Source organism: Xyrauchen texanus, chromosome 2, assembly GCF_025860055.1.
Source record: "Xyrauchen texanus isolate HMW12.3.18 chromosome 2, RBS_HiC_50CHRs, whole genome shotgun sequence".
Lineage (NCBI taxonomy): Eukaryota > Metazoa > Chordata > Actinopteri > Cypriniformes > Catostomidae > Xyrauchen > Xyrauchen texanus.
In genome coordinates this window covers 59,790,710-59,862,798 of record NC_068277.1, presented here as the reverse complement: position 1 = coordinate 59,862,798, position 72,089 = coordinate 59,790,710, and the positions used below count along the sequence as shown (strand labels likewise).

Below are 72,089 nucleotides of genomic sequence, written 5' to 3'. Positions count from 1 at the left end.
CATGCATCACGTTCCTGCATTCAAAACACTCGAAGAAGCGCAAAATGCGATCTAAGGGATCTCAAGATATGTTTAAAGATTGAGTATTAAACTATATTTAACTTGACACAGTGAACTAAACATTTTATGTTTTTGACACAAAGCACCCGAGATGCCACACAAGCAAGTCCAACGCAGGTGTAAATTGACGGGTCCTTAAACAAGCCCTCATAATAAATCTCAAACTGATTGACAAATTCACTTGTGAAATGGATTGCTGTGAACTGTGTGTCAATGACTGACTTATGATCAATAATATGGTAGTAAACAATACATTGTATTCTAAAGCCACTTTTTGTATCGTCTTATCAGTGATTACCTCTTCTGCTACAATAATGTAATGCATTTTAATTATCTGAATATTTTTATTTTATATATATATACATAAATCCATGCTACATGAGATTAAAATTAATATGTCCTTTTACTCTTTTATCTGACTAAAGAACAGAAAGGATATTAAGACACATTACTCAATGAAAGTGGAGTCGCCTCATCTTTGATGGACACACATTACACAGAGCAAACGATCCGCTTTAATCTCAAGCACTTTTCATCAAAACAAGGCAATTTTCCAAGTATTCCAGTTCTTAAATTTCTAAAAGCTAAATTCAGGCACTTTAAGCACTACCCTTGTGTGAACCCAATAAACAGCGTAGACAAAAGTGCAGTAGGGGTCAAATCAAGAGATAGTGATTATGATGTTTGATTGGTCATTTCATTTCTGATCACATGCAGAGAAAACAACGTTGCAAATTTCGAAATATCGAACTATGTCACGATATGGATCATCTTTTTTGTTCAAATGTTTTAAAAATTGGATATATCGTCTCATCCCTACTCGTGACAAAACGTCACAATGTCATACAACGTGAAGACATCATGTTTGGCCATAAGATGAACAAGTACCAATGAGGTTTGATGTTTTCAATGTTGCCGCCATATTTGATTCAGCACTGTTTACAATGTTTATCAATTAATTTATGTGATTTTAGAGTGGAAAAAAACTTCAATTCATCATACAAAGTGCTCTTCAGAAGACTTGGAACATGATGCACAGACTAATTTATGATGTTTTTGGGTGCTTTAAAAGGAATATTCTGGGTTCAATACAAGATAAACTCAATCAACAGTATTTGTGGCATAATTTTGCCCCTCATTTTCTTACAAAAAATCTGGGTTAAATAAAAAATATTTCACTGCTTCAAAAGTATGAGTATGGTTTTAGTGGGATAAAATCACATGCTAACATTTTCTGTGTAAAGTTATATCTAATTTTCCATGGCGATGTAATGCCATAAAAACGAAAACCCTAAACAACTTTACAGCTCAAATAATATGAGTTTTATCAGAAGAATTCATGTAAGTGCTTGTATACAATTATAAGCATCACATTTTTGTGTTTAAACTCTCTAATAATTGTCTCCATTCACTTTCATTGCAAGTGTCTTACTGCAACTTCGATTTATGCTTCTTTTAAAGAAAAGGAGAAAAGAGTCGAAATTAGTTTTTGTTGTAATCAACCATAAAGACTCATTTTTGTAATAATTTTTGTTGTAATTATGCCATAAATAATGTCAACTGAGCTGAACTTGTATTGAACACTGAATATTCCTTCAAGTGCTAAAATGGCTAAATGTCTACTGTTATTGTATTGAATTCCAACAAATCATCATTAAAACGTCTCATTTTATTTTCTGCAGAATAAAAAACATCATTCAGGTTTGGAATGCCATTAAATTCGACATATTAAATGACGACATATTTTTATTTTTGGGTAAATTATCCCTTTAAAACTCACTTATTTAACTAAAATTACAGGAGAAAAACAATAAAACAGTTAGAAGTTGAAAATACAAAACATTATATAAATCACTCAAAGTTCAGGCTTTTTCTAAAGAATCACAGATTATGGTGATCACAGGAATGTGGGATAAAAACACAGTCTATAACATTCCTGCCCCTCTGGAGACCAGTGATCTGGCTAATCTGTCCAATCCTGGCCATAAACCAAAGATAATTAACCTGTCAGAGAATTCAGATTGAAAAGGATCAATGGTTGGTTGAATACGTATGCAGGAATTTCTCCCAGACTAATTAAGTGCCTTTTCGATTGGAAATAAATAACTGGGTCTCCAGCAAACTTTGCGTTTTTTCTGTGATTGGTGCTATATTTATTTCCACATTGTTTATATTTTACATAGTACAGCAGTATTTACCATAGACGCAGTCATAAAGAAGTTCCATGGTAACAACGTTCCCAGGCCAAGGATGAAGAATATGCTCCCAACAAGAAAGCCACTATACAGAACAGAAAAATAGCAAAGAAAAGTCAACAGGAAGAAAATAACTGCAAAATAAACATTCATGATTAAATGATTCATGATTTCCCCAAATTAAACAAAATATGCGTGTGTGTGTGTGTGTGTGTGTGTGTATGTTAAATGTATTATTCCCACCATTAACTGATGGTCTGACCTTTGTTTAGGGACTTTCCAAAACCCCTAACCCATCTAACTATCATCTCACATGAAGTATCAAATCAACAGACTTTAACTTCTTTAACACTTAAAGTCCTTTTTGTGCCACTGTTAAGGCAGTTACGTTTTAAATTATGGCCCCGATATACTTTTTATTTTCTGCGTTCCGGATCGCATCGTTGGCCAGTGGACTGCAATACCTTTCAAAGTATACTTTTCTGACGTGAGCGAATACGAACGTGTTCGAAGCTTGCCCACTACAACTACTTTGTGATCCTCTTTTAGTACAGTTAATGGCCAGCTTATGCAACGAAGACGCACACAAATGATAACTGCGACACGCAGCAATGCGAACAACCGTAGTATACTCAGGCTTTAGGGTTGGGGTTATAGTTAGCATTAAGGTCCAGTACACTTAGTTTCTGTGTGTCCCGGATCGCCTTGCGCCTGGTCGACCGTGTTGCCTTTGTGAGTATACTCTTCTAACCAGATGCGTTTAATGCATGCCCACTACAACTTCTTTGTGATACTCTACTAGAGTCAATGGCCAACCGCATCAGCGAGTCAAGAAAATTAGGCCATGCAGACTGGATTATGACAAAATTTGCATTACGATCCGCAACAAAGACGAGAGAAGTATGCTTTGGCCTTTAGGGTTAAAAAAGTGTTGCCTAACCATAACCAGCACCAAAACAACTATGTCGACGGCATCCACAGGATCTTTTCTGTCAAATCTGATTATTTTGGTCATCTCTCCATAAGTGCTTGGACCCAGATAATTGCACTTGCAGTTATATAATTGTATTATTATTTTTATTATAACTACTACTACAACTTGCATACAAGAGTCGCCTGACTATGTCCTTTATGCGCTGTCAAAGAGAAGAAAATTTGGACCTTTGTAGAAATTATTACAGTGAAAAACATAAGCAATGCCTTTGGCCCAACAATTCAAAGCTCTAAATTATTAACCAAAAACCCACTTGATTAACATAAGTTGACTTAGCAGGAAAATAAACTGCACAAATGAGTAGATGTGTAGGTTCCAGTCATTTGTGAGATCAAAAGCCGGATTAGAGTCTGTATCTATTCGTTCTGTTGACACACTTGAGTGCTTTTTAGAGCGATAAGGCTGCTCTCACTGTGCTTGTTCAAAATAGTTTCGCACATCCTTTAGTTCGACAAAGAACTGTATGTGTTAGGAGTAAAAAATGAAATCCACAGAAACATACCGGTCTGTTGTGGCGTCCTCTTTTGTGCTCATGTTTCAAGATGTTCAGAAGGCAGCTGTAACAAAACATAAATCATGAAAAAAACAATTCAAGCTTTACATTAAATCCATTACATCTGCCTGACCCTGAGCTACAACAATCGTTTCACCACATAGTGCTTTGAGTATTTCCTGCCCTGCATTGACATGTTTATCGGAGTTGGTGAGCTGAGTGCTCTTTAAATAGCCACATTCCCCTCCAACACCAAATGTCCTTCTCTCCAAAACGATCAGCACATTGGTCTAAATAAAACAGCATTTGACCATCTGAAAACTACTGTGCTCAGAAGAGAAAAATGTGCTAGATTAATTAGTGTTATCATTTACCTTCATTTATTCCACATCCAAAACGTGAACGGATCAATAAACTGCAAACCCTTCGCAAAACGGACTCTCAGAATAGCCGAAGGACAGACATTTTGGACATGACTGGATTAGCTATGGATTACCTAAAGTAAACAGTTTGGTCAAGTAACACATTCATGATGAAAGCATGTGACACAACGTGGACAAACATGGCGTTTCTGTGTGAGAACTGGGGAAGAGAAAATGAAGAGGCGTTCATATGTGAATGCGTACATGCCGTGAGTACATATACAATAGGGTTGAACAATATGGCCCAAAAAAATTAGATCTCTATGCTGTTAACCTATTGACGATATTCTCAATATTTAGGTATTTTCTCTAAAATGGCTTACATTTTTTTAAACCGAACAGCAGTTGTGGCAAAATACAGTAGATTCAAAATGTTTTAAGCAAAAAGTAAAATACAGGTGATAAGTTATTACAGTGGAAAGTTACAAAACGGTTAAAATAATTTAGGCAATGGAATAACACTAAAGCTGTAATCATGGTGAATAAAACTATTGTTAAAGGAATATTCAGTGTTCAATACAAGTTAGCTCAATCGACTGCATTTGCGGCACTAAAGTTATTTCGATTCATCTGTTCATTTCTTTAAAGAAAAAATCGAGTTTCCAGTGAGGTACTTACAATGGAAGTGAATGGGGACCATGTTTAGAGGGTTTTAAAGGCAAAAACTTAACTATGAAGCTTATAATTTTATAAAAGCACATACATTAATTCTTCTGTTAAAACTTATTATTCGTTTTATTTGAGCTCCAAAGTTGTTTAAATCGTCATGTTAGTGTTTAATGCGTAACATCTTCATGGCAATGAATTTGCAAAACTGGACATAACTTTACACAGAAAAGATTTCCTTGATATTTTAACATACAAAAATGCCTCGTTCTCTACTTCTGCAACTTTCCTACATCACAATGGGTTAAAATGTGTGGTGTACCAATCAGGAAATTTGAGGCAAAAACGATCACCAATTTTTTTTAAGACTAAGCTCGGCCGATACCGGTAATTTAAAAAAAAAAAGTGCCCTTAGCCACACTTTTGCAAGTTATATTTTGCATTTATGTTTATGCCCCACACAGTAAAATTACATTAATTGTAAATTGCTAACATGTATTTGTATTGAATTACAGTTACAATAGTTATGAATAGATCTGTTGTCAATACGAAAAGGTCATTGTGACACACTGAAACCAGTAAAAACCATGAGAGCATCACACACAGCAGAGATACTTTCAAAGTTGTCTATTACTAGCTCCAAAACGGCTCCTGTGAGGAATCATTAGTATTTATGATTTGTTTACCGCCTTTGGCATTTTGTTGATATACAAATCACCAATTATTAAGCAAATGCGTGAAGATGCGGTGCCGTTATATAAGGTTAAACAGTTATATCTGTTATTAGTGGCATTGCGACCAACATCAGTCTGATTTAAATTGGGATCCTCAATTCAATTGGGAATAGCGCTGAGATGAGTAACTGATGAGATATGGAGAGCACCTGGAGAGCGCGCATGTTTGATTGACACCGCAATGAGTATATTGAATGGAGTGGAGCTGAAAGCGATCAGGATCACTCAAACAGTCTCTATCGCTCGACACAACATCTGATTGTCACGACTCGTGTTACATCACATATACTCAAATTTCTATTTGCTTGTTTATTTGTTGTTTAATTCGTTTTTATGCCCGTTTGCAGTCTCTTTATCCTCTCTGTGCCTACAATGCAGCGAGTCAGAATTACTCCAGTAATAACTCTAGAAAATGGGCAACTTAATAATCATACACAAGTTATTCTTACACATGTTTTAAAACAAACCAGCATAAACATCTAAATTACAGCATGTCTGAAAGTTTAAATTTGGGAATGCATAGAACTGCCACTATGCTTCAAGGGCTGAGCAAGTGCTCATTAATTAGCATTGTATTCGTGCTGCAAAAAAGATCGGCCCTGAATCTAGGCACGATCGGCCATTCGCCGATCATGGATTTAAGATGAAAATCAGCCAATTGATCAGTGCACCTCTAGTTAAAACCATTGCATTCTTTGCCCCGCACACTAGTGCTCAATTTTTACTCTGAGAGAGAGAGAGACAGCAGGACAAATAGGCCTACTGTGGCCTCAGTATTCCTTAACACCAAAGAGAAACAACTTGACTATTTTGGATTATGTTTGTAAAAATTCATGCACCAGATAGACATCTTTGACCACCTGATACATATCTCGGGCTGCTTTTAAAAGACGTGGTGTCAAGATAAAGCTCTGAAGAGGAGAATCCACTCTGTCATTCAGCTGCTCTGCCTCTTGTTGTTTTGAGCAAAAAAGCGCCATGGACACATACTTTCGCCCCTCTGCACTATTTGTAGTTGTTGGTCTCTGAAAACATACGCTAGATAGACATCTTTGACCATTTTTAAGTGTTTCCAGGGATGTGATCCTGTATGTGTGTGCGTATAGTTCGCAACGTGATTTGGACTATGTATGTGTGTGTGTTATGTGTATGTCTTCATCATATTTTACTGTGGATTGTATGTTTTGCCAGCTCATATCCAGAGGAACTGCTTGGGAACAAGTCATAATACACTTCAAGCTTTGCAAAGGAACTGTTGTTGAAGATTGGGGCAGTTAAAAACACTTGGACCCATGCAAAACATTAAGCAAACCGTTTAATTCATGAATATTTTTTAAATGTCATAACGGTTTGTTTGATTTTTTTTTTTTTATGGTTATGAGTGTTAACAGTTGTGCTTGAGATGAACAGTTTCATATATTTAGATGCAATGTGTTGGATGTGCGTTATGTGTAACCCTAAAATTTAGTTTTATAATGTTGTGGTGCTTGTTCATTTACTTCCAATTGAGTTTCAAATATGGCTGAATTCGAGGGGCTGCATGATGTTGGCCAAAACAGTTTTTGTGCAAAAAACAAACAAAACATAATATTATCAGGGGACATCATGGAAGATAATAAAACTATTCATAAAAAAGTTGGGAGTACATATAACAACAGAAGCAGGGATGGATTATTATCATGCGAGACCGTGGGGCACCAGCTACCTGGAGGCCCCCCTTCCTCCACTGCCGCAACATAAGCACTAGCATGGGACGGAATTTTAAGCGAATCTAGAAAGTCCATGACTGCTGTGTTTTTGCGTAGCATTAGGGATATTGCATCATGTGACACTCAGACTGTCTCACTGAGCCGCACTGCGGACCACACTCAGAGCAGCTGCCGACAAGCACGTGAAGATTGACCACGTCTGAACTGCTCCAAATTGCGTGCCGCCTGTGGAAGTTCACACCAAACTCACGCAGAAATAGAAGTGAGGATTTTGATAGCGATTGTTTAACTTTAATTTAACGTTTGCGTAATGGCAAATGTCCTTGTTCATGGGTTCATTCAGTGTTCATAATGTTAAAGGCACACAATGACACAGATGAGACTTCTGAGGATGAGGAGAATCTCAAAGGTCTTCCTTCATGAAAAATAAGGACTGGTGGTTTTAATCGGAGAGCTTCTAAATAATGTGTGAAAGTGAAGAATTTAGGACAGACAGATTACTATTGCATAATATAATATTTAGTTGGCCGGTTTCCAAAAACAACAATGTAAATGTAGGCCTATAGCTGAACAAGGCTAAAGTTGATCAAAAAAAGAAACATTAAGTATTTGGAAATATTGTAATATTAAAAATAGGGATGCACCGATCCGATACCTGGATCGGTATGGGCTCAGATAATGAAGCTTTTAGACGGATCGAGTATCGGTCTGACGAGCCCGATCTAAATCCAATACTGTGTGCGTCATGTTTATTACTGTCAAGCTCAAAAAATTACATAAAGAAGCATTAAAAACACCATTAAAGTAGTTCATATGACTCTTGCATTTTATTCAATTATATTATATTATACACTTATAATATGCATTTAGAACGGCACCGTAGGAGCATTTTACCAGAATTTGAATAAGACCGTTCAGAATTTTGACATTCTGAACTCTCCAGGAAGTCCTGTATGTGTCTGTTTGTAGGCATGTTTACAGTAGTTTTATTCGATTCTTATTCAAATTCTGGTAAAATGCTCCTCCGGTGCCCGTTCTAAATGTATATTATAAGTGAACCGAACTTTTGAGCATCTACATCTGAGATGTTGTTCGTGAGTAGCGCTCAAATATTGCACTCTGCAGTGAAGGCTAAAAATAGCTGCAAGTGCATAACCGGCCTATACGTGAGTTTGCGTCAACAGAGCAGCACCATTCACTAACGCGTTGGCGCTGCGCATACTATATATTTACTTACTAACACCTTTTGTGATTCACAGTGCTATCGCACGTCTTCAAGTGGCTTTGAATAAAAGTCATATTAACTACTTTAATGGTTCTTTTAGGTCATTTTTGGAGCTGGACAGTAACGAACATGATTAACACACAGTATCGGATTTGGATCGGGCTCATCCAGTATACACTGTATATGAACTACAGCACAATCTGCACAAAATGTCAAAAACTGATTTTAGCATCCAACTTTCTCTTAAAAAATATTTTGTTTAAAAAGTGCCCCTTTTGATATACTGTAATAGATCACAATGTTTGTGATCCATTTATGATATTAACTATATGTTTTAATCTGTGCAAGGGATAGTACAGATTAACTAATAAATGGCCACTACTCAATTATATTATGCTAAAATACATCATTTTTTGTAGTATATGATAGTATTATATCATTATTTTTTATCAGGGCCTCTGATTATGGTCCCGGGGAGACATAACGTGGCAATCACACATTAAAGTACTTTTTGTCTATTTATAACAATTTTGCATTTGCCGTGCCACCAAGGGTCCTCTCAACCTGAGGCGTCCCAAGTCCCCTGGCCCCATTGGCCCGGTTATAATCCATCCTTGTACAGAAGAATTAAAGATGTATTAATATCCTTTTAGATTCTTGTTTGGGGAAAAGAAAATCCTTTTTGTATCTTCATTTTCAAGGCCCAACATAGTTCAATTCCATAGATATGGGGCTCTCGATGTGACTCTGTCAAAACATTTTTTTACATTTCACCCATTTTCAGTAGTCAAAAAAACTAATGTGAAACACCTTATATGAAGTTAAATCCCCTTTAGCCAACTTACAAAGACAAAAACCTAAATTATTTCTAGATTATGCAGAATCGCTTATGAAAACATGAATGAAGTGAGTCACTCACTGACTAGCCTAAAACATTTTGGTTGAGTACTTTAGTCAAACTGTAGACAAGGAACGAACACACACACACACACACACACACACACACACACACACACACACACACACACACACACACACACACACACACACACAGAGAGCAATCTGACACTCGTAAATATATGAGTCATGCGGAAACATGACTCATATATTCTCTTCTATGAGACAGATCATGAAAATGGATTTGATGATGTATTACAGTCCTTTAACTTTCAGTCCCTCAAAGGCATTTAGGCCTTTCTGAATCACAATACAAATAGTGAGATAGCACTTTAGTCAGCATGAAAGTATTCGCAACCCAATTTACCTCCATAAAATGATTTACCGTATCTCACAAAAGTGAGTACACCCCTCATGTTTTTTAAATATTTGATTATATCTTTTCATGTGACAACACTGAAGAAATGACACTTTGCTACAATGTAAAGTAGTGAGTGTACAGCTTGTATAACAGTGTAAATTTGCTGTCCCCTCAAAATAACTCAACACACAGCCATTCATATCTAAACCGCTGGCAACAAAAGTGAGTACACCCCTGAGTGAAAATGTCCAAATTGGGCCCAAAGTGTCAATATTTTGTGTGGCCGCCATTATTTTCCAGCACTGCTTTAACCCTCTTGGGCATGAAGTTCACCAGAGCTTCACAGGTTGCCACTGGAGTCCATGATGACATCACGGAGCTGGTGGAAGTTAGAGACCTTGTGCTCCTCCACCTTCCGTTTGAGGATGCCCCACAGATGCTCAATAGGGTTTAGGTCTGGAGACATGCTTGGCCAGTCCAAGTGGACTGACTTGCTAAAAAGACTTTGAAACAGCACAGAACCTCATTACCGAGTATGTCACAGACATAACTAAGTAAACAAAGCGGAATGTACAGATCTGCTTATGGACATAAGCTTTACTTTCTTCTGCGTGCCTCAAACTAAATGTTGAATATCTTTTAAAAGTGTTGATGTGACTAATCTGGCAAACCTGGGCAAATTCTGTGATCATTTAGTCCTCAAAAGAGCTCATTGAATTAACACAGAACTTTGTGAACTCGACTCGTGCTTCCACCCGGACTAAGCTATCAGAAATCCTGTAGAAGTCAGCCAATCAGATTTGGTCTAACTGGACTGAGAAAGCGTTTCCAATTTTGTGTGCCATAGGCATCATATGGGTGTGCCGTTTGAGGCGGAGACTACCTGAAACACGACTATTGGGCAATCCTAAAAAATGAGCCCTACGAGTGCTCCAGACTTCAATGGAAGATGTTAATATTCTGTCCCACACATCATTCAGTTCCATCATAGATAAATCACTCTGCGAATGGCAAACTCTTTCACTGGATTTAACAAACATCTCTGTCCAGCACTCTGGTTTGTTCACCCCTTCTTCAGAAAGAGCTGATGAATAAATGCAGAGCTTATATTAGTCTGTACTTAAACACAAGTCATTCAGAGGCCTCAGTAGGGATTAACCTATTTGCATAGTAAAACATATTCAAATCCAGAGGATATTCAAGGACTATATGAAGCTCCTCGGAGTAAAGATTATTCATGTTTTATTTTTGAAAGACTAAGGGACAGTATCTTCAATGGGTTGTGCTGTTGTGTAAATGGCTTTTGAAATAAAATAAAAAATAAATAAAAATAAGTAGACTAAAAACTCCAGAAAACACGCGCAGTGAAAATTAGAGGCAGTGTAAAAAAACTCTTTGCAATACATTTTAATAAGTCACTGGAACAAACATTTCTCAGCTATATTTGGTTTAACCCTTGTGCGTCGATAAATAAAGTTACTCAGAAGTCCTTAAAGGACAAAAATGTCTGCGTCAAAAAACCGCCATAATATTAAAAAAGTAAGTCACTTACTTATTCTTTCTTTTTTTTTTCACATATTAGAATAATAGCAACGTCATCAAAACTATGAAAGAACATAAATGGAACTATGGGAATTATGCTGTGACTAAACAAAATCAAAAATAAATCAAAACGGTGTTATATTTTAGCATCTTCAAAATAGTCACCATTTGTCTAGAATTTGCAGACATGAACTCTTGACATTTTCTCCAGCAACTTCTTGAGGAATCACCCTGGGATGCTTTTAAACAGTATTGAAGGAGTTTCCATCTATGTTGGGCACTTATTGGCTGCTTTTCTTTATTATTCGATCCATGTCATACATTTCAAAAAACTTTTTTTTTTAAATACCATTTTAGTTTCGTAATGAAATCAATTAATATAGTGGTACAATTATATTTTTGTCAACAAAACTCATTTGAAACATTTAAGCATACACCTTCAGATCAAAAGATTTTTAAGATCATGAGAAACATTTCAGTCAAGTGACCACAACCTTCTGAACAGCAGTGTATATTAATATTATTTTCCACTTTTAATTAGTTATTTTGTTTACCAAAATCAGTCCTGATCATAACTACCAAATATTAATTCATTGTCAGGATTTTAACCCTTTAAATGCCAGTTTGTTTGTATAATGACATTGCAGTCTTTTAAGAAAATGCTAAGAGGACATTTTTTTGATGAAGACAAAAATAATGTCAATGTGAAACGTACAGAGCGCTGTTATAACGGATAAATCTGCGGCATATCGCAGACAACAACTGCTCCGTTCATTGCGGTAATGTCAGAGAATTGGTTAAAATCAATAGAATACACGCTAAATCAATTGCGAACAGTCATAGAGATAGAGACATTTTTTGCTCACCTGTTTTCACGAAGCTAGTGGTTAATTTCTAATTGAATCTCCCCCATTTAAACACATCCTTTCTGTAAACCCAAAGACGAACACACATATACCATCAAACCTTAGATACGTCTGCGTGTCTTCCGTGCGCACGTTTCCTGGAACGCAAAGTGCATCCAGTGGGGGGTCGTACTCTCGTGTCGCGCATGCGCCATCTGTCATGATGCTTTCGCCTTTGCTTTTTCCGCTCGCAGCAGCGTATTAATGATATAGAGAGCTTTAACAACTTCAATAATATAAATAATATTACATTATAATTATTATTATCAACACAGAGTGACTTTGCACTAGGTGTAAATATCTGTCACACACTGCGCACTGAAATTAAAGACAAACTGCTCATTAAGTGTCACAGCAAGTGTGTTGGGTCTAATCCAGCTTTTGACCAGTTTGCCCATCCTGTTTCCTGTTTCCTGTCTCCACTCTTCATGTTTTTTTTTCTAGAATACTACTTATAATAATAAATACATAAATAAATTAAACTAAAGATTCCCTCGCAGAGATTTTTTTCAAAATGAAGGTCAGTGGGTTGAGATAATGGTTTGATCAAGGTAAAATTAACCAGAATCAGAATCAGCTTTATTGCCAAGTATGCTTACACATACAAGGAATTTGTCTAGCTTCCAGTCAACTATACAAACAACACCAAAAACAGCAGCAAGACATAGGTAATTAAAAACAAAAAAGAACACAAAATAAATAATTATACATATACGTACATACACTCACCTTCATACATACCCACATACACACACGTAGTGCAAATCTAATACAATCTGTATATAAAGAACAAAAAACTGTATATTATGTACAGAGCAATGAAAGTAATGGCAGAAGTGGATATGTTGGGTAATATAAATTAAAATTAAAAATAAACTGTGTATTGCACATAATTATTGCTCAATGGGGAAATTTAATTGTTCATTAGATGGATGGCCTGAGGGAAAAAACTGTTCCTGTGTCTGACGGTTCTGGTGTTCAGAGCTCTGAAGCGCCGGCCAGAAGGCAACAGTTCAAAAAGGTAGTGGGCTGGGTGAGTGGGGTCCAGAGTGATTTTACCAGCCTTTTTCCTCACTCTGGAAGTGTATAGTTCTTGAAGGGGGGGCAGGGGGCAACCAATAATCCTCTCAGCAGACCGAACTGTCCTTTGTAGTCTTCTGATGTCTGATTTTGTAGCTGCACCAAACCAGACAGTTATTGAAGTGCAGAGGACAGACTCAATGACTGCTGAGTAGAACTGTTTCAGCAGCACTGGTGGCAGGTTGAACTTCCTCAGCTGGCGAAGGAAGTACAACCTCTGCTGGGCCTTTTTCACAATGGAGTCGATGTGTATCTCCCACTTCAGGTCCTGTGAGATGGTAGTGCCCAGGAACCTGAATGACTCCACTGCTACCACAGTGCTGTTTAGAATGGTGAGGGGGACAATGTTGGGGTGTTCCTCCTAAAGTCCACAATCATCTCCACTGTTTTGAGCATGTTCAGCTCCAGGTTGTTTTGACTGCACCAGAAAGCCAGCCGTTCAACCTCCTTTCTATATGCAGACTCATCATCATCTCGGATGAGGCCGATGACAGTGGTGTCGTCTGCAAACTTCAGGAGCTTGACAGAGGGGTCCTTGGTGGTGCAGTCATTGGTGTACAGGGAGAAGAGTAGTGGGGAGAGCACACATCCCTGGGGGGCACCAGTGCTGATGGTACAGGTGGTGGAAGTGAATTTTCCCTGCCTCACAAGCTGCTGCCTGTCCGTCAGAAAGCTGGTAATCCACTGACAGGTAGAGGTGGGAACAGGGAGTTGGTTTAACTTAGTCCGGAGTATATCTGGTATGGTTGTGTTGAAAGCCGAGCTGAAGTCCACAAAAAGGATCCTTACGTATGTCCCCGGTCTGTCCAAAAGATGTTGCAGGATATGATGCAAACCCATGTTGACTGCATCATGTTGTGTGAAATGAAGGTCCGAGTGCATGTGGGGTGTGAACGCGGGCCTTTCAAATCTGCAGTAAAACACATTCAGGTCGTCAGCCAGTCGTTGGTCCGCCACAGGGTTGGGGGTAGGAGTCCTGTAATTAGTAAGTTGTTTCAGGCCACTCCACACTGATGCAGGGTCATTAGCTGAAAACTTGCTTTTCAGCTTCTCAGAGTAGCTTCTTTTAGCCACTCTGATTTCCTTATTCAGTGTGTTCCTGGCCTGATTATACAAGACTCTATCCCCACCCCTGTAAGCCTCCTCTTTGGCATGACGAAGCTGTCTGAGTTTTCCTGTGAACCAAGGTTTATCATTGTTGAATGACAAAAATGTCCTAGTAGGGATGCACATATCCTCACAGAAACTGATGTATGATGTAACAGTATCTGTGAGCTCGTCCAGGTCTGTAGCTGCAGCTTCAAAAACACTCCAATCAGTGCAGTCAAAGCAGGCTTGTAGTTCCAGCTCTGCTTCATTAGTCCATCTCCTTATAGTCCTTACTACTGGCTTTGTTGATTTTAATTTCTGCCTGTAGGTCGGGAGAAGATGAACCAGACAGTGATCAGAGAGTCCCAAAGCTGCACGTGGGACAGAGCGATATGCATCCTTTAATGTTGTGTAGCAGTGATCCAATATATTCCTGTCTCTGGTGGGGCATGTAATGTGCTGTCTGTATTTGGGCAGTTCACGTGTGAGATTTGTTTTGTTAAAGTCCCCAAGAATAATAATGACTGAGTCTGGGTATTGTTGTTCTGTGTCTGAGATTTGATCAGCCAACTGTTGCAGCGCTAAGTTCCCAGATGCGTTAGGAGGAATGTAAACACTCACCAGAATAACCATAGCTTTGCTATAGTAATATTGCGGTAACCATGTTTTTTGGCAGGAAGCCATAGTTTTATTGCAATTAACTATGGTGTTACTTCTGTAAAATGGTGTTAACATAATAACCATGTTTTAGTGGTTACTAAAAATACCATGGTGATACTATGGTTACTGTATTAAAACCATAACTCATTTTTGTAAAAGCAGGTTAGGATTAGGTTTAGGGGTTGAGGTTGGTGTATGGTGTCTGTGAGACTCTAAATAAACACACTGCAGTGATGCCCTGTGTTGGAATTTAATTAGGGGTGCAAATAGTATCTGTCAAACACTATTTACACATAGTGCAAATAGCCTCTGCCTTATTATTATTATTAAGAAATTCTGTTGTCGGAGGCCTGAGTAGTTTAGCGAGTATTGACGCTGACTACCACCCTTGGAGTCACAAGTTCGAATCCAGGGTGTGCTGAGTGACTCCAGCCAGGTCTCCTAAGCAACAAAATTGGCCCGGTTGCTAGAGGGTAGAGTCACATGGGGTAACCTCCTCGTGGTCATGATTAGTGGTTCTCGCTCTTAATGGGGCATGTGGTAAGTTGTGTGTGGATCACAGCGAGTAGCATGAGTCTCCACATGCTGTGAGTCTCCACGGTGTCATGCACAAGGTGCCACGTGATACGATGCGTGGATTGACGGTCACAGAAGCGGAGGCAATTGGGACTGTCCTCCTCCACCCGGATTGAGGTGAGTAACCGCACCACCATGAGGACCTACTAAGTAGTGGGAATTTGGCATTCCAAATTGGGAGACAAGGGATTAAATAAAATTATGTTGTCTACTTTAAAACTCATAGCATCCCATGTGTATAGAATCCATTAATATTTTGACAGAAGTTCATGTTAAGGAACATATTACTTTAAATCTTAAATTCCATTATTATTACTTAATTAATTGACATTAATTGTAATTTATTATCTAAAAAATCCAGCTGCTGTTTAAAGACGTTTATCTCTTTTAGAACTGAAAAGCGAGAAAATGTTTGTGTTCCGCAGCTCGAAATGCTTTCCAGTCGAACCGAAAAGACAAATGCGAACAAACGTGTCCCCTGAGGTGCGGATGCAATCTTTGTTTCTTAAAATATATAGTTGCTTCCAGCGGATTACAACCCATGACAGTCAAACGTTTAACAACAGAGCTGATTGATGTAATTCTCCAGTTACCAACAATATCTCATGAGCTAAAGTTATAAAATATATTATGTTAAATATTTATTTTAGAGCTTGAATTGAGCAACAAAGGTAACAGTCGTTCGTTGAGGTGCGACTTCATATTCATACAGTCAGTGCAAGTGTTAATACAGATACGTCACATAATTAATATTCATTAGCCTAGCTCTGTGAGTGCAACCATAAGGGAGAGTAGGAGGAGCCTGTCCTGGCCAATCGGCCAATCACTTGCATCAAAACACTGACAGCAGCCAAACAGTAAAAGAGAACTAAGAGTAACGAATGACAGCAGTAAACAGATGCGCATGGGAATGTGAATGCGCAATGTTCTTCTCGCATGAGGCGAGGGCGTGGCCAGGAAATTACTTTGGGTTGGGCCTCAATTAAAATGGATGGAACAAGTTTTTGCCCAAATATATATATATATATATATATATATATATATATATATATATATATATATATATATATATATATATATATTTTTTTTATAAAAATATAATAATTATAATTTTTTTACATAAAAAGAAGCAGCTCATTCAAAAAAAATGTTCTCATCACTTAATTAATTGATCATAGCATGAACATATTTTCCACTAAACAATGCTTTTGGGATAAACTATGTGTGGAGTTTATTACAATAGAAATGCTATTTTATATACATTTATATACATTTACAGCTGTCCCCGTTCATTGGTATGGTATCCATAAATGGTGACTTACTGTCATAATATGCATTTTAGGGGGGATTATCTGATATATTGTAATAAAAGACCAGTGTGGGGAAAAAAATAATTTGAATAATAATGTGTCAGTTTTCGCGATTGCAGAGAAAACACAGGCAAATAGCAGAAATAGCACAGAAAACATAATAAAAGTATTTGGACATGTCCTTCTAATGAATGGGTTTAGTTAATTCAGATATACCCATTGCCAACAGGAGCATAAAAATCAAGCAGACAGCAATACAATCTTTCCTTAAGTCAAATTTTGTGTAGAATGGAACATATCAAAGAGTATAGTTACATTTAATGTGGTACTGTCAGAGGATGCCACAAGTAAACTGGTTTCCTGAGTCTGGTGTGGAAGAACTTGACTAGCCTGCTCAAGACCTAGACCTGAAACCTGCTGAACTCCTTTGGGATGAATTAAAATGCCATTGTCCAACACCAGTGCCTGACCTCATTGATGTCTGAATGGGGACAAAAAACTAAATCCCCCCAAAATATTCTCAAAATAGTAGAAGCTGTTGTAGTAGTAAAGCGAGGACCAACTCCCTATTAATGGCCATGGTTTTGGAATTAAACATTTAACAAGTACATACTGTATGTGTGTGGTGTTCATGTGTCCACATACTTTTGGCCATATAGTGTATGTACTGTTTTGTTATGTTTGAATATTGCGCTCACAAGATACAGGCCAATATGTCAATATGGACCACACCCAAAAACGTATTGGCTTGTATCTTCTGAACGATTAAACATATCTAAATTCTATTTATTTTTTTTTGTCAGAAGCATCTCTAGACGTATTACATTTTGGGGGAATCACACAAATAGCCTAGGATGAGTTTGAAAAGAAGGTTTTTAAAAAACAAATTTAAGTGGGAAAAAAAAGTGTTCTAGCTGAAATGAAATCCACATGACAATATGTTTTGGGAGCACTGATGGCTTCAGAGGAACTAAAGTAGTTGTTAGCAAAAACATGAATTAGCTTATTATAGTGCCACCTTGTATTCAATTCTCAAAAAATGTGGTAAACAGCATTGTTCTAAAGCTACAGTAAATACAAGGGTCTTTTTTGCATGTGTTTTTGTTATGTCAAGTTAAAAATTAACTTTCCTATCCAAAACCCATTAGAACATTGGTGGCATAGCCAGAACTTGAAAACGAAGGTCGATTCTACGATTGGTGGATTTCCCCCCTCAAGATCATGGGTAGAGTAGGTTTTCACCAGGAATTACCCTATAAACAATATTAAATTAATTCGGATTGATGGTCTCAGCTGAGGAATATGCCATTCATTAACAACCTTGGAGCTCACCATAGGTCTGTCTTTAAAGGTTTATACGTTTATATGCATAGGCGAACGTGGCGGTTGCCTAGGACGCCACCAGCTGGGAGGGCACCTATAAAGAGGCACCATGCCAATCCCCACCCCAAAGTGTCATCATAAAAACGTTAAATCCCTCTGGGGCACATTTTCTTAAATAGAAGAAAGAGAACAAGAAAGAAAAAACTGAGAAAACGGTTCTTCAGTTCAACCTTGTGGTCCTCGCATGGATGCTCCTTAACCTTCTTCCAGATGGCAGAAAAAAGGACAGGACAGACAATGTGTATGTGTGGGATGGGGTGGGACAATGACAACAATGAGCACAACAAATTTACCTAATGACACTGCATGAATTCACCACATGTTTATATATTTTTTTATTTTTTTTGGTAATATATTAATTCAGTTTACTTAATTGTATTAAACCCTTACAATGTTGCAAAAGTAAAGTTCACAACACACTAATGGTCAGAAAATCTTCCCCCTCTTTATTGGGATTTTTACGGACCCAGACGCAAAACTGTTTCAGACATTCATTTCCTCCATGCCTTTTTAGAATAATACATTTGCAAGATCATAATGACAGGTCTAATAGTTGTCACTATAACAGATGACCTAAATGAAACACAACAGGCCAGACAGGTTAACATATTTTCGTCCAGGTAAGTGTTGAGAGAGGTGTGGGCCTGACTTTATCTGTTGCACAAGTGAAAACGAATGTCCTTTATTTTTTTCATTCTTTAAAATGACAAGTTTGGTGAGTGGTTAGTTCATCTTCACGTCTCCTGTAAACCTTTTTTGACAACGTCTCTATACTACATGGTAAGTTTGTTTTTATTAAATGCTCAAGAAATAATCTGCACAAGATGTTGTACAACTAAATGATTACACAACCGTGAATGTTTCATTTCAAATATAGCCATGTGGTCTACTATAAATGATTACATTTAGGTGAACACAATTGAAACGTTTTCTAGACAAAGAGAAAATGTGTGCCCATGGGACTTAAACTTTTATGAATGTCATTAATATACCCATTTTATTCCTTGATTCTTTTTTTTATTGGGAAAGCAAAAAAGTTAACAATTGTACAAATAAACTGCATATACATCAAAGGCATTGACAATAGATAAAAAATATTAAAAAGTCAAAAACTCTTAATATTTGTCCTGGTTCACGGCACACACAAAAAAATGTATCATAATATCTAAAAAAAAAGGAAAGAAGAACATTTCTTATTCATGAGCAGTCCAAAAGACTTACTGTACTCCACTTCAACTAAGAACTCAGTGAGCCTTTGTGCAAATAAAATGTAGCTACAAGAATAAAAAATTAACAATACAAACTAACGCTTTATTTTTGTGTTCAAAATAATAGATAATATTCTTAATGCAATCAATCTGTCAATCGATTACAATTTTTAATCGAATTAATTGCATGATGTCCCGATTAATTAATCGCGATTAATCACATATACAAATATTTGCTGAGAAATCCACTCATATAACAATAATTCAATATATAATTATACATATAATTATACATAGTTATTTTTAAATATTAAAAATTATATATATATATATATATATATATATATATATATATATATATATATATATATATATATATATATATAATAAAAATATTCAGATACTTTAAATGCATTAAATTCCTGTAGCAGAAGAGTTCATCATTGATAAGACAATACAAAAAGCAGCTTTAGAATACAATGTATTGTTTACTACCATATTATTGATCATAAGTCAATCATTGACACACAGTTCACAGCAATCCATTACACAAGTGAATTTGTCAATCAGTTGGAGATTTATTATGAGGACTTGTTTAAGGACCCGTCAATTTACACCTGCATCAGAAATGCTTGTGTAGCGTCTCGGGTGTGTTGCATCATAAACATAAAATGTTTAGGTCACAGTTTAAATTTAAATATAGTTTAATACTCAATCTTTAAACACATCTTGAGATCTCTTAGTTCGCATTTGCGCTCCATCAAGTGTTTTGAATGCAGGAATGTAACTCATGTTTGTGTTGTTCTGCCTACTGGAGTGTTTTCTTCACTGTATAAACTGCGCGTTGCTCATACAGCTGAAATTTCACTTACTGCCCTCTGGAGTAAACAGGTGGTACTACAATCTTGCATTTCTCAGGGATCATCCTTATTATGGTGCGATTAATTGCGTACATTTTTTTATCGCGTTATTTTTTGTCAAATTAATCGCACTGAATTAACGCGTTAAATCGACAGCCGTAAAAAATATATAATTTTTATCAACAGTAGAAAAACAATAATCACTCAAAACTTCGAAGACATGCTACAAGAGAACAATAAATGGCTAAGGCTTTCACTTTCATTATTACAAAAAGTACACATATCGCTTACATCACAATATCTCGCCAGGTGTGCGTTATATGGATACACTTTGTGTGAAATTTTAAAGTGCACTTCTTTAATTTTATTTGAAATACAATATTTATATGGTAACAACCACGCTTTCTTCCATTGAATGTCATCAATAAAAGACATCCAAAATAAATTTCCTCTTGAGACCATTGACAATCGTGAATGGGATAATTGGTGGATAAGTTATTATAGGCTATACTGAAAAATAATGTTCCTCCCAAAAATAACTGAGGTAGTTGTTTATGACCAGCTCCATAGGTTACAGAAGATTTCATAATTGTTTTTTTTTAAAACATACTCTCTGGTATCGCCTTTACAACAGATTGATAATCTTTAAAGGGGACCAATAATGCAAAATTCACTTTTACATGGTGTTTGTACATAAATGTGAGTTGGCAATGTGTGTGTGTACACAACCACCCTACAATGTTAAATTCCACCCACTACTCTTTGTTATATTTCTATTAATCAAAAACAGTGTGTCAAAATGAACGGTAGATCAGGCCTCGCCCACGACTGGTGACGGACTCCACCCTATTATCATAGATCCTCCCCTGAGTGATTTACACACAGTCCGCCATTTATTTCCGCACTGGAGCAGATACAGTGAGAAGAATAATGTCTCAGCTTCGTAACCATCATAAATGTTCTGTTGTTGGCTGTAAAAGTGACATAAGAGTCTTCATGCACTCCCAGCATTTTGACATCGTTACTTATCTGGGATACCTTCTACGACAGTTTGTCTATTTTATCACAAGATGTTGCAGTTGTCTTATCAATAGACACTATCTTCTCATGCATTTCGTCGAGCTTAGCAGTTAGCTTCTGGATTGCACCATAAAGTGTAATTAGTGTGACATCATATTTGCCTCTAGCTCTGGCAAGATTTTTTGAAAGGAGTAGAGCAAGCAGGCATTGCAAAAACAACTTCATGGGCTCCAATATCTGTTTCCAGAATGATGTCTTCTGAGCCGGATAGGTTTTTCCTTTTTTTGCCCATTTTTGTACATCAGTGAGGCAAGTGTTTGCCAATAGAGCCTTATCAACACAGTTATATACTTATATTGTAAAGACTAGTTTCTTTAATTCAGTCTTTTAGCTTTAACCTCTTCTGGGTTTAGCACACCAATAAAACACTACCATACACTCTGCCACCATCTTGGCTCTCATTTTATTCCTAATTCCGAATGAAAGCACAGTTGCTTGTGCAATCACAACTGACGTCACATAGCCTAGTTAGAGATTTAATGCGTAATCATGTTTATGAAACACTATATTGTCATTCAGTAAGGTCGATTTGTCTAGGTCGTCTATTCTTTATGTTTCCTTTTATAAGCTGATTTAAATTCCATCCATCCGTCCCATCCCTCGGAGACTATTTGTATACAGCCAGAGAGTATTTAGCAGAGATGGGCCACTTCTTTTTAAATGAATGGGAGAAATTGGAGTGCCCAACAATCAATGGATGTAGAAAGGAAGTCCCACCTTACAGTTAAAAGAGCTAATTACCTTTTAAATACAGACATAACCTGTCAAGCAACTCGCTAATGTGCATGCGCATTAGCTATACAAGCCATGGAATTTGCTTGTTTTAGCGTATTATGAGGTAAAGTAGCACAATTTATGATTCCAATATTATCAAAGTGTATTGCGGATTTGAAATATGTTCTTTGATCGTAAACTTGACCAACCGTTTTTGAGATTTCGGTCTTTCCCCATTTCCAAGGCAGAGGATAGTCCAGTTGAAAGGTGTGTTGCGCCACCTACTGTACCGGAGTAAAATCGACTGTCGATCAGAACCACCTATTTTAAATGTGTGAATGTGCTTACAGTGAGAATTCACATTGCTTTTTGAGTGAAGGGGCCATTTTTCCACATCGCGTTCGGTGTGAAAGGGCCTTAATGATCATAAAATGCCACATTAAGAATACATTTATTATTAAAAATGCATTAAAATGCACCACTTTTTACAGTTTGTATAGATCCGAAGGAACATAAACTGTGATAGGTGTGGTAATGGTCAGAATAGACAAAAAAAAACAAGTGTGAGTGTGTGTGGTATAACAATAGAGATAGACTGGCTTTTGAAATGTCACGAGGAATCAAATTTTTCTTGATATTTTAACATACAAGAGGTCATTCTACTATAAAAACAAACTGTAAATTTCAGAACTCAAAACTTAATCCCCAATGCAATAAAAGCATTCATTAAAACCAAGCTGCAAAAATGCCTCATTCTCTACTGCCGTGACTTCCCTATGTCATTATGGGGCCCATTAATTCATGTCCGCATCTACAGTGAAGAAAGCAGGACAAACAAGGCTTAGTGTGGCCTAACTATTCCTGAACACGAAAGGGGACCCATCTGGACTATTTGTAAATATGTTGGTATATAACATGCACTAGACAAACGTGTTTGACCGTTGTTATGTGTCTCGTGTCATGGGGCACTTTTTAAGATGCTTTTTCAAGTTACAACTCTGAAAAGGAGAAGCAACTTGGTTTCATTCAGCTGCTGTGCCTCTTGTTTTGAGCACAAACGCGTCATGGACTTGTTCTCACACCCATCTGCACTATTTTTAATTGTTGGTGTATGTAAACATGCACTAGATGGACGTCTTTGACCATCTTGATGTATTTCCGGTGATGTGAATTTCAGTGCGGAATGATACTGTAAACTGGACTATGTATGTGCGTCATGTGGATGTGTCTTCAGCGTATTTCAGCGTGGACTGTATGTTTTTTTGGATCAAATCAGCGTGGACTGCATGTGAACCAGAGATGTCTGTTTTAGATCTTTTCATCTGGAAAGCATCACAATCTAATTAATATCTGCTAAACATCTTAAAAAGATCAGATTTACAAACATTCTAAATCATAAATGTCTCAAAGACATTTGCATTGAATGCAGAAGAAATGGGCAGGAGTAAAGACCTGAGCCACTTTGACATAAAAGGGCCATATTAACGCACAGGTTTACCAGGGCTTAAGCCCCAGGGCCCGTGGCTGCAGGTGGCCCTGAACTCCCAGGAGGGTGGGGGCCCAGTCATATCATCTGCCAATATATTCTCCCATAGTCTACACTTGAGGGAGGACATGTATATAAACGCATCCGCGGTAGATGCTGATGTAAACAGAGACATGTGCAAAGTCTAAACCCGTTTGTGTAGTGCATGGTCATAGAGTGACAACGTTCTGCCTCAACACCCAGAAACCTGTGGGGAAGTGATGGCATCAGGATGCACTGTGGGAAGACGACAAGACGGTGGAGGGAGTGTGATGCCCTGAGCAATGTTCTGCTGGGAAACCCTGGGTTCGGCCATTCATGTATGTCATCAATTTGACACGTGCCACCTACCTAAACATCGTTGCAGACCAGGTGCACCCCTCCATGGCAAAGGTATTTCCTGATGACATTCAGCAGGATAATGCGCAATGCTACACTGCACACATTGTTCAGGAATGGTTTGAGGAACATGATAAAGAGTTCATTGTGTTGCTCTGGCCTCCAAATTCCCCAGATCTCAATCTGATTGAGCATCTGTGGGATGTGCTGGACCAACAAGTACGATCCACGGCCGCTCCACCTCGCAACTTACAGGACTTGAAGGATCTGCTGCTAATGTCTTGGTGCCAGATACCACAGGACACCTTCAGGGGTCTTTTAGAGTCAATGGCTCAATGGGTCATTAGTTTTGGTGGCACACAGGTGACCAACAGCATAACAGGGAGGTGATCATAATGTTTTTATTGGCTCGTCAGTGGATATAGTTTACACAGTGACATTGAACATTGACATGGATAAGGCAAACATTTTCATAATATTTATGTCTTAAAAGGTTAAATCAGATGGTGTCAGTTTAGATTTAATAGTTAAAAATCAGGTATATTAAATATGTAGATGAAACTAGTATGCTTACTGAAAAGAGTGAAGAAGACCAAGAGATATAAGAGAGAGAAAGGGTAGATAGAGATGCCTCATAAGTCGTTCATAATTTTTCCTCGTAAACTAGGAACACTTTGCCCTGACAATTGCCTAAGGTACTGTTGCACATTAAAATGGAAGATGACACATACTAAAGTGGCGTGTCAGACTTAAGAAACTGTTTAAAATGACTTTATTGTTATGATAGTTGAATTGATTTTTCAAAAGTGGCAATTGTCCAGGTCCTCTCCCTGTAGCTCTTGAACTTCAAAACCTGATTGCAACACCTAGAAGTGTTGCCAACTACTTATCATGGGGAGTCGCCAAAGGTTCACTGAAATTTCACTAAAAGTAGCTAAATCACGTGGTGACGAAATTTATTACGCAAGACTGGAATTCCTTAAAGGTGTAGTATTGAAGAACCATCACATGTTTTTTATTATTATTTATTGAACTATAAGTATTTAACTATTAATCATTTAGCTATTACTAACTGAACTTATCAAACACTCAGCAAGTTGTGGTGGGCAGTGGCAGTGTATTTTAATTATTTGAATGTGTGAGTTGGCCAAAATAAGCCTATCAAACTCAGCATAGATTTCTATTTATTTTTTAATATATACATATTTGTGCATTATTGTACAATGACAAGCTGGCCAAATTTATCCTAGCAATAGCAACCAGGAGTAGGCAGCGGTGTAGTGTCGCAATGTTTTTATTTTTTTATTTGTCTATTTGCCTAATGATGCCTTACATGGTGCTGTTTTGGAGATAATATGTTATATATCTTATTTGTGAACATATCTGGTGTTTGATGCTGAACCACCAGTGTTCATTACTGGTCCCAGTGTTACTATGTTACAATGAATTGACACCTCATCTGTTCATTTCATCATCTCTATACTTTATTATAGATCAGGGGTAGATCATTTCTCAATGTTCTTCTATCTCTGTAGGCTGACTTTCTTCTCTAAATGGAGAGCATGCACATGAATTGAAGTTGAGACTGTCGCAACAAATACCAAAGACACGAAAGCTCGCCAGTCGTTCGATTGATAGAACATCTGTTTGCACTTTAGTCCTACTACTGACGGCATACATGTCAATCGTTTCCACCATTTTCCTGACCGCGGAAGTGTTCCACGGTTCGCCTATTTTCAATTTCCGGACTCTAGTGTTTTCAACTGCATCACTGTTTATTCTAAGCAGGTAAAGTATTACATTTGTGGAAATTGTCAAAAATGTAATCTATAAAAAGTAACTGTAGTCCGATTACGAGTATTTCAAAATGTAATTTAATCCAATTACAAGTACTTGATTTAAAAAAAATATTACATAATCCAGATTACATGTAATCCGTTACTATCTAGCACTGCGTAGGGAGGGCACTAGAACACTGAGCAAAATTAAAGAGACATCATTCACCATAGATGTAATGTTTTTGTCTGTCGCCAGATGTTGAAGAACGTCGATAAAGTAGACTACAAAAGTCTCCAAAATTGTCGCTAGTTGCTAGATTGGTCTTTTACTCGCTAAATGGGGTCAAAAAGTCACTAAATTGACAACAGTGCTAAGTGGTGAAGCCCAGTAGCAGAAAGGGAAGATTGCGCATCGTCACTCTACTGCTTTTCCTGCAGTGCCAGGATGTACGACGTTGAATTTCCAACCAAATTTTACCCACTGGAATTTTAATGGGGAATTTTCTAAATGAAATATAATGGAAGGAATATTACATGATGAATAATAAAGATGACATTTAAAAAAAAAAAACGAATTTGTTGGAACTGAATTTTGGAAGATGAATGTGTATTGTTGAATTTTTAATGGTGACATTTTGGGTGAAAACTTTTCAATTGAAATCAGAGGAAGTTTTAAGGAATATGTTTAAAAAACATTTTGTGCAATTCCGTTTGCTGACACTAGTAGCACAGGATTTACATACTTCACTTTAAGGTAATATGCCACAGAAAATCTTCCCTAAATATTCTGTTGAATGGATTTGTGTTGCAGGAATGCAGTGTAAAAATGGTTGATGAGGAAAACAACGTACTTCTAAGCACAAGTCATTTTAACATAGGACAAAGCAATGGTGTTGATCAGACACAAACAAAATCTCCACCATTTTCGGATTTAAACTTAAGCAATACTCCTCCTGTGCCCCCAGACTGGATTGTGATTCCTCCACCAGACAGTTTTCAGGACACCAACAATTACAAACCTAATGTTTGTCAAACCACACCAACATCTGGAATTTGGGATCAAGAAACAGACATTTTCCAACCTTCGAATGGAAAAGTACACAATGATTTTCTGCACAGTGCCCCAGCTAATCAGAACACAGAATGTTCCTCATCATCCAATCAGAGGGATTATTTCCTGGAATTCATTCTCTCCAGACAAAATGACTTTCAAGCTAGGACCTCCCCCACAACTCCATTGGATTATGGAGACATTTTCCAAGAAACACCCACCATGACGGCTAGTACCTTTGAGACTCTTTCGACAAGTGATATCTTGCATCAGTCATTACCTTCCACATCACCGTATGTTTCAAACACCACCCCAATGTCTAATGATATTTTTAAGATGCCCTCCTCCATCACTAGAAACAATGTCTTCCATTCCACACCATCTGTTCAGACACCAACTTTAATGCCATTTGACACCAAGGCATTTGATCCTCTTTTTGACACATCAACCAAACCTCAAAATGATGTACAGTCCAAACACAGCGAGACAGATTATGATACACTGCTCACCAGCCCAAAGCTTGACATTCACATTTCTCCTACGGGTTTGCAAAATGGAACGGTCCAAGGGATACCAGCTGTAGAAGCCTCTTCCACAAACACCTCACCAAACCTGGTGAGAACTTGTTTGAAAACCCTTTCCATTGAAGACCCCATGAAAACAAAATTGGAATTTTGTAGCTTTTAGTTCATGTCTGTTAACTTTGAGGTTATCTATGTGCTAGTGTACCCCAGGGGTGTCACTAGTCTCAATTTACTGGGACATAGGACCAATTACATTTCGGTTTTCCCCTACTAGATATTACTGATGAATCCTTGTCTGATGAGGGATATAAGGCTATTTGCTATTTAACAAAAGCCCTTCGATATGCCCAACCCAATGATCCTTCTTCAAATGAATAAACATCAATATAGAAAAGAAAACTGTGTTCTTAGAATGATTTCATGGAGTCTTCAAGAAATTATTGGGCCCTTTTTCTTTCTCACACAATATAAAATGTCAAATAATTTACTCTCATAGACTTTTAGGAGGCATCAACCGAAACCTGCCCCACGCAGCAGAGCCCTTAAGACTACCAATCATCCTACCGCATCCATGCAGGTACTCTCTCCTTCAGTAATGACTTTTCATATTTCCCTTTTTCTTTGTCCCTCCTTGTTGGCCACATAGTTTTTTTTTATGTTACTTTACAGACGCTGTTGATCAACATCCCTCCCACACCTACCCCTAGTTCTTTTGCTAGCATTCAGGTCAGTCTTACAGAATGTCTCTTTGTGCATATGAGCTAATCAATATTAATACAATTTTACCATCATTTCTCTTTGCCCTCTCTCTCTCTCTGTTTTTTTTTTATGTCTTTCTTACTGCATTATATCTGCCTCCCGAAAAGGAGAGGCAGTATGGCGAATGTTGGAAAAATCCATTGGAATCCATTGACATCCTTTTTTTACTTGAGGTGATTCTGTCACCAAACTTTGCATGTACTCTCAGATCATGGTACTAAAAAGTATACCAAGTTCCATTTCGATAGGACAAAGCGTCTCAGAGGTACAGCCTCACTTCCTGTTTACGCCGACATCGTTAACTTTGCGTAACTTTTCAGCAAAGCCAAAAATCTAAATTCTGTTCATCCATGTGCGGCTCATGTGCAACTTTTTGGGCATATTGGATGAAGTTCTAAGGACGTAAAAAACGAACATCATAATCCAAGATGGTGACTCTGATGGGCGGGGTTTCAATGAAAGGGGTCCATTACAATCCGCATGAGGAGAGAAATTTGATCATATTTGGAAACATTTATAATAATATTTGTGTCTAGCCCAAAATGTTTAAAATACATGTATATGCACAAAAGAAAAGTACATTTTTGAACTGGTGGTGGCACTATAGAGTTTGTCCTAGAGAGCACAAATCTGATCTAGGTACTATTCATACCCACCCATATCAGTTTGCCAATTTTGTTTCATTTTCCTACAGTATTTAACTCTCCTAGGGCTACTACCATAGACTCTCAGACAGAAGAATAATAAGAAAACTGAGAGTGGCTTGACCCCCAATAACAACAGTGTATATTACTGCAAAAATAAGGATAAAACAAATGCAACCAAATCACCAAAGATACTTTTCCACATTATTGTCATACGATGAACAATATTGCACATAAAAAATTAAATTATATAATTTTAATAGAATTTAAAAAAGTAATTCCAATCCCAAGGATCAAAACAAAGATAAACACAACAACAAAATACAAATACAACAAATAAACACAACAACAAATGCAAATGATAAACCTATTAAGAAACAATCTACTTAAGTGTGTCACAAGTGTGCATATATTACAGCTATTCTATCATCCAGTCAGAATTTAGAGCTCTTATTGAAGTTCTGTCATGCTCAACACTATCAGAATCTGTCATCACTGTTATACATGGTTATGATTTGACAGGATGAAACACCAGCATCAGAGAATGATCTTCCGGTTTATGAGGATGTTCTTCTACTTGGTCAGGTAAATATGTGTGTGGATGATATTTCATTGGGATGGCATATACTTGAAATTTGTTTGTTGTGTACATACACACTCACACACTTAAAACAAGTGATTTACAGGAAAGATGTGTGGAGGACTGGCCAGAAAACAGCCCAGAACTTTCTCCTGAATGGAAACCAGTAGGTTTGCATCTTCTGGTGTAAAATATAGTACAACATGAAACTATTGGCGTTTCACAGATTTTTGTATTTTTTTCTGTTATCAGGCAGGCAAATTAAAGCTTAGAAGAGATTCTTTTCTGGTAAGTCTGTTTACTGTACCTTCAGATTAGGACAACGTTGACTAAGATGATTATTAAGCATAAGCACTTTTTGTGTTTACGGACATGTCCGTAAACTATCTCTCTCTCGTCGCACCACCGTCTGCCATCAGCCTTTATCCCTCTCCAAGGCTTAATTAGCCTGATAAGGGACCGGTGTGTATGATCACGACCCGCCCCGCCCTCCGCCCTGCCACATCAACCCTCATTCTCTCAGGCTGGGGAGCCCCTGGCCTGACGTACATCCCCCCCCCCCTTTCCCTGAGGTCATCCCCATCTACCTGGATGAGGGAGGGGGCAAGGGGAGGGAAACAGAAATCATTAAAATGGGGGGGTACTTCCTTTAACAGTGTAGTACCCCCAAAAAACACTGTACAATTTACATTACAGCGGAAAGAACGCCCCTACCGCTCCAGGCGGTCGGGGAGACACTTCCCTCCTCCCCTCGCGGACGGGGTCTTCCATCGACCGCTCCGCGTTTCTGGGGGATGGCAGGGTTATCCTCCGCCCCTGGCAGCGTCTCCATCGTTCCAGGCAGTCGGGGAGTCCAGTCCCCACTCGCCTCGTGGACGGAGGCCGTTCACCGCGTCCGGGCGGTCGGTCTACTCCCTCCCCCGGTGGATGGCAGCGGCGCTCCCCTGGGTGGAGGGCAGTGTCGAGGACTCCGCGACGGGCATCCCTCCTCCTTCCCGGGCTTCGACACCAGTGTAAAGGGATCAGTGGAAAGGAGGAGGCGAGAACCGGCTTTTCAACATAAATAATGTTTTAATAATAAACTAAATCAAAGGACAAACACACATGATGGACATGTCTGTAAACTATCTCTCTCTCTCGTCGCTAACTATCTTTCTCTAAAGTCGTTAGTAATAGGTGTGACGGTTACTATAGCTACCGATATTAATATTCTTTACAATATAAACCTTAATGTTGTCATTACTGGAAAAGTCAAGTTGTCAAGTTAAACGTTTCTTGAAATAACTCAAATAAGTTCCTTGAACTTATTTTTCATAAAAATCAATAGACATATTTACTTATGTGTCCTTGGTCAAAGGGAACACATAGGGCCATTTAAATAGTTGTTATTAAGAATTCATAGAGGTTTTAGCTCTTTTGTAGTGTTATTTCTGTTGTTTTGTTGCAAATAGCTGTTTTGTGTGATATCAGATCACCATTAAGTTGATCTGTGTCCCCTTTGGTCAAGTTGGACCCTCAGTTCTTGTTGTGCATGTGTGACCAAAGTACAGGTGTCTATGCATTTCTGTGGAGAAAAAAAGTTTATTTAATGGCTGATCTAGAATCAGTCATAATCTTTGTTATTTAAGCTGTTATTGTATGACCTAAATTTGAGTCCATTCAATTAAAAGGATTAAAGGTGCTATATGTAAGATTGACAACAAGCGCTTGAAATGGGTTCTGCAGTCCAAATTCAAAATATTGGAGGGTTGTCTTCCCCACCCCAGACTCGAAGCTCATGCGGGTTGCCAGAATGTTGAGACACATATTAGCCAACTCAGCATCCGTTTTAAAGGATTTCTGGGCTTTCAGCTGTCTCCATCTTCCAAAGTCATCTCCGATATGTGTCCTTGTTTTACTACACCTCTGGTCTTGGTGGTTTTTAGATGGATGGTGAGGCTTTTTAGGTCGGGTGGAATCGTTTATCTCTGATCCAGTTCGTTTGCTGGCTTCCATGGCTGCAGAACGCAGAGTTGTTTGCCTACAAACTTGTTCAAATCTGGCAACCCGGTGGTGTCGAAATACTATTGGTGAGTGAGCAGTGGACGGGATCACACAGGCCAAAACATAAACAGAAATTCTGGCATTGTTATCGGAGAAGCCAGTATTTCAACTTAGTAGGTTTCCTAATTCTCTAATGGCATATTATGGTCATATTATGATTTAGTACAGTAAAAATATAACATATAGCAACTTTGAGATGAAACAACAACATTAACATAGCAAATCTGAGTTAGTTCTACTTGCATTTAGTTACCTTAAATTAAAAAGTAAAGTTAATTCTATATGAACACCAAGTGAACTTAATTACACAAGTTTTGGAGACGACATTACTCAATTCAATTGATGGAATGAGTTTATTCAATTCATTGAGTAGAGTCAACTTATTAGGGGTTTCAGTGTGCCTCAAATAATGAGGCTTGTTGAGGAGAGGTGTGTCTAGAGAGCAGAATATCATTGAGACTTGGCAGTCGGCTCTTTTGACTTGACCCAGTGAGCAAACACCCTAGCAACTGCATGGCAACATGCTTAAAACATTCTGAACACCATTACAACCTCATTGCAATGCCCTGGCACCCACCCAAAACATCTTAGCATAGTAGAAGTGAGTTTTGGATGCCCCACTTGCATTTTCCTCAAAAAATAAATAAAATTCATAAATTAATCTAGTTTTCTAATATTGTTTGCTCTCGCCATTAGATTGCAGACGTGTCTGATGGACTCCCGGGTACTGATGTTACTGCAAAGAAAAATGGAAAGCTGGTTGGTGAAAGAATTAACTAAAAAATATTTTGTACCACTGTTTATTTTCTTCATGTATGTGTTGACCCGTTCATGTTTTTAGACTGTAGGAAAGAAATCGAGACCATCTTTCCTGAAAAGAAGAAGTTCAAAGGTAATAGTTTCAAGCTGGCCTGCAAAATATTTGACGGCTAGTGTTAAATTAAAGAGCAAAATATCTGGCAATGATGTATGAATGAATGGAAATCTTTAACTTCAGGATAAAATTGGAGATGAGCCTAAGGCTTCTGAGCTGAACACTCTGGGCAGAGGTTCCAAGGTGAGGTGTTGTGGCCTTTACTGCTGCGATTTCTCTGCTTTTGGTCAAAAATGTCTTTGTTTTATCAACGTTCCTCAAAGTAAAAAGCAGTAAATATCTGTTTAAAGTTTCTCTTTTGCCTGGAGTCGCAAGTTCGAATCCAGGGTGTGCTGAGTGACTCCAGTCAGGCTTCCTAAGCAACCATTTGGCCCGGTTGCTAGGGTGGGTAGAGTCACGATGGGGTAACCTCCTCGTGGTTGCTATAATGTGTTTCTCGTTGGGGTTCGTGGTGAGTTGTGTGGATGCCGCGGAGAATAGCGTGAGTCTCCACATGCGCTAGGTCTACGTGGTAATGCGCTCAACAATCCACGTGATAAGATGCGCGGATTGACTGTCTCAGACGCGGAGGCAACTGAGATTCGTCCACCGCCACCCGGATTAAGGCGAGTCACTACACCACCATGAGGGCTTAGAGCGCATTGGCATTCCAAATTGGGAAGAAAATGGGAAAGTTTCTCTTTTTGGAATGTGTTGTGTTCTGGTTATGTACACATCATATTTAATGATATCTGTATTGTCTTATATTTCATTAGCTCAATGGCGATGGTGCGAATGACGTTTTTTCATCAGATAAAGAACAGAATGAGTATAAATCAGTATGACACATATATCATTTCACAAAAACACTCATTTTGCAGTAGATATTTTTGTTACAAACATTTGCTTTAATTTTTTTGTTTTTCTCAACAGAAGAAATCCTTAAAACTCAAGATTATTAATGGGCGCAGGGGATCTAAGGTAAAATGTTATGTTCACTCTTTTCCCCAAGGTAGCTTGTTTTTAATTTGCCTTTGCATTGCATTTCATTGCTGTTTTTTTGGGATCATTTGGTTATTACCATAATGGACTCATCATCTGTATCATTTTGTTAATTCATAATTGTGCATTTAGAAAGTGTGTGTTTAGAAACAATCATTATTTTTGCAATTCCATTTGGTGATACTAGTGTCACAGAAATTACACACTTCAGATTTAACTCTTTCTTAACATCAAATCCATCTGCTGCACATATTTGCAGTAGAACTTCTATCATTCTAGTATTATTTTACACCTGTAGGTAAAATCCATCGAAGGTTCAGCCAAAGCATCAAATAGTTCTGCTCAAGAGTCAAAGGTTTGTTTAGGACTACACAGTTCTTAAATATAATGAGTTTATTAGTTGCAGGGACAGGTGTCTTAACTTTTTAAAATTGACCACATATTTAATTGATGCTTTGCTTAGGAGGATATAATGTCCTCATTGAAAAATGCTGATATCAGGATTTGTGGGGAGGACGGGAAAGAAAAGGACTCCAAACCGGTATTGACCTAAAATATTTCTCTTTGCCTTTGGTGTGTGCTCTTTGTTGACCTGTATGTCCCTATTGTAATATGAGCACAATATGAATTTTCTTTAGCAGAAATTCAAGCCTCTTGTTCCACGCCGGCCATCAAAGGTAATGTACTATTAATATTTACAGTATTACTGTTTATATTAAGATATAATTTTTTATTTATTCAGATTATTCTTATCCACTTTTCCCCCAATTTCAAATGCCCAATTCCCACTACTTGCCTCCGCTCCTGAGACCGTCAGTCTGCGCATCTTATTACATGGCTCGTTGTGCACGATACCGCGGAGACTCACAGCATGTGGAGGCTCATGCTACTCTCCGCGATCCACACACAAATTACCACACGCCCCATTGAGAGCGAGAACCACTAATCGTGACCACGAGGAGGTTACCCCATGTGACTCTACCCTCCCTAGCAACCGGGCCCATTTGTTTGCTTAGGAGACCTGACTGGAGTCACTCAGTCTATTAAGATATTCTTAAAATGAATATTTTAAAATGTGTTTTTTTAGGTAGTATTTTATCTACAGGTTAGCAGTCATAAATTGAGATTAGAATTTCTTTAGTATACTCCATTTTATGGGTCAACCGTTCTTCAAATGGAATCTACAACTTTATAATGGCAGACTTGGCTTAACCTTTCTTGGGATGCAAGAAAAAAACAATTGTCAAATATTAATAACTACAGTCTTGACCAACACAAAATATGATGCAGACTCACTGTCAAAAGGCACTCATTCTGTGAAATCTCATTATTAAAATCATGTCTGCATGATATGCAAACCTATAATCATTGACGTGTATGCATGTGTAATTAGTTCTTATGTACAATAATTCTGTTTATTTATTTGGAGAGGCTTTTGGACACTATGATAAATAATTTTTATGTTAATAAAGTTATGCTGTAACTTTTGATTGCAAAACAAAATGTTTCTCAGATACAGTTGACTAGATCTATTTGTCCTCTTTGCAGTCTTTTTCCAAAGATCCCTCTTTGGATGAAAACTTCGAAATTGACACTTCCTGTAACACTTCGCCCAAAGAAAGGGATCAGGTAAATCAATCTTCCATTTGTAGTTTCCTTCTGAAAGGGTCTACTGTCTTCAAGATACTTAGGACTTTTTATGATCCTATTCCTGTCTTGCAAACCAAATGGTCCCACTTTATTTTAGGTGTCTTTAACTACTACGTATCAACAATAAAATACATACAGTACAATGTATCTATTGTGTAACTACATGTTGTTCTGCAAAATCCTCACAAGATTGACATTTGCTGCTACTGAGGTTGAGGTACGGGTAGGTTTAGGGGAATGGTTTAGTGGTTAGGGTTTGGTTTAGGGGTTAGGGTTTATGTTAAGGTTTGGGGTCGATTTAGGATTAGGGGTAGGGGTTAGGGTTTAGGGCATTGGTGTCCAAACTACGGCCCGCTGGCCATCTGCTCTGATATGTTCCACAAAAACAATTTGGGACATTATATGAAATTCATATTCTGAACACTGGATGTGTCGCTATCACATACAGCCACATTTAACAGTGCATTCTCTTTAGTTGCCACAAGCTTCATCCATTAGACGAGTTCAGGAGTTTGGAATCCTCCAGATTTCCACGGATGCAAAAACACTTGTTCAGCTCGACTTGCAAATAAAGGGAGTGCAATCATTTTGATCAAATAAACATCTTATTTGTAACACAAGTAACAACAGAACCGAAACTCTGATTGAATTACTAATAAATAGAGTAATTCCTTGAATCACGTCATAGCAGGAAAAGTAACATATTCTGATTATTGTTATGCATGCCAGCCAAAACTGCCCTTTTCCATAAAGGAACGAATAATTGCCCTATAAGTATCATTTTCAGTAGAATTTTTATGTGTGTGAGGAATTTTATGTAAACATATAAAAATGTACTCTGTCATTCTTGTAGTGAAAACATTTTATGTGATAGTGATCCTACTCTTAAATTTGAATTTTAAGAACTCTATCAGATGGTATAAATAAAAACAGAAAGCAGGGCATTGTTGTAATGTGGAAGGACGAGACGAGAGTGTGGATCCAATTGCAGAACTATATTTATTAAGGAACTAAGATGAAACTAGAACATTGGAGAAAAGGGAAATCAAACATAACTGCAGCTTGCTGGCTAAAACAACATAAACCACTAACAGACTAAACAACAAGCAAACTAACAAGAACCGATAAAGACTAAGGGAAACATGAGGGGTATATGTACACACAATGGTAATGACAAAACACAGAACACCTGGGAACAAAGTTGGGGAACAGATGGATGTGATCAAGAGGTGCATCATGGGAAGTGTAGTCTAAGAGTCAAAATATAATGGGAAGGTGATGGGATAAACACAAGGGAGTTCATGACAATTGTTTGCCTCCCCATTTTGAACTCTAGGGCATTTTTTGTCACTTTAGGGGGCCCCGAGCACCTCTTAATTTTTGAACTTCATCCCTGTTCTATTACAAGCATCCTTGGTGAGAGAAATATCCTTTATTAACACAAACTGTGAGATTAAGATTTGCATAATATTAAGCAAACAATATAAAGATGATGCAATAGTGGCATCTAGCCTTTAAAAAATAAATACAAAATAATTCATTACAATCGTATTTCTATTTGCATCTGGCCCCCAGTAGAAAAGATTTGGACACCCCTGGTTTAGGGGAAGGTTAGGAGTAGGTTAGTTATATATACATAATAAGTACATAATATCAAATGGTTGGTTACATTGTAGTTAAAGACACCTTATATAAAGTTGGTCCAATCAAATTGTATCTTAACGTGTTTTATTTTGAGGAATATCACCGCAAATAATTTGAGTTTAATTGTGTTAACTACAAAAGATGAGATTGATAATCCATAGTGGAGGGCCTTGATTAAAAAACATGAATATAATTATGCTTTATAGGGACCTGAGATCGATAAACATCTTGAAGAGAAACATTCAGGAGAAATGGATGGCCAGATAGAGAACAGATTTGTAATGTTTCTGTTCGTCTTGCCTTCTATTTATTTGTTATAACAACTTATTTGTCCTTTAACAGAAACAAAAAAAGAAAGTCAAAGTCAAATTTGTTCCACAAAGAGGATTCGTTATTGGCTTATCCAAGGTAAGCACACATGATTGGCCAACCTGGCCACTAGATATTGGAATTGGCAACTATAAACTGTCTACAGTTAGGCTATACAACAATCTACAAATAATTGTTGAAGAATTGTTCATTCATCTTTAAAAGATTTAGAAAAGAAAAAGTTGATATATAACCTTGAAGCTTACCACATGTCAACTCTGTTCTACAGGAGAGTGACGACTCTGAACTGAAGGGAGCTTGTGGTCACACACCAAATCCAATTTTTAAAGTTTGTTTACATACATATCAGTGTTCTATATTATTATATTGAGTTACAGCATATTTATGTAGATATCTGTGTAAACCTCATCTTTGTATCCTGCATTACTAAGGCATTTTATCACCTGTGTTGTAGGAAAATGACAGGTTGGATGAGATGAAGGGAGCATATGGATACACGCCTCACTCAGAGTTCAAGGTAAAGAGATCTACAGGCAAACACATGGGCCTGACTGTGTGTGTGTCCACTTTAACAACATATTTTCTTTGATACTTCTGTCACTAGGAAGACACATTATTGAAAAGTGAAGCTGGACACAGTTATTCACCTGGTGATTTTAAGGTGCGGACTGTACATACAAATTTAGAAAGAATCGTATATTCTGTTTCTTTTTAGTTCAGATGAGCTAATTGCTTATGAGTTATGTTTGCTTTTGAGTTCATATTTCAATGGGTTTGTGAGATCTCCTTCATGGGATTCAAAGGCAGGACGCTTGATCAATCTAATTTCACAATTTTGATTTGAAAATCAAATTTGATTTTGGTTTATTTTAAAAATAAAGAAAGAAATATTTGCATTTTTACATGTCTTATATATATATATATATATATATATAAGTTTCTATATGCTGCTATATATATATGTGTTTCTATATACACATATATATAGCAGCATATACAGTATCTCACAAAAGTGAGAACACCCCTCACATTTTTTATAATATTTGATTATACCTTTTCATGTGACAACACTGAAGAAATGACACTTTGCTACAATGTAAAGTAGTGAGTGTACAGCTTGTAACAGTGTAAATTTGCTGTCCCCTCAAAATAACTCAACACACAGCCATTAATGTCTAAACCGCTGGAAACAAAAGTGAGTACACCCCTAAGTGAAAATGTCCAAATTGGGCCCAAAGTGTCAATATTTTCCAGCACTGCTTTAACCCTCTTGGGCATGGTGTTCACCAGAGCTTCACAGGTTGCATCTGGAGTCCTCTTCCACTCCTCCACGACGACATCACGGAGCTGCTGGATGTTAGAGACCTTGTGGTCCTCCACCTTCCATTTGAGGATGCCCCACAGATGCTCAATAGGGTTTAGGGCTGGAGACATGCTTGGCCAGTCCATCACCTTCACCCTCAGCTTCTTTAGCAAGGCAGTGGTCGTCTTGGAGGTGTGTTTGGGGTCATTATCATGCTGGAATACTGCCCTGCGGCCCAGTCTCTGAAGGGAGGGGATCATGCTCTGCTTCAGTATGTCACAGTACATGTTGGCATTCATGGTTCCCTCAATGAACTGTAGCTCCCCAGTGCCGGCAGCACTAAGCAGCCCAGATCATGACACTCCCACCACCATGCTTGACTGTAGACAAGACACACTTGTCTTTGTACTCCTCACCTGGTTTCCGTAACCACGCTTGACACCATCTGAACCAAATAAGTTTATCTTGGACTCATCAGACCACAGGACATGGTTCCAGTAATCCATGTCCTTAGTCTGCTTGTCTTCAGCAAACTGTTTGCAGGCTTTCTTGTGCATCATCTTTAGAAGAGGCTTCCTTCTGGGACGACAGCCATGCAGACCAATTTGATGCAGTGTGCGGCGTATGGTCTGAGCACTGACAGGCTGACCCCCCACCCCTTCAACCTCTGCAGCAATGCTGGCAGCACTCATACGTCTATTTCCCAAAGACAACCTCTGGATATGATGCTGAGCACGTGCACTCAACTTCTTTGATCGACCATGGCGAGGCCTGTTCTGAGTGTATCCTGTCCTGTTAAACCGCTGTATGGTCTTGGCCACCATGCTGCAGCTCAGTGTCAGGGTCTTGGCAATCTTCTTATAGCCTAGGCCATCTTTATGTAGAGCAACAATTATTGTTTTCAGATCCTCAGAGAGTTCTTTGCCATGAGGTGCCATGTTGAACTTCCAGTGACCAGTATGAGGGAGTGTGAGAGCGATGACACCAAATTTAACACACCTGCTCCCCATTCACACTTGAGACCTTGTAACACTAACGAGTCACATGACACCAGGGAGGGAAAATGGCTAATTGGGCCCATTTTGGATTTAGACATTAATGGCTGTGTGTTGAGTTATTTTGAGGGGACAGCAAATTTACACTGTTATACAAGCTGTACACTCACTACTTTACATTGTAGCAAAGTGTCATTTCTTTAGTGTTGTCACTGAAATATCCCAGAAATACTCAAACCAGTCCAACTGGCACCAGCAATCATACCACGGTCAAAATCACTAAGATTTTTAAGACTTTTTCCACATTCTGATGGTTGATGTGATTACATGTCTGCAAGATTTTATACACTGCACTGCTGCCACCCGTTTGGTTGATTTTTATAATCGCATGGCATGATTGTTTGTGCCAGACGGGCTGGTTTGTGTATTTCTGGGATTTTCACTCACAACAGTTTCTAAAATTTACTCCGAATGGTGCCAAAAACAAAAAATATATCCAGTGAGTTCTATGGATGGAAATGTCTTGTTGATGAGAGAGGTCAACAGAGAATGGCCAGACTGGTTTGAACTGACAACGTCTATGGTAACTCAGATAACCACTATTTACAATTGTGATGAGAAAAATATTATCTCTGATTGTTATTCTGAGATGAGGGTTGGCACTATTTTGGTGGCACAAGGGGGACGTACACAATATTAGGTAGGTGGTTTTAATGTTGTGGCTGTTCTGTCCATATGAAATGAATGTAACATTTTATGCCGATTAAGTATTAGAATTAATCACAATACCCAGAAAGGCCCCCAAATAAAAATATTAAATATAATAATTCAGGTAACTAAAATGCTTTATATTATTGTGGCAGACAAGAACAGCATTGATAAAACAATACAAAAAGTGGCATTAGAAGGCAATATATTGTTTATTTTCATATTATTGAACATAAAAGCTATCATTGGCCTACAGTTCACAGCAATACATTTGGCAACTGAATTAGTCAATCTGTCTGAGGTATACTTATTATTATTTATTTTCTAAGGACACGTCAACATACACACTGTATTTTCAATTGGAGTTGCGCTTACTGCCCCCTGCTGATTACACGCTACATTTGTATTAAACCGCATTAAAATGTGGTTCAATGTACACTCCGTTAAATTATAGAAAAAGTAAGTATTATTACAGTTTTTTTCAATCGCTATGACAGTTTTTTCAATACATTTAACAAATTTCCTAAACTCTTAACACAGTTAGCACTACATCCGTCTGTATAAGCTATACTATTAACACATTTGTTGTTGCTTTAACACAAAATACATACAATTAACACAAATTTAAAATGCTTGAACTTCTTTACACGCAAGCTCAACCAAGACCAAAACAATGTAATTTTACAGTCAAATTTACAAATGCTTTCACACTGTATGTCAGAACAGATAACATCATGTTCTAAACATAACTTATGTAGGCTAAAGTCAAAGTGAACAGCTGTTCATATTGTGAATTGAAACACAAATATAGTCCCTGTATCTTATTCCATTGCTAATGAGAAACAGCTTATTGAAGTTATGCAAATATATAAATCACAGCTGATTCCCATCTAGGAAGCACACTCAGGTGTTGAGGTTCTTTCAATCGCATGATCATATGTTTTAAAAGAGGACTCTTTGGGCTGATCTTGTGTGGAAAAGGAACAATATAGAGCAACACAAAAAAAGAAAGAAAGAAAGAAAGAAAGAAAGAAATGCCTGCACGAGGGAGAGGAAGACGAGTACCAGGACAAGGGAGAGGAGTGGGGCAAGGGCAAGGACAAGGGAGAGGAGTGGGGCAAGGGCAAGGGAGAGGAGTGGGGCAAGGTAGAGGGAGAGCAGTGGGGCAAGGGCAAGGACAAGGGAGAGGAGTGGGGCAAGGGCAAGGGAGAGGAGTGGGGCAAGGGCAAGGGCAAGGGGAGAGGAGTGGGGCAAGGTAGAGGAGTTAGAATGCGTGGTGGCGCTCAAAGAAGGACCAGAGCTAGGGTAACTGATCAAATAAGAGCTACTATCATTAACCATGTCATAAACCACAGGCTATCATACAGAGTAGCTGGTAAACGAGTACAGCCAAATCTCAGCCGGGACACAGTGGCATCCATTGTCCGTATTTTCAGAGAAACCAACAGGTAGGATATTGCTTCTCCTACAGCAAAGTGTAAATAATTTTACCATGTATTACAGTGACTGTGTGCCTCCGGTCTCTAAAATGTAACTGTATTTTGTCCCTCTAAGGATTCAACGTCTACCTCCCTCAGGGGGCAGAGGAAAGCTCCTGAATGAAGAACAGGAACTTGCTATTGTCAACATGGTGATTGCTGACAATGAAATAAAATGTTGAGTATTAACGTAAGAGTTGTAGAGGACAACCTTGTCTTTGGGAACATTGCAGCAATCAGCATAACATCCATTTCTCGGACTCTAGCTAAACACAGAGTTCGAATGAAACAACTATACAAAGTTCCTTTTGAAAGGAACAGTGAGCGCATCAAAGAACTCTGTCACCAATACGTCCAGGTAAGGTTATGCAATACAGTCATTACTGTACTATACACAGTGTGTTTTGCAGTAAACTACTCTATAAACCTGGAGTACATTAGGACATACAGTAGATATACAGCAAAGCATTTACATACACTGTGTCTAATTACTTTCAGAGAGTCATGGAGTTGGAGGCCAATGAAGTCCCACATGAAATTATTTATTTTGACGAGGCTGGCTTCAACTTAGCAAAAAGGCGTCGCTGTGGGAGAAACATAATTGGCAAAAGGGCCACAGTTACCGTGCTGGGCCAGAGAGGAGCCAACATTACCATGTGCGCCGCAATCTCCAACAACGGTGCACTCCTGCATAAATGTGAGATTGGCCCCTACAACACAGACCGCCTTCTCCTGTTTTTAGAAGACCAGCACGAAAGACTGGTGCCAGAGGTAGAAAGGGGACAGGTGGGAGACCACTTGCCAATATATGTGATCATATGGGACAATGTGGCATTCCACCATTCCCGTGCAGTCACAGCCTGGTTTGACGCCCATCCAAGGATGATGTCCCATTTCCTTGCCCCTTACTCCCCTTTCCTCAACCCCATCTCAGCCTGGAGATGGAAGGTTTTTGACCATCGTCCACATGACCAAATGTCCCTCCTGGATGCAATGGATGCTGCATGCCAAGACATCACAGCTGAACACTGCCAGGGGTGGATAAGGCATGCCAAAAGATTCTTCCCACGATGCCTTGCCAGAGAAGATATCAGGTGTGATGTGGATGAGAACATGTGGCCAAATGCAGAAGACCGGGAAGATTAGAAGATTACTTTGTTTTTTAAATTATTATTCCAGTGCTTTTTCTGTTTGTATATCTTGCAGCAATGTCCTTTTGCAAATAAAGTCTTTACTGCAGCAATTCTGTCTCTGTCTTTTTTTTTTCAGAAACTGTACATTCTATAAAGCTACTCTGAGATGGTCATTCATTTTTTGTATTGAAGTTCTGCAGCAAAAGAAACAGAATGCATGCATTTACTAAACCCAACAAAACAAAAATGTAGAGAGGCATCAAAAGAAACTACAGTGCAAAACACAATCTATGATCAATACAATATACTGTCTATTGTATAAGGGCAGACCTGACACATAAAATAATGCAGTTTCTGTAATTTCAGCTGATGATAGTGTTTTTTTTGTCATTGTGTTATGATTGACTAAATGTTCCTGTTGGAAGAGAACATGTGTTTGTGTTTTGAATAATTATTTGATTTTGAAACATGTTTGCAGTGTTTTGTTAGACATAGTGTATTGTGTTAGTGTATTATTGTATTTTGAAAATTAGTTTTGGAGTTTAGTTTACAATGTGTGATTTTGAGCATGAAATTAACCGTTTTGCCAATTGTGTGTTTTAAGTGTGTTGGTGCGTTAAGAGTTTAGGAAACTTGTTAAATGTATTGAAAAAACTGTCATAGCGATTGGAAAAAACTGTAATTATTTTCAACTATTGACACACAAATCATGGCTAGTATTAACAGTGTTTGTATCGGCATGAACTTCTACAGGACGATTTTGATTCAAATTCTTAAACACAATTTTGTTTTTACCAAAAATATTTTTCAGTTCAAATCATATTTCAAACCAAACTCAAATATAATAAAAAAATGAAGTGGTCAAAACACCAACATACTAAATCCAAACATTTTACCCTCCTCAACTACTTCCACCGGCCGCTATTGCAGCGATTTAAAAATCACTCTATGACAACAGGTGGAAAATCCCAAAACAAATTAGATTATAAATAAAATTGCAAATATAAACATATTAATAATAATAATTGAAAAATAAACCATGACTTATAGATAGTTTAACATAAGTCTCATACATTTTTATTTCCTAAAACTTTTTAGCCGTCCATACCGACACATGCTCTCACAGATATTGTATAAGATGTAGCGCATGGTCTTCTGCATGCTTCTGAAAATAGAGCCCTACATTTCTGTGTCGAATTGGGGGGCGGGACTATCTGTTTGTTCAATGATCAGCAGCACACCAATTGCAAATTGCCGTGTTCAGAAAGCTGATTGAAAACATTTTATTTTGCAAATCCATTTGGTGGCACAAAAGACACACTTCAGACATTCTTTGTCAGATAGAGTGTTACAGAAATGTACTTAAAACATTTTGTCATAAAAGCATCTACTAAATGACTAAATGTCTAAAAATCACCTTTTGAAAATGGAAAAGGCCCCCATTTATATAAAATGCCTCTTGGATGGCAGTGTGTATTATAATTGTCATCTTTTTTTATATTTAGGCAGCCAATCACGAGAAAGACTTTAATAAAAGAACAGATGTCATCACATCTTTAGACGGCAATGAAAAACATCAAGAGATGCAAGACTGTCGACCAGTAAGTTCTTCCACTAAAATCCTCTTGTGATCTTAATGCATTACTTAATCAAAAGCTTTGATTTTATTTCTCGCCTGTTTGCACAGAAGAAGCCAATGAAATTTAAAGTTCCCAACTTGCATCGAAGAAAATCAAAGGTAAACCTTCAAAACAAATACAGCATTAAAAACCTATCCAGACCATATATGTAATGGATAATGTACAGCCAGCCAGTCATATTGTGCTTATTGCAGTGACCAGTTATTACATTGCTATTTATCAAATAAATAAATGGACATGAAATATTGATTTTACTATAGGCTATAGAAAATCACTTGCCAGGGACAATGTCAATTATAGTGTTATACAAACATATTTGACCACAGAATGCCACCATTGACCAATCACAATGAAGTATTCCAGAGAATCATGTAATAATGAATATTAAATGATTAATAAAGAGCATTAAAGGTTACTTTGTACATAATTCAGCAACTGAACATTTGCAAACATCGTTGGTGCATGTGTTTTAGAGTAATGAAGTTGCTGAAGTCAAACAACTGCAAACCAGAGACCATGATGCTTCAGCGGTGAACAAACCTGTCTTTTTCTTGACATTTTCAGTGTCATTATTACCATTCATCACCATTTTTGTACCATTTATTATCAGTGTTTTACTTTTTCATTGACATAATTTTCTTCATTTTTTACAGCTAAAGAAAACTGTGCCACCAATGCCCCAGCGAGTCTCAAAGGTGATATATTGTCTGTCTTCCGAACTCTGTATACCCCACTAATTAAATGCTGTTAAATGTAAGATTCTAAAGAAAAGGTTGGTTGATGTCATCTGTCTAAAACATCTAGAGCACCGAGGATGAGTACGAGGTCCCTCAAAAGGGTGCAGATCTTTTCAAGGCAGGCGACTATGAGTTTTCAGAGGATGCTGGCTGGCAGGAATACACTCCGGTATCTTTATCTTTGAATTTTTATGTTTCTCTCATTGTTCACACAAACGTGTTTTTAAAGCCGATGTTGCTTTCCCCAGGACAATAAGCCTCATAAATCCAATAAAATGAACAAGCATGGCAAGGGGTCCAAGGTAAATTTGGTATGTGTTTATATATCATTTCATACTCTACAGTCACCCCATTCCCAATGACCTCATCTTGTGCATATCTGTGCTCCTGCTCTTCTCAGAATAATGATGTCATGGATTTTCCTGAAGACCTTGAGATTCCAGGTGCTACATCTGGAGACTTTTACCTGTCTGAGGCTGCTAAGGTATTTGGATATTAATTACCCAGCCAGATTTCATGAACGATTTAGTGACAGTGGTAAAGTTTTAGCCAAACAAATTTCCATGCTTCATTACACGTTTTACTGCAGTTTCCAAGTGTAATGTCCTGTGGGGGGCGCCATTTGGATTTTTGGGCCCCCTGACAACTTTGCACTATTTTATCGCAATTAAAAGTTATGAAAATAAACAGGACTGAACATTCAAGAAGAGACAATAAATAAAAAAACACTTTTGAGTTTGAAAAGTTCATTAAATAACGTATTCGAAATAACTGTACAATAAATGAACATATACATATTAAAATGTTTGATTGTGTAATTTTAGTAAGTTAGAACTGTGTTTCTAATGGAAATATTGGATTGTTTTGTTTTTTTATGTTGATTTTAAGACAACTGTGGCTCAGGTGGTAGAGCGGGTTGGCCACTATCGCAGGGTTGGCCCACATGACTTGGGCAAGACACTGAACCCCAAGTTGCTCCCAATGGCAGGCTAGCTGTCTTGCATGGCAGCACTGTCATCATTGGTGTGTGAATGGGTGAATGAGTCACAGTGTAAAGCACTTTGAAAACCGCTATGGTTAAACAAGCGCTATATAAGTGCAGACCATTTACCATAAACAAAACATATATTTGTTTAAATATATGTTTTGTTTTTTTAGCCAGCACATATATCAGATTGTAGATGTTTATCAAAGTTAAATTCACAATCACAATATTTGTGTATATACACATAAATATATACATATATATTAAGGGTGTAATGGTTCAAATTTATCACGGTTTTAGGGTCACGGTTTCAGTACGGTTCTGTATTTGCCATATATATATATATATATATATATATATATACACTCACCTAAAGGATTATTAGGAACACCATACTAATACTGTGTTTGACCCCTTTCAGCCTTCAGAACTGCCTTAATTCTACGTGGCATTGATTCAACAAGGTGCTGAAAGCATTCTTTAGAAATGTTGGCCCATATTGATAGGATAGCATCTTGCAGTTGGTGGAGATTTGTGGGATGCACATCCAGGGCACGAAGCTCCCGTTCCACCACATCCCAAAGTTGCTCTGGTGACTGTGGGGGCCATTTTAGTACAGTGAACTCATTGTCATGTTCAAGAAACCAATTTGAAATGATTCGAGCTTTGTGACATGGTGCATTATCCTGCTGGAAGTAGCCATCAGAGGATGGGTACATGGTGGCCATAAAGGGATGGACATGGTCAGAAACAATGCTCAGGTAGGCCGTAGCATTTAAACGATGCCCAATTGGCACTAAGGGGCCTAAAGTGTGCCAAGAAAACATCCCCCACATCATTACACCACCACCACCAGCCTACATAGTGGTAACAAGGCATGATGGATCCATGTTCTCATTCTGTTTACGCCAAATTCTGACTACCATCTGAATGTCTCAACAGAAATCGAGACTCATCAGACCAGGCAACATTTTTCCAGTCTTCAACTGTCCAATTTTGGTGAGCTCTTGCAAATTGTAGCCTCTTTTTCCTATTTGTAGTGGAGATGAGTGGTACCCGGTGGGGTCTTCTGCTGTTGTAGCCCATCCGCCTCAAGGTTGTGCGTGTTGTGGCTTCACAAATGCTTTGCTGCATACCTCGGTTGTAATGAGTGGTTATTTCAGGCAAAGTTGCTCTTCTATCAGCTTGAATCAGTCGGCCCATTCTCCTCTGACCTCTAGCATCAACAAGGCATTTTCAGCCCACAGGACTGCCGCATACTGGATGTTTTTCCCTTTTCACACCATTCTTTGTAAACCCTAGAAATGGTTGTGCGTGAAAATCCCAGTAACTGAGCAGATTGTGAAATACTCAGACCGGCCCGTCTGGCACCAACAACCATGCCATGCTCAAAATTGCTTAAATCACCTTTCTTTCCCATTCTGACATTCAGTTTGGAGTTCAGGAGATTGTCTTGACCAGGACCACACCCCTAAATGCATTGAAGCAACTGCCATGTGATTGGTTGATTAGATAATTGCATTAATGAGAAATTGAACAGGTGTTCCTAATAATCCTTTAGGTGAGTGTATATATATATATATATATATATATATATATATATATATATATATATATATATATATACACATACACATTACTGCCAAATCCAAAGTAAGAATACTCTATTTGGTAACAAATACTTTAACAGGTTTGCCATTTGTAAAAATGTATTAACTATGGTATTTGTACATCAGACATGCTTGTGTAGTGTCTCGGGTGCTTTGTGTCATAAACATAAAATGTTTAGTTCACTGTTTCAAGTTAAATATAGTTTAATACTCAATCTTTAAACACATCTTGAGATCCCTTAGTTCGCATTTGCGCTCCATGAAGTGTTTTGAACGCAAAACGTGACGCATGTTTGTTTTGTGTGTCTGCTGTCTGGTTGTTTTCTTCACTGTATAAACTGTGTGTTGCTCATACAGCTGAAGTTTCACTTAACAGGTGGTACCACAAGCTTTCGTTTCTCAGGAATCTTCCTTATTACATACACACACACACACACACACACACACAAATGTATAACAAAATCATTCAACCGTACTGTATGTAGTGTTATTATTTAGGTCACATTTCAAGCAGCAAAAACAACACACTCTTAAGGAATGTGGCTCTTCATGTGCGCAGCTGTTACAGGAAGAGTCCCGATTTTACAGGCCTCACCCTTTAGTGCTTAAATGAATCCCATCATGCTCTCTACCTGAGAGGCGTTACAAGTATGTTGAAGTTAGAGATGTCTTTTGTTCCTCTGACACATGCTAGAACCAGTTTTACCAGTGTAAAGTTGACTAGCCTTCCCCTCGAGGACATTTTAAAAGCAGTAATGCTGTAGTTTTTCAAAGTAGGTTAAAATAATGCAATTCAGGTGTAATAAGAATTTACGTAAATTATGTTTGTCAGTACAAGTGATTGAATTGTTGGAAAGTGGTCAACAGATATTTGTTTTTTAAATATATATATATATATATATATATATATTTTTTTTTTTTTTCTCCCAAATTGGTTAGTATCAATCGACAAGGCTGTCCAAAGATCTTGAAGCTGACACAAGGGGTGATAACATTTCTGTTAATTAACCAATTAGATTATTTGAAATGTTATTATTTTCTTTCTTTCCTTATCACTTCACTGGAAGGCTGAATGGCTGTCTGCTCAGATGGACATGAGAAGAGCAAAAGATCAAGAGGAGGATCAGAGGCTGGAAGAGGGGGAAGATGAATGGGTTGGTCTTACTAAAAACCAGTTATTCATATTTACATTACAAACTACCTGGGCATTTTTACTTTGGACAGAATTCCATTAATAAAGCCATATAAAATTCAAGACATTAAAGGAATATTTCCCCCAAAAATGAAAATTCTGTCATCATTCTTGCGCATATTCAAACTTAAATTAAAACAGTATCATGGTGAGTAAATGATGATAGAATTGTTATTTTTGTGTGAACTATTCCATTAATTTATCAAACTATCTGTCGACAAGATTTTGTTAATGAGTATTTTATTTAAAGGACACTGACAGCCTCATGGAGTGGTGGAATACAGTGGAGTGTGAGTTTAGCATCAAATAAATGACAATTGACCAACTTAGCACATGGTATCTGAGTGTTTTAACATTTATTTTATTTCCCTTTTCAGTTTGGGATGAATTGCCTTCTGATGAGAATATCAGCTTTAAAGAGGATGAGACCATGTAAGACTTCATTAAAGGCTTTTGAGTTGGTTCTGTCCATTGTTCTGTCCACCGAATGCCAAAGCGCTGCATGCGTGAAATTGCAACGTAACTACAGCTGCAGATTTGTGATGAGCTTACACGCTGGCTGTGCTTTTGCAGTGTGACAAAGCTGCTAATTACTACAGAAAATAATTGTATTTCTTGGTTACTATATTATACACTCACCAACCACTTTATTAGGGACACCTGTACACCTAATTATTCATGTGATTATCTAATCAGCCAATTGTGTGGCAGCAGTGCAAAGCACAAAAACATGCATATATGGCTCAAGAGCTTCTGTTAATGTTCACCATCAGAATGGAGATAACATTTGATCTTTATAAACCATGGCATGATTGTTGGTGCCAGACAGGCTGGGTTGAGTATTTCTGTAACTGCTGATCTTCTGGGATTTTCATGCACAACAGTCTCTAGGGTCTGAAGAATGGCCAGACTGGTTCGAGCTGACAGAAAGGCTACGGTAACTCAGATAACCATGTCGGGTTCCACTTCTGTCCGCTAAGAACAGAAAGCTGAGGCTGCAGTGGGCACAGGCTCACTACAACTGGACAGTTAAAGACTGGAAAAACATAGCCTGGTCTGATGAATCTCGATTTCTTCTGAGGTAAAGCGCAGAAGGGCCCACTACAGCCTCAGCTTATTGAACATTAACTAAAGCTCCTGACCTGTATCTGCATGATTTTATGCATTGCACTACTGCCACACGATTGTCTGATAAGGCAATTACATTTTTAATGCTTTAGCGTTCGGTGTGAAACAAGCCTTCTGTTCAAAAGTAGTTACCCATCTAAACAGAGTTCTGGTCTTCATCATGTGGTCTTGGTTTTGAGACCTCCAGGTCCACATAAACGTTGTCTGGGTCTTGTCTTGAGGCGTGAACACAGTTACCTTTGCATGTTGATATTCCGTGTGCGAAATACAGTAATCTCAATGGGAATCCGCACAATCAGGAAATTTTGCCTGATGGACTTCCGGTGTCGATATTTCACTAAGCATATTTTCTGTGGAGTTCATGTTTGGTGAACTTTGACATGCAGATTTGTGGCATTGAACAAGAGGTAGTTGGTTTGGCACTGTTGGGGCTGTGTTTCACACTTAGTTACGCTACATATTAATGCATAATTTTGTTGTGCAAGGGTAAATTTGACCGTGCCGTTATGGTCTCAGACAAGACTGCAGTCTATTTTTTACTTTCTAAAGGTGATAAATATCTCAACCAATTATATCTTCATTTTAGAGCATTCATAAGAATTCCATGGCCACTGTACAAAGTGTCCTGGTTTGAAAGTAACACCATGTCCTAACCAGACTTAACTCGATAACGCATCTTTTCCATGTTAATCAGTCTTCTTGTCCTAACTTACCACGACAAGCAATGGAACATTCTGTCGATCGCTTGGTTTCTATTTCTGAAACATTGCACTGGGTAGCCCCATCCGCTGTTTGACTCTTGACAGAAATACCGACGCCCTCCAACTTTTCTCCAATTCTGTCACGTAGTGCTTTGCGAAATATCAATAGGAGTAAAGCATGAACATGACATTGGCTTAAAAATGGACTGCCCCATTCTTGAACAAACAGGCCTTGGTCTGTGTCTTAAGGTGTCTGGTGTTGGTCTTGGTGTTATGGGGTCTGGTTTTTATCTGGGTCTTTTTCTTACTCAAATTCTGCTCCTAAGAATTCCACAGCGTTTAACATATCTTCAAATAGTCAAACTTTTCCCTCTCATTTCTACTCTGTAAGATCATTCAAAGCTATTGCAGATAAGGTCCATCGTGGCATCCGCATGTACCTGAAGCTCTTCATGGAACGAGCTGAACTTCTCTACCAGCATGTGCTGATCTTATATGCCATCGCCGAAGACCTCAGTAACTTCCACCATCGTGCTAAAATAGCAAACATCACCGGAGGCACCACCACAGCTGTGGGTGGAGCTGCAGCCATTGCTGGCCTGGCACTAGTTCCTGTCACTTTTGGTGCTTCCCTTGTTATCTCGGCCATTGGATTGGGTGTGGCCACAGCGGGCGGCATCACAGCAGCTTCAGCCACCATTTCGGATAAATTCAACAACATGCATGTATGCATTAAATCCTTGTTTCCATTAATTATTATGGGCCAAGCATTGAAAGTGCATAGGTACCTATTGTGTAATTACTCCATTTTCATGGTAAACCAAACCTCACAAGCATGAGTAATTGGATTTTTTATATTAAAAATGTTAGACTGAAACAGTTTGACAAATCAGATGCCAAATTGTTTTAAACAAATTCTAAAAAGTGAGGCTGTGTCTTTGCAACCCTTGTGCATATTGAAAGGAAACTAATTATCATTGCCACCATGCCCTTAAGGTCCAGTGTGTGCAAAGTTTCAAGCCAGCACCACCCAGTGGTCAAAAGTTAGAAGCAATAATGGGTAACACTTTCTGTGAAGCCAGTTTTTATAATGCATTGTAAAGGCTTTATAAATGCATTATAAAGCATTTGTGATGTCTCATAATATGCCTTATATGTTATAACCCTTCATAAATCATTAAAACCACAGTTATAATACATTAGAATACTTGCCTATTCATAGTTGTACCTTTGACAATATGTAATCTTTTATCATGTTTTAACTATCAATAGGTAACTATATAAACTGTGTTTATAATTATTTATGAGACGTTTTAACATATAATGTGTATTTAAGACATTATGAATGCTTTATAATAATTATACAATGCATTATAAATATGGACTTCTTAGAAAGTGTAACCCAATCTACTTCAAGACTTTGAAGCAATTGTCTAAAAAACTGGCAGCCAAGGAGTGCCACAACCAACAACAACACATTCTCTGAAGCCTATATTTACAGTACAATGCATTGTAAAGGCATTATAAATATCATAATGTGCCTTATATATTATAACTTCTCAAATACTCATAACCACAGTTATAACACATTAAAGTACTTACCTATTAATAGTTGTACCTTAGAGTATAATGCATTTAAAATGACAAACATTCAATATTTTGTCTTTTATCTTAGTTTAACAATGAATAGGTAAGTGTTATAATGTATTATAACAGTGTTATAATAAAAGTAATAACATTTGTTTATAAGACATTATTAATGCTTTATAACGCCTTTACAATGCATTATAAATATGAAAAAGTGTTACCCAATAAAGTATATATTTCAAGCCTTTGAAGCAATTGTCTAAACAATTGGCAGTAATACAAAGAGTAATACAACCACCAAAATCTATGCAGTCCTGCAAGGTATATTCTACTAGTCTGCTTGGCCCCATACTTGCTGCTTGCACAATTTTAACTAAAAACAAAACCTGTTTCATTTTACATGTTTAAATGATGAACTGGCTCTTGTTTTACCTCTATCCACACCCAGGACCGTAAGAAGATTGAAATAATTATTCAGGACTATGAGATCCAGTTGGTCGAGATGCAACGCTGTTTGCAATTTATCACTGAAGGTCTTCGCCGCCTACGTAGCCACCCGTTGTTACGACGGAACAACTACTTTATTGCTGACTGGGAAGTACGATGGGCCCTCCAAACCGTTAGCTTCGTAAGTGACCCAGTAGAACGAGCTGAAGAAATAACAAACAATACGATGGCCAAGTTGGCCAGCCTGCATAAAGGAATGGACAAGTACTTCACTAAAGACTCAAGGGAGGTGAAGAAGGGCTGTAAGAAGGAGGTGACTGCTGAAGTTAAAAGCCTGGCCAAGAACCTGCAAGAAGGCTTAGTGGAGCTCAACTCTATCAGAGAACAACTGCTCGATGCATGTGGAAATATATAAAACCAGCTATAATTAGCCTAGAGTATTGCAATGTGCAATCTGATTTTCAATACTCCATTATAGCACCATTATGATATAAAATACACTGCTTGGCCAAAAAAAAGTTGCATACTCTAATATTTAGTTGAACCACCTTTATCTTTGATTATGGCTTGCAATCGTCTTAGCATTGTTGCAACATTTATTTTCCATCCAGAGTTGGATAATTTTTTGGCCGATATCTTGTATTGACGACGGGAGAGTCGAAATACTCTGTAAAGTCTTCTCCAGCACATCCCAAAGACTTTCAATGGGGTTAAGTTCAAGACTTTGTGGTTGATGATTCCTCATGCTTCCTGAACCACTCTTTCACAATTTGAGCCCGATGAATCTTGGCATTGTTGTCCTGGAATATGCCCGTGCCATCAGGGAAGAAAAAAACAATTGATGGGATAACCTAGTCATTCAGTAGATTCAGGTAGTCAGCTGATTTAAATTTATTGCAGCATAATGTTGCTGAGCCTTGACCTGACCAATTGAAGAAACCCCAGATCGTAACACTGCCTCCAAAGGCTTGTACAGTGGGCACTATGCATGACTGGTACATCGCTTCATGCGCTTCCCTTCTTACCTTGATTTGCCCATCGCTTTGGATTGGGGTAAATCTAGCCTCACTAACAATTGACTTTTTTGTGGCCACACTGTTGTTTAGTCCCAATCCTGTAAATTCTCGTCACATTGTGCATGTTGAAATGCTCTTACTTTCACTATTAAACATAGTCGTGAGTTCTACTGATGATATTTTACGATGTGACTTCACCAAGTGTTTTAGTGATCTTTTTTCAACAACATTTCTTCCACGAAGCTGACGGTTCACCACTATCCTTCCAGGTTTTAATAATGCACTGGACAGTTCTTAACCCAATTCTAGTGATTTCAGCAATCTCCTTAGTTGTTTTCTGTCAATGATTCAGGCCAATAATTTGCCCTTTCTGAAACATATGAACACCTTTTCCACGACCATGAGATACGTCTTCTGACATGGTTGTTTAAGAAATGAGAAGCTACACACTGCATCAGTTAGGGTTAAAAGAATTGTTGCCAGCTGAAACACATTAATCACTGCAATAATGATACAATCATATGCTTTTAAATAACTGCTCATTTAAATCCAACAAGGCAACTTATTTTGGCCATGTAGTGTAGTATTTTAACGTGGTTGTATTTACACCTAATGTACAAGTCACAGTTTGTGGTTGAGGTGTAGTTTTGATAGGAGTAGTTTTATTTCCCTGTTCAGAGGGCACTTCACATGCAAAAGTATTCCTTTTTATATACATTTTTAATTCTTACATTTTTTTTTTTAACTTTGGATAAAGTTCACATGTTAGTCATTATATTGTATGTACAGTAAACATTTCTTAGAAAATTAACAAACTACAGTCTTGCTGCTGTGTTTAATTGTATGTATCCTTAAAGATAATGTAGATTTGATTTAATCTGTGGATGCAATTCAACTACTTTGCTTTCTTTATAACAGATTGTGGTGGGGTGCTCACAATAACTTATAATGGCAAAGATCAAATGAAAGGCTACATTTAACCTGAACCGTGCAACTTTGCAACAGTAAAATGCTATTACCAGTAACAGAATTATTACTGGTAATAATACAGAGAGGAAAATTTACTTTTCAACAAACACACCAAGTGCTTTTTGTTAGTGTCATATAATTCACAAATGTATTTAAAGAAGTTTACTTTCTAAGTATTTTCTCATGTCCTGTTACTAATAATGGATATAATACGATCTGTGTTTGTCAATTATATTATATCAGCTACATATTTCTTTATCGTATGCCTTTCCTTCACTGACAATCGGTACATTTCTATTCTTGTAACATACATATACTGTTTATATTAAAACATGTTTTTCATGCAACCTTAATGCACTTTTCGATTATTTCAGCCATTGTATTTGAAAAAACTGCTGTTCACTTTTGACTCTAACTCTGGTTCAGAGTAATTGAACGGTTACAGGATGTCCGGTTAGAACATCAAGTCTCACACGAGGGTGTACTTGTAGATGATTTATTGTGTGTGGTTAATTAGTTGCACGCACACATATAATCCACAAATTCCTTAGCTGGAAACACTTCTGACTAATTTAACTATTATTAACTATTAATAAACACATCTACACATCCTTTCTCCATAATATCATGTTTCCAACTCCACAGAAAGTTTTGGAACAGTCCAAATCACAAACAGAGGCGGGGGAGTTTGGAAGAGTCCATTTCTGAAGGGTGGCCTTTTTTTACAGCCGCCCCCAAATTCACAATGTGAATCTGAACAATAAAATAAAAGGTTTTACTTAGTGGTGAGTTATCGGTACGTTACTTAGGCAGAGGAGGTAGGATGATGATTTTGGTCACTGGCCTTAGGTAAAATTTGTCCTTCACTTTGATCTCAGCTGATCTGATCCTGTTATCTTTCCCCGGGTAAACCTGAACAATCCTTACAACAGGCCAAAGCGCACAAGGTAGCTGCTGGTCCACAATCATAACAGTTTCACCTATTCGTAGATTGTCCTTCTCTGACATCCATTTCTGTCTGGTTTGGAGGTTAGGTAGGTAGTTATGAATGAATTGTTTCCAAAAGTGATCAGCTAGCAGCTGACTATGCCTACATCTCTGTCTGCTCAGAAGTTCGGTATCCTGGTATGTCACTTGTGGAAGTGAGGCATCTCGCCGCCCCATCAAAAGGATGTTGGGTGTAACTGGATCTGGGTCAGCGATGTCTGAAGATGTGTACCCAATGGGCTTGGCATTAAGTATTCCCTCTATTTCAATAACAACAGTTCGCAATACTTCTTCAGTGACTGTCTGTGCTCCGAGGGTTACTTGCAGGGATGTTTTCAAAGATCGAATTTCCCGCTCCCAGCATCCACCAAAATGGGGTGCATTGGGTGGATTGAACATGAACCTAATCTGTTGGCTTGTAAGTTGAGCCTGGAGCTCAGGCTGAAGAGCTGCAAAGACATCACAAAGTTTATCCCCTCCTTTGAAATTTGTTCCTTGATCTGATAGGATTTCAAAGGGTTTCCCTCACTGAGCAGTGAAGCGACGAAGGGCCATAAGGAATGAATCACTGTCCATACTTGCGAGGAGATCTATATGCACTGCGCGGGTGGTCATACATTTGAAAATGATCCCCCCATCTTTTCCCATTTCTGCATCCCACCTTTTGTACTGGTATCTAGTTCAGGGGCTAGGCACAGCAGTCGACTGTTGCTTGGTAGAGGTTTACCAGATTTCATGTGGGACACCTCTTCAGGAAATGACTTGGCATGGATAAGACTGAGGGCCATGAGCTCGGATTCTTTATCTTGACGTGACCTGGTGATCACCTTTTCACTCTGGTAAGGTAGAACATCCATTTGCCACAATCTCTCTACATTTGCAAAAAGGTCATTGATGGGTCGCAGCGAGGTGAAGAGGCATTGTTTAGGGGTAAGATGACTGTTCAAATCTTGAGCTGGATCCTGCAGTGTCCATCCTAGATGTGTCCTCACTGCTGCTGGTCCACCAGGGGGACCCAGTCTGACTGGCTGTATGGGTGTAATGAGGTGGGGGCAATCAAAGCCAATGAGAAGCATTCTGGAACAGTCCAAATCACGAACGAGGCGGGGGAGTTTGGAAGAGTCCATTTCTGAAGGGTGGCCTTTTTTACAGTATTACTAGTTGAGTGGATGTTGAATATTGCATTTGTGGATATTGAAGGTTGAATACCTCAGACATATTGGTCTGCTTTAATAATATAAACCTTTATTGAATTTTGATTTTAAGAAATAAAAGGGAGTAGCTTCTCCATTGTTTTAAGTTAATTGGTACGAATAGCTACTAAAACTAATATATTAAAAAAAATATTTAAAAGGACACAGAACACCATTTGTCAACTATGTCTGTTAAGATATGATGACAGCTCAGTATGTTACCTCATTACAAAGTCAGGTGAACTCATAAGACAATACCCAAAATATGATATGTAGTGTGTCCCTGAGAGTGTTTTTGATTTAATGCTGTTCTGGGGCAATGTGTGCAACCACACATGGTCCTGGAGGAACCTTTTCTCGTTTCACTGTGTATTGTACTAACTGCATATGGTCGAACGACAATAAAAAACACTTGACTTGAACCACTGAAATAGTATTTAAATTTAGAGGTGATGCAGCTACTCAGACATCTCTTTATTAATAGGAACAGTGCTATATTCAGCTAAGATGAATAGTGTGTTAAGTGAGCTAATAGTGTGTAGTGTGTTAGGTAGGGTTCACATGAATCCAAGTTATTCCACTATGTAAAATCTATTGAGCTCTATATGCTGCTGCATTACATAGTCAAAGAACTCAGCAGATATGACAATACCCAAACTATGAGGTTTAGTATAACATTTAGAGGGTGCTTTATATTGTGAAAGTTGAATCTGTGAAGGGCAATCTGTGCAACCACTAAAAAGGTATTGAAATTGTAATGTGAAACTGAAGTTTGCCCTTTAATCTGCACGAAAGTTTTACAGATAGTTTTTAAGCAATTAAATTATCCACTCAAAACCTATTGAAACTGGTGTGTTAATTCATCCAAAAGTCAACAAGTATGTCCTGAATGTTTTCTAGTGTGTATCACATGATGATGTGGTTTTTATTTGTTCAATAATGATTGACAAGGACAAATATTTGCTGAGCAAAAGTTAAATATACATCAAGAGATTTATTTTATTTATTTGATGTTTAAAGATGTTCTACAAGTTGTTTTGGAACCTTAACCAAGTCAAGTTCAGCTCTGAAGTCAGGACTGGTTGACTATATATATATATAATATAATATGTAACTTGTAGACGGCCCCTTAGTGATCATTGCCCCATAGAGATCAATGTTTATATAATTATTTAAATATAGCCATTTATAAGTATTTAATCAGTATATATTGAATTATTGTTATTTGAGGGGCTTTCCAGACAAGTATTTACATATGCGATTAATTGCGATTCATTCGAATGTTTATTTGGGATACCATGTAATTGATTAGACAGCCCTAAAACGAACCAAAATGGAACAAATCTTTCACTGCAAATCTTGGCATCTGGAGTCTCCTTGGCACGATTAAGATTTGAAGGTTGGTTACACTTCCATGTGTTTGACACACACTGTACATGCTACTTCCTGTGACCCTGCACAGGATAAGAGAGTATTACAAAATGATGGATGGATTGATGGATGGAAGTTACAACATTGGGTTACAATATGGGGACAGCGAGGCCACCTATAGGTGATACTTGTCATTTCAATTGTTCAAATTGTTGTGTTTTTCCAGCAGATAGCATTAGATGCTCCTTCATGCGTGACACATAGCATTCTTTTCATAATCATTAACCTATGGCTTATTTTGTATAAAAACGAATGGTATAGCCATCATATGCCCTTGTCCTTGGTCGAGTATTGTTATTGTAATGTTGTAATCAAGTGTTGTCCAGTCTGTTGTGTTTTTAGTCAAGTCTAGTCTTTTAGTCCTTAGTCTTTGTATTTTATGTCTTGTAAATAAACTGCTCTTGGGTTCTGCATATCATCATCTTTGTCTGTTCCTGTCAATGTTAAAAGGACAATGCAAGGCCAAATTTAATCCATTTCTGTTGTGTAACAGTATATGGACATTTTCAGCTTGTTGAACTGAGTGAAATTGAACTGTTAATGGATAAGAATTTGTCCAGGAGATAAGAAATCTGCTAACCCCATACATACAAAGTAACTACAGTTCTTAGTAATTAAAGTACTTTTCCCCTGACAGATCTTTTCTTTCAAATTTGCATATGTTGGTCATTTTCTCCACTATTCCAAACTGCCTGGACCATAACTGCTGCTTGTGGCTATAATTGTCTAAGGAATGATCATTGGAATGTTTAAAAAAAACTGAACACATTCAGGTTTTCCTCACAGGTACACACACGCTTACTTGGCTAAAATATTAAGTTGCCCTCTAACCCTACACCATAAAGAAAGCTATGAATAATGACTTTTTATGCTCAGATACACACAAACGCTGTATAAAATCTTATTCAATTTATTTTTAAGAAATTATTTTTTTGCTTTATTTAAGAATTGGGGCAAAATAGCCCCATAACAAACTACAGCTTAAGTAAACACACACACACCTCAAGGTATCAGCACAATCCAGTTTGCAATTTTCATGCATTGCTCAGCACTAAATGTTTGTCTGTTTCAGCATCTCTATCTCATCTCTTTCTGTAGAAAAGAACCAGTGAACCTTCAACTGTCTCTGCAGCAGAACACACGGATAAGAAAACACAGGTAAACTATCTATCTATCTATCTAATATTAGTAGGAGTTGCAGTACTATATTAATTGGACAGAAAGACTTTTAAGTTTGAGTTTCAGGATCACTGTCAGTTGATGCCCACAACACATATGGGAGAACCCCTTATGGAATTCGTCACGAATTGGATAAATAAGTTGCCTTTCATATTGTCAGCATGTTCATGTACCAATTTCATATAATTAAAGTGACAGGACTGTATGCTAACATTTTTGACAGGAAGCGCCATGGGTGTCATGCTAAATATAAAATCAGTAATTTTTACTGTCATTTTAAGGTTTTATGGTTTGTTGACATTTAATCATTATGGCAATGAAGTTGGAAAGTGGGCTATAGCTTTACACAGAAAAGTGTGACAAAAGTGATTTTATCACACTAAATACACGTTAACTCGCACATTTCTTGGTGTCTTGTGATTATACTTTTGAAATAGTGAGTATTTAAACATTTACAGATTGGTCCCATTCCCTTCCAAAAAAAAGCAATATCTGTACGACACAAACAATATTCTCACTCTATACCTTCGTTTCACACAGGGGCACCGAGTATGCATGCTTGCATTTAAAAATAGCAGGAAAATGTTGCAAAAATGTATTCTGTTTTTTTTATTATAAATATATTTATAGATCATTCAAAATTGTTTAGTTCCCGTGTTGTCTGCCCTGTGTTCTCTATCTCACTAGTCACGTTTATGTCACGTTTCCTTGTTGTCTGCTCCGTGTTTTCCGTTTCACCCGTCACCGATCCATGTCACGTTTTCCCTGTTGTCCACCCTGAGTCTCACTGTCCTTGTATAAACTACACTTCCCTTCATTCCCGATCCTCTTCACTGCCGCCTCTGTGTTATTGTCCGCACCTGTTTGTTATTTTGTCATCATCGTGTCTGTTTATTTAAACCCCGCTGTTTTCCCTTTCCTTTGTCGATCGTTGACGTTTCATGTCCGTGCCGATGTTTACTCTTTGTCACTCGTGTTCGTTCGTGGTAACCCTGCCCTTCGTGGATGTTTTGTTAACCTGTGTTCACCTGTGTGTATTTTTGTGTTTGAGTTTAGGCTTTTCCCATCGTGGACTTTTCGTTTGTTCCTGAGTTTGTTTATTTCTGTTTTTGCTTGTTAATAAAGAACTGCGCTTGGATCCAAATCTCCCGTCTGCCTTCTCCTGCTTCCCACTACATAACAGAAATGCTGTCTGTTATTTTAACAGATTAAAACTAGCAATAAACCCCATTTAAACCTAGCGCATCGATTTCATTTTCATCTTTATGTGGTATAGCCTATGTCATTTTAAGTCAAATCATTTTTATTTGTATAAACACTTTTCACATTACACATAATTTCTGTGAATTTAAATTTGTAAAATGGAAGTTTACCTAGAGTTAGGACTACATAAATACTTTTTGTGTTGTTAATATAGGGTTAGGTTTGGGAAACTGGGTAGGGAATTTCTATTTCCCAAGCATGCCTTAGAGACTGGAGTTATTTTATAAATTTTTGAGCAAGATGAGAATAGAAGGAGATTTGTTCATGTTTAATATTCTGTTGTTTTGGTATTTAATACTAAGTGTCTGTTATGCTGGAGATTTTGAAGTTACCATTGTGATTAGAAGGACCCTTGTGCATGGGTTGAGGATGGACTTTCAATTTCAAGTGATACTTTTTGACTATAAGTAGTTGCTATTAAATTGACAGTGCAACCATTTTACTGTACATAGATTTGCTTTTCTGGCATATACTAATGATTAATAAAATAAAGGATGTTGTGCCAACAAAAGAAAATGTATTAAATTAACCTTAGTTAATCGATTTTGACAAACCTAAGCTGAAGTTGAGTTAAAACTGCGATAGTACATTAATTTGACCTAATCCAACTAAATAATGTTGGTTCAATAAAACTTTAATCAATTGAAAATATAATAATTACTTTCCATCAAAACATTCCAGTTATTTTTGGTCAAATAAAGTGCTGCACAACTGCTTCGCAGTATGAAAACAGCCTGATCTCAAGAAAATTACGTGACGGTGGCAACATGAAATTACATGCTTCATAATACGTTTCGCTGCAGTTTCCCAGTGAAATGTCCAGCGAGGGGCACCAAAAGCAAGTGAAATTGTTTCGTAATCACACTTTTAAGGTTTTTAAGGTAAATGTTAGATGGGTTTTACTCATTTTAATGAGTAAAACTTTCCTCCCTAACCTAAAAGCAAATGAGAGGTAAATAAAACAGACATCATTATCCTAAACCAACACCTAAACTTAACTTACATTTACATTTATGCATTTGGCAGATGCTTTTATCCAAAGCGACTTACAGAGCCCTTATTACAGGGACAATCCCCCCGAAGCAACCTGGAGTTAAGTGCCTTACTCAAGGACACAATGGTGGTGGCTGTGGGGATCGAACCAGCAACCTTATGATTACCAGATTACCAGTTATGTGCTTTAGACCACTACACCATCACCACCTCTTAGTGTCCTAAAAGCAAACACGACATGAAAAGCACATTTTATGATCAACCGTACTTTTGTGTCATTTATATGACACTTTTGGCTCAGTTTTAGCTTGCGTGCTTTGGCTGGGGCTTGAGCCTTGGTCTTCCGAGTCCAAAATTATTGTGTAAAAGTGAATAAAAGGCACAGTTGTTGTGGCGCCTCTAGTGTTAATTTCACTAGGAAACTGCAGGAAAATGTACAATGTGGTACGTAAAACAGTTGAAATATTTAGATGCATGGACTTCATAACTCCCTGAATAAAAATAAATAAATAATTGACGTACATAGAACTTCCCACCCCTAGTGCTCAGTAACACGCCTTTGTCTTTAATCTGGATGCTACGGTGGGAGTCTGTCTCTAATTCAGTCTCATTCCTGTGTATGTTTTTATTGCAGGGCAGCTCTCAAGTTCAAACATCATGACAGAAGTTCTGGTGTGCAGTGAAGGCAACACTCTAGATAGTGAGGATGTATGTTAAATCCTGTATTAGGCCCTGAATTGCTAGGGATTGCCACATTTTAGATGCAGATAATTCCAGTGCCATCAAAACTGAGTTACATCTTATATTCACAGGATGAAGATGGTTTGCTGGCTTGGTGGAGAACTGTGGAAGGTATTTTTTTTAAGATCTAGTCCTGTTCTTAAATATGTTTGACCGCTGTCTGTGCCTTCTGTAATGGGTTTCTGTTTTATTTCTTAGGTTGGGGAGAATGGAATGAGTCAACACAGTTTAATGAGAAAGATGGAGAAGAGTGAGATTGTTTCCCTTTTTTGATCACATTTTCGAAGATAAAAGACCTTTCTCCAAGTTTAACCTTTGTATAATATAATAAATCAGTGGTTCTTACCTGGTTAATTTATATATTGTATTTTTTTTTTTACGCACACACACACACACACACACACACACACACACACACACACACATTGTATTTCTCCCCACTTTGGCATGGCCAATTTGGCTCCGACTCGCCTCAATCCGGGTGGCAGAGGACTAATCTCTGTTGTCTCCGCTTCTGAGACAGTAAGCCAGTGCAACACATGGCCTGCTGAGCATGTTACCGCGGAGACCTAGCGCGTGTATAGGCTCACGCTATTCACCGCGACATCCACGCACAACTCACCACGTGCCCCACCGAGAGCGAGAACCACCTTATAATGACCACGAGGAAGGTAACCCACATGACTCTACCCGCCCTGTCAACCAAGTCAATTGGTTTCTTAGGAAGCCTTGCTGGAGTCACTCAGCACGGGCTGGATTCTAACTCACGACTCCAGGGGTGGTAGTCAGTGTCTTTGCTTGCTGAGCTACCTATGCCCCATACACTGTATTTGACAAATAATAAAAAAATATGCTCTATTTTTTAGTCTTTCCCATTCATTCCCTGTGGTCGGTCAATTAAGACCAGTAAAAGTATTGCTTTTATTACGACCACTAAGGCTTATCGAATCAAGTCCCATTTTTGTGTGTGTCCAGATGTCAAGTGGAGCAAAACGAAAAACAAAAAACAAATTGTGTACTGATCAGATAAAAGAAACATCGAAAAAAGTGATTTTGGTATAAAATGATCGAACAGCAGAAGGTGGATAAAAGTTGATAAGTCCACAACTCTATCAGAACAGACCTGCAACCCTCCAGTTGAGAACCACTGATATACAGGGTATCTTGTTACCCTCTTTTCACTCTTTTCAATTTAACTAGTGTTCTTTGTAAGTATGCCAAAAATAGTCAATTTCCAAAGCATAGTGGCATACAGTGAGAAAATGTGCAAAGTAACAACACTTTCTGTCTATTACACAATTCAGAGCAATAGAAGCAGCAGTTAACAGGGTCTTCATGGCTACCAAACTCTTCGTTTATCTGCTCAACCAGCGGGAGGTGTCGCTACAGCAGCGGATACTTGATTTATTAGCATTAGCCGATGCGGCAGACAACTTCCACAAGAAAACAGTAACTGCTAGCGTTGGAGGCGGGGTGGCCAGTGTAGCCGGAAGTATCACCACCATCACTGGCCTGGTGATGGCGCCCTTTACCTTTGGGACATCTCTTATTGTAACGGCAATGGGCATTGGTGCTGCAACTGCAGGTGGAGTGGCATCTGTGTCCGCAAATATCACAGACATTGTTCACTCCAACTCAGACAGGAAGAAGGTGGAGAAGATGATCCAAGACTACCAGCATGAAATGAAAGATATTAAAGAAAGCCTGGACTTTATCCAGGTAAGGACTTTAGAGAGGTAACATAGTATTATGGGTGGGGGTGGGATTTGTTGACAACACAAGTGGGAATCGAAATATTTGGGATTTATACCCTGCTTACGAAACAATATTAAATCAGAATGCATGCTACTTGTCATTGTCAATGGAGAATGATGACCAGCCTAACTCTGACCCCCTGATTTGAACAAACCATTATCCTCTTCCAACTTTCCAATTAATGTCTCCTCTTTCTGTCCACTCTAGGCTGGTATGGAGACTCTGAAAGAGTGGAACTTTGAGCGGTACATGGACAGCATCTCCAAAAGGGCTCTTAACCAGAACATGAAGCATGTTTTAAAAGAGGGTGACCGGAATGGGAAAGCTCTCCTCATCAACTTTGAAAATCTCATCAACACAGTCCAGGTCCTCAGTGCAGCGGGAGGTGCAGCCAAAGCTGCCCAGGTCATAAGCGTCACCACAGGCATCATGTCAGGACTTTTCTTGGCCCTGGATGTCTTCTTTCTGGCTAAGGGATCACTGGAGTTACAGAAGGGGGCCAAGACAGAGTTTGCGAACAAGATCAGAGAGGTTTGCAAGAAGCTCCGGGAAGGAATGAAGGAACTGAACTGCATCAAGCAACAGCTGCAGAAAACAATGGATGGTGTTGAGATGGACGATGAAGTTGATGGTGGTGATGTGGAAGACAATCAGCAGGAAGAGGAAGGATATTAATAAAAACTGGCAAAATAATTGTCCAGCTAGAAAAATAAGCATAGATGAACATATAAACAGTAAGCAATAAAAAAATGGGTAAAAATTAAACATCACCCAACACTATTAGAGAACGATGATTCTCCAAAGGTCATTCTATTATCAATATTTTTTGTTCTCTTTTTAATTGTATATAAACCTGAAAAAAAGAGAGCAAAAACACTGACATTTTTTGCAAAAATCCTCTCTCAGACGCATACTTCATCTCGTTCCAATCACAAATTAATATGTAACCAAATGCATGACATTCCAAATCGTTAAAGTGATTTTTAATGTCATTCAACAACAGTAGCCTTGTCAAGTTCAGCAAGTTCTCATGCCTAACATTCTTGATTAAGATGTTATACCGCAGCACTTAGCAGGTCTAATTTAGCCAACATATTAAATCACAGTTCAACAGCAACAGTGTGCACATTTCCCCCCAATAATTCTTTTATCATCGAAACCCAATATTTCACAAATTTACTAGTGTAGAATTTACTAATTCTGTACACTATAAATGCTTCAGAATTACATTAAAATATATGCATGTACAGCATGTATTTATGTACCTGTGTGTATTTGTGTGCATTTCTATCATGGTGGGGACTTTCCATAGACTTCCATTGTTTTTGTATTGAGCCATTAATATTGGCTTTTATTATTTTCAGTCAAACAGTAATAGGCCCTGTATCACAAAGCAACTCAAGTTCCCCGTCTGTCGCTCTCTCGACGTTGTGTCGGAGAAGCGCCACTAGGGGTCTCTCTTGAGCGCCGAATATGCCTCTGAACTATGAAAAAAGGCCAATGAGAAGTTGGCAGACAGTATTTGCATACCCCGCCCCTGGACATATGGGTATTTAGGCGGGCAAATACAATGAGTTCATTCAGAAATTTTCTTCGGAGCCGATGGTAGTGCATGCAGTCTGCGAGTCACACACCAGTTCTTGCTTTTCCTCTGACGCTCTGCATGCTGTTGGATTGACGGCGCATAACAGCGGCTTTCTCCTTCTCTGCACGGCCGTGCAGCTTTGCCCCTGGGTGCTTCGACAGCGCAGACAATATCTCTTCATTGAGTTTATTTAAAGAGTGATTTCCCTTTTTGTGTAAAAGAGCATTTCCTCTAAAAGAGCAAAACACAGCGGCGTTGAACGTCCTTTTCAGGATGCATCTTTTTAAAGATGCCTTTCCGCCCCTGTGTTGTTACTGGATGCGGTAGAGTGCTCTCCGCTTCACTGCGAGAGCATGACCATGGCAACGTTGCAGTCGCTGCTTGCTTTCAATAGAAAGCAAGCCACTCCAGCTGCCCCCCCGCATTGCTCCTTCTTCCCACAGGTTTGAGGACGATGCGGCTGGCGCTGGAAGCGATCTGGGGATGGCAGCGGGTGCAGCTCCACCGGTTACGCCCCCTCGGACCTCCTGCCCCCCCGGCACGCTCGCTGACTCCCGTCCGTGCTCGAGGTAGCAGCGGCTCACCTCACAGCCTCAGTCTCAATGACAGCACATCTCACTAACGAGCTTGCGCAGTCAGTGCTGAAATGCCTTGCCTCTTTCAAGCCCGGCACAACGGTCCCTTTAAAACTCTTCTAAAAGCTCCTGGGGCATATGGCATCCTCCGCGGTGGTCGCGCTCCTGGGGTTGATGCATATGAGACCGCTTCAGCACTGGCTTCAGACTCGAATCCCGAGACGAGCATGGCGCCGTGGCACGCACTGTGTGATCACCCACCTGCCGCCAGACATTCAAACTCTGGACAGACCTCTGCTTTTTATGGGCAGGAGCACCCTTGCAGCAGGTTTCCCGACGAGTCCTGGTCACGACTGACGCCTCCAGATTGGGTTGGGGCGCCGTGTGCAACGGGCACGCAGCTGTGGGCTGTTGGAGAGGGGCCCGCTGCGCTGGCATTTAAATTGCCTAGAGTTGCTGACTGTTTTCTTTGCCATGCGGAAGTTCCTCCCGCTGATTCGGGGCAAACATGTCCTAGTCAGGTCAGACAGCACCACTGTGGTAGCGTACATAAATCGCCAAGGCGGTGTACGCTCCCACCACGTCACGACTCGCCTGTCGTCTCCTCCTTTGGAGCCAGCATGTCGCTGCATGCTACTCACACCCCCGGCAACCTCAATGTGATAGCGGATGCGCTGTCACGACAACGCTTGCCCAGCGGAGAGTGGAGGCTTCATCCCCTGTCGGTCAAGCTGATTTGGAAACGATTCAGCAAGGCCCAGGTAGATCTGTTTGTCTCCCGAGAAACCTCCCACTGCCCGCTCTGGTATGCCCGAACGGAGGCTCCCCTCGGGGCAGACGCACTGGCACACAGCTGGGTCGGGGACCTGCAAGCGTTCTCTGTCAGCGACACTTGCCTGGAGTTCGGTCCGGCAGACACATATGTGATCTTAAGACCGCGGCCGGGCTACATGCCCAAGGTTCCTATCATGCCCTTTAGAGACCAGGTAGTGCACCTGCAAGCGCTGCCCTGGGAGGAGACAGACCAAGCCCTTTCGTATCTGGTATGTGCTTTGCGTACCTATTTGGACCGCACACGGAGCTCTAGACGTTCTGAGCAGCTCTTTGTCTGCTTCGGGGGACAGCGGAAAGGGAACGCTGTCTCCAAACAGATGCTCGCCCACTGGGTCATTGATGCCATTTCATTGGCTTATCATGTCCAGGCCGTGCCGTGCCCCCCCCCCATGCGGGTCAGAGCGCACTCAACCAGAAGCATTGCGTCCTCGTGGGCACAGGCCGGGGCACCTCCCTGGCAGACATTTGTAGAGCTCCGGGTTGAGTCAATATCGTCCCGTGTTCTCTCAGGTCCGAGCCCTTAGAACTCGGTAACACGCTGATGAAGTTGCCGGGTGAATCGCTTGCATATAGCACCCTTTCCCTCAGCTGAGGTAAAACAGTGCGCCCGTTTCTCCCAGGAGATCCCATCTCTCGGATCCCTGGATGATTCCTCCCTAGCCCTTGTGGGTCTGCAGTTCAGCGGAGGAACTCGCCGACCCAATCCACTGTGGGTACTTAATCTACCCTGTACTGGAATAGGTGCTCCACAGGTCAAGGACTCCTACGCGGACTCCCCCTGTGTGTATTATCCGCGGTACGGTCCCCTTACAAAAGTGAACCTGCGTCTCTCTTAGGCAGTCCCAACTGCCCTTCTGTCGCCGTGTTATAGCAACTCCCCCCTCCTTGAGGCTGGATCTACCACTGTGCCACTTTCCACATGTCGGCTAGAAGCCCATATGATGTATTCACCACCTTTACCTCCCCTGCCGGGCAGGTGTGGTCTCCGCAGGTTCTTTTCCCTGAAAAAATCCTGAATGAACTCATCGTATTTGCCCACCTAAATACCTGTATGTCCGGGGACGGGGCATGCAAATACTGTCTGCTAACTTCTCATTGGCCTTTTTTCATAGTTCAGAGGCATATTCGGCGCTCAAGAGAGACCCCTAGTGTTTCTTCTCCGACACAACGTCTCGTTCCCTCCATCAGGGAACGGAGGTTACATGCGTAACCTAGACGATTCCAGGGTTGCTTTAGTTTGACAAAACCCAAAAAATCAAATCTGGTTTCATTAGGATTAAACAGTGTCAAGACGCTAGTTACCAATTTTCTCTGTCAACACAAAACTTTCATCCTGAGATTATGATTAGTTAATAAGCACCAACATGAATGACGTTTTTATGCTATTAGTATTCTATCACATAATTAAAAATAGAGCACTTGGAAAATGAGACAATGGTATATGACATTTTTGTGTGGCATTGTGCTTTTATTGAACATCATGTGAAATAAGTCCATGGCTCTGCCAGCAAATCCATGAGAGAAGGGGTTTGGGTGTTATTTACATTGATATATCTATATTGCAGAGTGATTAAGCTTTTAATGTTTGAAAATTGTTCATTATAGACAGGCAATGTATTAATCCTTCTTACTAGCTATTTTCTAGATTTATTTTAGTTTTTTTTAGGATATCTAAATTATTATTATTATTATTTAAGTGTGCTTTAAATTGGAGTGAAAGATACAGCAATGGTGGTGGAGTGACCTTATTGGTCCATTATTTGTGTATGATCTCTGATCCAGAACATGAAATAACATAAAACTGTAATTTATGGGACGTTCCTCTAGCGGTCACTAGGTGTCACTAAATGTGTGACTTTTGTGAAGTTCTTGTATTCTTCTAGTTGTGTCTCATAGACTATGTACTATGTACAGAAGGCCTTTATTAACACTCTGGAGCCGTATGGATTACTTTTTTGATGGATGAATGCACTTTTTTGGGCTTCAAAATCTAAGGTACCATACACTCCCATTATAAAGCTGGGAAGAGCCAGGATATTTTTTTATATAACCCACCCCCCCAGAATATTGGACCAGTTGCCATGTAAAATTCTGGGCTGATTTCTCTTCCCAGTCCAGCCCTGGTTGTAAGAACAATGAACCAAGCACCAGTCTGCTGCAGGCAGTTATGTTGGATTTGACCAATGTGAAGTCTTTCTTACTGGGCAGAAAGGTTCTCAGAGACATTAATGTTGTGTATCTCCATGTACGCAATGGGGTCAGGGAAAACCTCTTCAAAAAGGAGCGTCATCACAGTGCCAAACTTCAGAATGTACCTGCATAGCATTCAAAGAAAAAACAAACAAACAAAAAAAAAAAAACATGTATGTACTTATGTGAACAAGATAAGTTAATAATAAAAATAGTAAAGGTTACCATTCTTCAGATGCCAGACATAGAATGGAGTTATGTTACGTCCATTGGAAAATGTTTGAATCTTTGAATTACAATGTCACAATGCAGTCCAACGTCACACCGTGAGATTTCAGAGGTTCTTGGCTGCATTTCAATCCCTCTTTCCCCATATGGTAGCTACCAAAAAACGAGTTGTTCTAGTATAAAAAGCAGAACAAGTCCAGTGAGAATAAAGTACATACAATACACAATACACTGCTGTGAGGGAAATATACTGGACCTGAAACAGGACAAAGACATTGTAAAGCACTACATATTCTACCTGCAATTCACCAACATGTGCTGGTAAATTGGCATGGTGTGATTGATGTTTCACACACCTGGACAAGCTGAATGTCAATGATGGCATTGATGATTAAGTGTTTTTTATATAATGCCTTTCTCAAGCTCAATGTTGCTTTAAAAATAGCTTTACCTACACATTTAAATGTAATATTTACAATACAATAAGTGCAATACATAAAAAAGGCCATCATTACGTTTAAAAGGTCATTAACTTGTTACAATTCAGAAATAGTATAAATGTATTGTCAGTTTGGCTTCAAATTTGAATTTGCCTCTTGAGCCTCTGTCTCATATATCTGTTTTGTCATGCACAGAAGTTTTGGTTCTAAGTAAAGAAAATCAGAGCTCGGCTCTGCATATAAACTCTGTGTCTGCTCCAATTATTATCTTACAGACACAAGTTCATGAAACTTTAAGAATTAGATATTAATTCTGCTAAAGATAGACTATATTTTTTACCTGGTGAGTCCGCTATCATATTACCACCAACTGTCACCTTGACCCCCTGACTTAATTGCTGCTGGACATCATTCTGCTCCTTCCACATGAATTATGGCTGATTCATGGTGGCATGCCTTCTGAATACCCTGTACTCAAAAACCTTGACACGCATTGTCTTGAGTACTTAAAATCCAAAGTCAAAAATGTATTTAGTCATAAGTATCCTCCAACCCTGTTAATAAGTTCAAAAAATCGTTTTCTTCAAATAAAGTTTTTATATGGAAGAAGGATACACCTATGAGGCAGCAGAAAGCTGTAGGTTGCCATCAGGGGAAATGCCAACAATAGGCTGGTTCTTCCATTGTCTCAAAAGTCCCATTTCTTCTAGGAATAACATCAATGAATGTTTACATGCACTTAAAAAGTTTGATTTCAGTTGACTTATAGCAATACTTTTTTAAATTTCATGTTAACATGTTAATCCAACTGAAATCCAATACAAAAATCTAAAGTTCATGGCAAATTTGCTGCAAACTTGCCACTCATTATTTTCACATGCAAATGAACTTGTGATTTGTTGCAAATGTTTGCTAGAAGTTTGCAGCAAACTTTGGCAACAATGGACAATTTGCCGCAAGTTTGCCACAAAGCTCATTTGCATGTGAAGATAATCAGTGGTGAATTTGCGTCAAATTTGCCATTAATTCTTGATTTTTGTACATTTTTGTAACATACCAGTTTGGTATTTGCATTATCAAACTAACAAACCTAAATATGCTTATTTGTACACATTGATCTGACTGCAATAGGCCTCAGCATAATGCACATGCTCCATCATTTATTTGGAACACACCTTTTAAGTCATTTTTATTAGAAATTCTGTTTGAAGCTATCTTACAGCATGGCTACTATGATTGTTCGCCCTTCAAAACTAGTTCATTATTTTCACATGCAAATGAGATTTTGATTCACTGCAAACGTTTGCCTGAAGTTTGCAGCTCTTCACAGGTAGTGGTGAACCTCTGGCAAACCTTTGGCAACAATGGACAATTTGCCACAAGTTTGTCGCAAAGCTCATTTGCATATGAAAAGTCTGTAGTAAATTTGTGGCAAGTTTGTGGCAAATTTGCCACGAACTCTCAATATTCAGAAGGGCATCCCTTCCCCATTTTCATTATGTTACATGGACTGTTGTAAACATTACAAATTACACATTATTTACTGCATACATCTTACTGAAAAGTGAAAAGTAAAAGTGTATCTGAAAGTGATTGTTGAGATTTAGAGTAAAAAGGACTTACATTTTAAACTGTTTGAGACCCACACCTATCATATCACTTCTGAAGATATGAATTTAATCACTGGAGTCATATTGATTACTTTTATGTTTCTTTTATGTGATTTGAGAACATTGTGGTCATGGCTCTCTTCCTTCTTTGTGAAGCAGAGAGCCACCACGGCTGTGAAACTCAGACGGCGGGGTCGGCAAGCACCACAAGTGATTGGGATGTTGATATGGAAGCATTTCCGCTGGCTCAGTTCCTGACCTCATTCTGCCTGGTAGAGTTCACAAGCGATGCAAGCGATCCACCTCAGGGCAGATTTAATGCTTCTGCTTTCGGAAGCAGACAAATCTTCTGAGCTCCTGCTCTAGGGGAGCAGAGCTCAGGATGAGGCAGACATAGAGTTGGCAGCCATGCTTGCACAGCCGGGTGTGAACATCGGCCTTGAGTGGAACCCTCAACCCTGCCCTGAGCATTCGCAGCTGGATGATTTGTTTCTGGGCTCGGAGCGCGACTCGCGGCAGCACCCCACCCCTGTGCCGTTCTTCCCGGAAGTGTACGAGGAGCTCACAAAGTTGTGGAAGGTAACTGTCTCTGTCTGCTAACTGTTGGTTCGTGGGCTCGTCCACCCTAACT

General features: G+C 38.7%; 4 protein-coding genes across 7 annotated transcripts in view; 3 read left to right on the top strand and 1 right to left on the bottom strand.

The window, feature by feature from the left end:
• The window catches only part of LOC127618912 (equilibrative nucleoside transporter 2-like), a 35,799-nt gene extending 23,585 nt beyond the window's left edge, over positions 1-12,214 (bottom strand). Inside the window, exons 1-3 of the mRNA XM_052091619.1 lie at positions 12,105-12,214; positions 3,752-3,806; positions 2,259-2,340 (exon numbers count right to left, since the gene is read on the bottom strand). Of these exons, the coding sequence (XP_051947579.1) occupies positions 2,259-2,340; positions 3,752-3,783 (114 nt within the window). The 5' untranslated portion in view covers positions 3,784-3,806; positions 12,105-12,214. The remainder of the gene's footprint in view (positions 1-2,258; positions 2,341-3,751; positions 3,807-12,104) is intronic.
• Positions 12,215-18,956: 6,742 nt separating this feature from the next.
• LOC127618836 (uncharacterized) lies at positions 18,957-54,790 on the top strand. Of its 4 annotated transcripts, none has more exons than XM_052091491.1 (32): positions 18,957-19,021; positions 26,557-27,411; positions 27,817-27,897; positions 27,990-28,046; positions 29,246-29,308; positions 29,410-29,469; positions 29,556-29,591; positions 32,043-32,105; positions 32,188-32,238; positions 32,344-32,403; positions 32,976-33,038; positions 33,133-33,180; positions 33,500-33,556; positions 33,665-33,742; positions 33,843-33,878; positions 34,750-34,830; positions 36,838-36,903; positions 37,094-37,153; positions 37,280-37,342; positions 37,430-37,486; positions 43,948-44,043; positions 44,130-44,180; positions 44,556-44,612; positions 44,736-44,777; positions 44,887-44,988; positions 45,068-45,130; positions 45,220-45,303; positions 48,482-48,568; positions 48,857-48,896; positions 48,984-49,038; positions 50,827-51,160; positions 52,471-54,790. In XM_052091491.1, the coding sequence occupies exons 1-32, from the start codon at positions 19,019-19,021 to the stop codon at positions 52,882-52,884; spliced, it is 3,363 nt and encodes a 1,120-aa protein (XP_051947451.1). In that variant the 5' UTR covers positions 18,957-19,018; the 3' UTR covers positions 52,885-54,790. The 4 variants fall into 4 exon arrangements, with proteins under 4 accessions (XP_051947451.1, XP_051947460.1, XP_051947442.1 ...); XM_052091500.1 differs by having other exon boundaries at positions 33,840-33,878; positions 45,068-45,121; XM_052091482.1 differs by having other exon boundaries at positions 33,840-33,878.
• On the top strand, positions 41,456-42,459 carry LOC127618933 (uncharacterized). Its single transcript, XM_052091639.1, has 2 exons — positions 41,456-41,667; positions 41,808-42,459. Exons 1-2 carry the CDS (start codon positions 41,485-41,487, stop codon positions 42,453-42,455), a joined length of 831 nt encoding a protein of 276 aa, XP_051947599.1. The 5' UTR covers positions 41,456-41,484; the 3' UTR covers positions 42,456-42,459.
• A 7,367-nt stretch (positions 54,791-62,157) lies between the features above and the next one.
• On the top strand, positions 62,158-64,671 carry LOC127655640 (apolipoprotein L3-like). Its single transcript, XM_052143553.1, has 5 exons — positions 62,158-62,208; positions 62,313-62,352; positions 62,440-62,491; positions 63,546-63,960; positions 64,204-64,671. The coding sequence occupies exons 1-5, from the start codon at positions 62,158-62,160 to the stop codon at positions 64,669-64,671; spliced, it is 1,026 nt and encodes a 341-aa protein (XP_051999513.1).
• Positions 64,672-72,089: the final 7,418 nt, after the last annotated feature.

Excerpts from the sequence above, each read along its gene's own strand:
- LOC127618836 (XM_052091482.1), top strand. Across the intron at positions 29,592-32,042 it reads TTAGAAGAGATTCTTTTCTG|ATTGCAGACGTGTCTGATGG; the intron begins GTAAGTCTGTTT and ends TCTCGCCATTAG. Across the intron at positions 33,743-33,839 it reads AAGAAAAGGACTCCAAACCG|CAGAAATTCAAGCCTCTTGT; the intron begins GTATTGACCTAA and ends AATTTTCTTTAG.
- LOC127618933 (XM_052091639.1), top strand. The coding sequence starts at position 41,485 with ATGTTGAGTATTAACGTAAGAGTTGTAGAGGACAACCTTGTCTTTGGG. Across the intron at positions 41,668-41,807 it reads TCTGTCACCAATACGTCCAG|AGAGTCATGGAGTTGGAGGC; the intron begins GTAAGGTTATGC and ends AATTACTTTCAG.
- LOC127655640 (XM_052143553.1), top strand. The coding sequence starts at position 62,158 with ATGACAGAAGTTCTGGTGTGCAGTGAAGGCAACACTCTAGATAGTGAG. Across the intron at positions 62,492-63,545 it reads AATGAGAAAGATGGAGAAGA|AGCAATAGAAGCAGCAGTTA; the intron begins GTGAGATTGTTT and ends TACACAATTCAG. Across the intron at positions 63,961-64,203 it reads AAAGCCTGGACTTTATCCAG|GCTGGTATGGAGACTCTGAA; the intron begins GTAAGGACTTTA and ends TGTCCACTCTAG.